General features: G+C 59.8%; 3 long non-coding RNA genes across 9 annotated transcripts; 2 read left to right on the top strand and 1 right to left on the bottom strand.

Moving 5' to 3' along the window:
- The first annotated feature begins 647 nt into the window (after positions 1 to 647).
- Positions 648 to 8,942, top strand: LOC147577653 (uncharacterized). 4 transcript variants are annotated; one of them, XR_015240498.1, is made up of 4 exons: positions 648 to 1,495; positions 2,546 to 3,668; positions 3,834 to 5,285; positions 7,181 to 7,997. It is a non-coding gene; the product is annotated as an uncharacterized LOC147577653 (long non-coding RNA). The 4 variants fall into 4 exon arrangements; XR_015240499.1 differs by lacking the exon at positions 648 to 1,495 and having other exon boundaries at positions 2,171 to 3,668; positions 3,834 to 4,732; positions 5,100 to 5,285; XR_015240500.1 differs by lacking the exon at positions 648 to 1,495 and adding an exon at positions 8,172 to 8,942 and having other exon boundaries at positions 2,210 to 3,668; positions 7,181 to 7,984.
- Positions 8,943 to 10,321: 1,379 nt separating this feature from the next.
- LOC147577652 (uncharacterized) lies at positions 10,322 to 11,551 on the top strand. Its single transcript, XR_015255887.1, has 2 exons — positions 10,322 to 10,642; positions 10,828 to 11,551. It is a non-coding gene; the product is annotated as an uncharacterized LOC147577652 (long non-coding RNA).
- An 18,386-nt stretch (positions 11,552 to 29,937) lies between these two features.
- On the bottom strand, positions 29,938 to 54,178 carry LOC147577651 (uncharacterized). 4 transcript variants are annotated; one of them, XR_015240495.1, is made up of 5 exons: positions 38,872 to 39,190; positions 36,744 to 36,864; positions 36,093 to 36,315; positions 35,654 to 35,745; positions 29,938 to 34,442 (listed from the first exon to the last, which is right to left on the bottom strand). It is a non-coding gene; the product is annotated as an uncharacterized LOC147577651 (long non-coding RNA). The 4 variants fall into 4 exon arrangements; XR_015240494.1 differs by lacking the exons at positions 29,938 to 34,442; positions 38,872 to 39,190 and adding an exon at positions 53,836 to 54,178 and having other exon boundaries at positions 34,746 to 35,745; XR_015240493.1 differs by lacking the exons at positions 29,938 to 34,442; positions 38,872 to 39,190 and adding an exon at positions 53,840 to 54,177 and having other exon boundaries at positions 34,746 to 35,745.
- Between the last annotated feature and the right edge of the window lie 4,881 nt (positions 54,179 to 59,059).

Raw genomic sequence — 59,059 nt, 5'->3', positions numbered from 1 at the left:
GGGCTCCACGGCCTCACCTGTTTGGTGAGGCCAGTTTTCAGCCTTTCCTGAGACCGCACCTCCTCCAGGAGCCAGAGGCCCTACTCTGATAAGTCCGTCGTCCCCGAGGCTCAGGAATGAGGACCCTCTGGGAAAGAGCCAGGCCCAGATAAATGACAAAGTCCCACATGTGCAAAGAGCGTGTCCCACTCCTGCAGACCCCCAGAGGGGCTGGGCTGGACGGCCCCCTCTAGGCTGCCATCCAGACTCCAGGGGACAGGAGAGGCTGAGGACCGGGCTTGGTGGCCCTGTGCCAGGGCTGGCTCTCCTTCGAGGGTCATGACCGCTGACGGCAGAGCCAGAGGCCTGGTGGCAGGAGAGGGCAAAACAGGAGCTCCTCAGGGAGCACAGACCTGGGTGGGACGGGGGAGCAAAGGGGAAGAGGGGCAGGAAGGGAAGTCAGCGGAGAGAGAGGCCTTAGCCCAGAGGAGAGAGGAGCGGCTTGGCACCTCCCCACCCAGCGCTGTTGCGGGAGGCGCGGTATCCCCACCGAGAGGGGTCTGTCTTTCCCGCCACCACCCCCCACCCTCCGCCCAGCAGGGCCTCCCAGCACCCCTGGGGCAGCCGGGGCAGGCTCCAGGGGCCACTCTGGATCTCCCCCAGGCGTGGGCAAATCCCCGTTGCACCCAGGCCTGATTCCAACAGGCTCCCTCCCACCTGCTCGCCACCTCAGCTTCTGGAATTGGACTCTGCTCCGTCTGGCTGAGGCCCTGCCTGTCTCCTAGGCCCCCGGGGCCCCCTGGGGCAGGCCGTGTCCCTGAACTCAGCCCAGATGCCCCAGGCACAGGTGCTGCCAGATGCTTTGCTGGGGGCTTTGTACAGGTGCCGCTGGGACCGCATGTGAGGCGCCTGGCACGCCACGAGGCTGGCGTCTCTCAGAATAGGCAGGAAACAGATGGCCCGCTTATGGGAGAAAAGAGGCTTGTTCATGAAAAGAGCATTTTCGGAGGTGCTGCCAGGGTTGAGGGAAACCACCAGAGCCGCCGCAGCATCAGTGGACCTGTGAGGGCGGCAGCTGTGACCACCCCCAGGCCGAAGGGGTCTGGGAAGGATGCTTGTTACCAAGCGAGGGCCAGGGCCTCAGGCCTGATGGCAGCTCCTCTCCTCACGGGGGGTGAAGGAGAAAACGTAGCCCTCCCCACACGCTTTCCTCCGTATGACGTCCTCTACTCTTCCTGCTTGGCTGAAAGTCCCGGCCGGAAGCTAGAGGGTGAGGGAGTCAGGTGGGCAAAGTCACCCACCCGCTGGGCAGCTCCCTGGGGCAGAGCGTGGGGTGGAAAGAACGGGGGTTCCTGTCTCGGATAAGAGGGTACCTGGGGGGAGCAAATAGCCGGTCATTACCCCCCAAACGGGAGACATTTGACAACGTTAATGTGGTGGTGGTGAAGGTGACGATGGAGGACGTGGAGGTTGTGCCGACGGCGGTGATGATGACGTTCCCAGCGCTGGAGACGAGGTAAGCCCCCCTCTAGAGTCCGGGGCCATCTCACGGCACGTTGCTAGCTGCAGTCAGGTCACGAGTCCGGCGTCGATTTCCTTTCGAAGCCCCACACCGGTCACCTCGCGTCCCGTCCACGGCCGTCCAGGCGGGTCGCCCGGGCACAGTGAGGGCCGCCCGGCCCGACCACCTGGCCAGGATAGTCCTGTTAGCTGTGAACCCACCACCTAGCCCCCGTTCACGGTGGCCATCGACGCATCCTTGACCCTCCCTGAGCCACTGAGCACCGGTCACACCTGTGGAGGCCCCTGTGCCCTCTTATTCGGGTTACTTACTTCCCAAGGTTCCCACAGGCCTTTCGCAGGAAGCGGCCTCCCGGGGTGGGGATGCCGCCCTCCCCACAGGGTTCCTCCCGCCCCAGATGCCCACCCACTCGGACAATGTTGACTTCCTCTTCGCGCCCTCCACCCCCTCCGGCCTCCCTCCTCCACCCTCCTCCTGGTCAATGAGTAGCTTCTCCGCCTACGGCAGGGACGTGGGTCTGTGAGTCGCGGGAAAGAGCGTGCCAGCCACCGGCTGGGCGTCCAAGCCTCCCCCCTGCTGCAGCACGCTGCTCCCCTCCCCCCTGAGGCTCCGGGCGCTGGGCTCTCACACTCCAAGTCCACATGGCAGAGCCCTTCCTGACCTTGGGTTCTTTCCACGTGAGTTCCCTCGGTCACTTTTTAAACCAATCCAAACACGCGCCCGCACGCACAGACCACAGAAGCAACGTTGCTCTCAGACCCTGTCCCCATGTAGCAGTGGGGGGCTCTTGAAGGGGCTTGGAGGGGCCAGGCCCAGCCCAGAGAAGGTGTCGCGCCCTGTCCCACGCCTGGGGGCCGGCTCTCTAGGGACAGAGTGTGGCGCTGCATGACTGTGGCGGAGGTCTCAGACCTACACGTGTCCGTCCCAACCGCGAAGCATCCCCGGGACTCCCGATGCCTGCCCCCAACACCCCAGACGGGTGGACCTGCTTCTCCAGCCTCTGGTAGGCTGAGCAATGGCCCTTCCTGCCTCCCACCCCTACAGCATCCCCCACGGACGTTGTTGCGGACCCGATCCAAGTTCTGCTTTTTCCCGGGAAACCCCGCACCGGGGTCTGCCCACTCGACCGCCTCCCCGGATCACCCCTGGATCACGCAACACCCTCCCACTGGGTTCCCTGCCGCCCCCGCCACCATCTGTCTTCCACGCGGCAGCCGACGGAGCCTGAGAACACGCGCCGAGGGGTCTCCCCTCCGCTCACAGCCCCCGCGCGGCCTCGCTGCACCAGCCTGAGCGGAAGTGCGACCACGGGCCCCAGGCCGCCCCGCTCTGCCTGCCCTGCTTTTTCCGCAGCACTTAGCGCCTTTTAATCTACTACTTCAGGCCTGTGTTCTCTTTTTTGCTTTTTTCCTGTCGTCCCACACGCGGGCACTAATTCCATACAGGCCCAGGTCTGTCTGTTTTGCTCGCCGACATACGATGAGGGGGAGGAGAGGACGCAGCGCCTGGCCCAGGCCCGGCCCATGGGAGGTGCTTAGTAAATATTTGCTAAGTGAATGAATGCACGGAATGCATTTCTATTTCCAGCCCCAGCCAGGCCCCTGGCAACCCAGAAAGCAGACAGCTCTGCAAAGAAGAAAGCCCCAGCTCTCAGGGTTTGAGGACGGTTTCCGTTTGAAGGGCTGGCTGAGAAACAGGTTTTTCCCTCCTCGGATCTCAGATCTCCCAGCACCTCCTGCTGCCAGGTTTCCCAGAGCAGCTGAGCGGACAGGCTGGGGGAGGGGAGGGGGCTCCGGGGTGGGGGCGGAGCACTGAGGCCCCAGGCTGTCCCTGCAGCTGTTCCCGGGGCAAATGCCTGGAATTCTGGGATCATTCCCACCGGCCAGGCCAAGCCCGGGCCAGCGGAGGGCTGACCCCCTCCAAGCCAGGAGGGCCTGCCTGCCACTGCCTTCCGTGTTCTCCCGAGAGAGCCGTGGGCCTCGTCCCGGACCCCGAAGGCCAACCTCGTGGGAGTGATGGGCCCGAGTGTGCCCCCTCCCAGCCCTCCCGGGGGAGTCGCAGCTCAGCCTGGCCTGTTCACTGTCACACGCCCGATGGCCCGGGCCGCTCCACAAGTCACAAGGCAGATTTTCCATTAGCGTCAAACGGATCCTGACCTGCAACTGATGTGAGCGGAGAGGGGGAAGTGTTTTAGATAACTTGCATCCTGGGGGTCTCCAGGGCTAGGCCCCCAGAGGGCACCGCACCCCCGCAGGAGGGGCGGGAATAGCCCTTTGAGGGCTGACCTGCTCACGCCCCTCTGCCTCCGTCCACCTGTCTCACGCCCACACAGGGACCCTCCGCAAAGTGAGGGACACGACCCGGATGCTACGAGACAGGAGGATTCGTGATTTGCCTGGTTGCAAGTGCCTACTGGATGCTTCTGCGCCCCACACGTTTGTGGGGCACCTACTGTGTCCCTAGCACTGTGACCTCTGGGTGACCCCCGCCCCGCCAGGCATGAGAAAGTCGGGGTGCTCCCGACATGAGGTGTAAGGGCCCCGAGGGGCACTATCAGCTGGGAGTGGAGGCAGGAAATCTCTCCCCGGACTGCCAGGCACTGGTGCTTTCAACTTCCCAGATACAATTTCCTCTTCGTCTTGGGAACAAAATCCCTTTGCTTCCCTTTATCGAAACTTCCTTGCCCAAGCTTTACCCTCATGATGGCTTCTGTTGCTGGCTTACAGCCTCGCCATCCCCAGGGTGGTCACATGGGCTGGCCGCAGTCACGCGACCCAAGGCCAGCCAAAGAGAGAACTGCACGCCCCCACCCCCAGAAACCAGTTAAGGGACGCCCGTGGTGACCCAAGTCCAAACAATCAAAATGACACTCAGGGTTTTGCTGGAATGGTGAAGGCAGAATGACCCTGATCCTCCAAGTGGGGAGTCCTGAGGACCCCTTAGGCCTAGAGCTCTGGGGCCACCTTCGCCCGAGAGCAAAGCCAAGTGAAATCAAGGTTAGAGTCTGAGTAAGATGCTGCCCGGTGGCGTCTTTGAGCTGCGGCCGTGCCTAAAAGTTAGCTGCCTTCTACACTCTCCTGTCGAGTGAACCAGAAAACTCTTCGTTCCTGAAACGAGCTTCGCTTGGGGCCCGTCCCTTGTAACCAAAGGAATCCTCTGTGCAACTGAACAGTATAATTCTCAATGTATGGAAACGGGGTTCTCTAGACGTGTACGGGGAGCAAAGCAACGGTAAGGAAGATAGAGCCTTCCTGGCTCTTGAAAGCGGGGAAAGGGATCTCGGGTTTGGGCAGATACATGTGCAAACTCACCTCCTCCCTGGGCTCCTTCTGGAACTGCCCACACTGGCCTGGCCTCCAAAAATCCGAACCCTGCTGCTGACAGGCTCCACCACTGGGGCAGCTGTGTTTATGGCACTGGCATCATGGTCCCCCTGAGTGATCATCTCACCTCCCTGCTAGATGGGATGAGTTTTCTTTCCTCCGCAGCTGTCTCCCCACCCCCCGCCACTGCCCATCACAGAGCTTGGTAGACAGATCGCCGTGTCGTCAGGGCAGTCTCAGTCTGAGCCTCCCGGCTTCCCTCTCCCCACCCCCAGCACCTGCCACATCTCCCCGAGGGTCAGGCCGGTGGGCCAGCAATGGGTCCGGGGAGGGCCCGCAGAGCATACAGCAGGCAGCACAGGGGCGGGTCCCGGTGACGTCAGAGAGCAGCAAAGAAGTCAGGCTTCGGCTGCAGAGAGATGAACAACCGCCCATCTCATCATGCCCTCACCTTACTAGAGGTAAACACATGACCCCCAGAGCTTCATACCTGCCCACACATGGTGTGAGATGGGAGAGGCCGGACCCAGCCTGTGGTCACCTGGGGGAGGCAGCATGGTGGGGGGGGGGGGGGCAACGTGGCCTGGGGGGGGCAGCACGGCCTGGGGGGGCAGTGCGGCCTGGGGGGGGGCAGTGTGGCCTGGGGGGGCAGTGCGGCCTGGGGGGGGGCAGTGTGGCCTGGGGGGGCAGTGTGGCCTGTGGGGGCAGTGTGGCCTGGGGGAGGCAGCGTGGCCTGGGGAGGCAGCATGGCCTGGGGGAGGCATGTGGCAAAGGCAAACCCAGGCCCAGATCGTAGAGGGCAAAAACACTCTCTCTGAAAAGAAAGGTCTGGGTTCAAGGCCCAGAGAACGGGGACTCTGAAAAGAGAAAGCATTCAAGCAAAAAACCCAAGGGGACTGTCTGCTGTACCCTGAGTTTTCACCTTGAACCAGACCATGTGGGGAATGCTGGGGCCCTAGAACTCTCTGGAACTCTCTGAGGAGATCTCTAGGGCCTGGAAAAGACCTCACGGACTGATTTGCAGAAGCTGCATCGGGGGAAGAAGCTGTCAACTGAGCCCAGCGCGGGGTGAACTGGGTGGAGGGTGGGCTCTGAGAAGGGGCAGGGCAGGCTCCCAAAGTCTGGCCGTCCTGGGGGAGAAGTGGGTTTTGCTGGCGCCTTCTCTACACCCAGAGTCTTTCCGCTCCCTCCTTCGCTGCGGCCACGTGAGGCCCTGAGCGTGGACAGACTGCCACTTCCCCTGGCCCCGCTGAGCGGGTTCCTAGAGAATCCTTGCAAGCAACCAGAACGGACCGCTATCAAAGAATCAATAACTAGAACCAACAGCAGCATAAAATATGTCCAAACCACGAGTCCCAAGAATTCCCGTGAGAGTGGTGACGACCTGGGCAGGTCTGCGAGCCCCTGCAGGGAAGGGGACCGCTCGTCCTCTAGATGCACACCCCCACGTGTCTCCCCTCCCCCAACTCCCCCAGCCACGCGCCTCTGGGGGCATCTAGGAGGGAGCCAGCCACAGGCGAGCAGACCGAACGTGTGTGGGCAAATGGAGTAGGTGGCCGGTGCCCCTCGCCGGCTGGGGCCCATCCTGCTGGCGGGAGATAGCGCTCCTAGGTTTCTGCACCTGGGGGTGGGGGGCAGAACCCCCCCCGGCAGCCCGCCTCCTCCGGCTCCACTCAGGGACCGTGATGCACCAGGCAGCGTCCAGCGCGGGAGAAGGGCCTTTCCTCTCTCCAGCTCCTCCATTGGCAGCAACCAGATGCGCTGGGCCGGCTCCTGACACGGACCCTGTCCAGGCTAGTTCCGTGACTCCCGTGGACAGAGGGCCACGCGTGCCTGGGTGACAGCACACATCTGCAGGCCCGGGGCTGAATCCTCAGGGTGTCCAGAGCCAGTGGACGCAGGGGGCAGGTGTGCGATCAAGCAGGGCGAGGGCGGGGCGGTGAGCAACCTTCCCACAGCAGTAGTGGTGTTGGTGGCTCGACGAGCCGAAGGCGGGTGTCCGAGGCGGCCTCGGGGCTGACCCAGAGGGACGCACACTCGGAGGGGACTTTGGCCCACCGTTGGGAAGAGTGCGTGAGTCTCCGGGGAGACAAGGTGAGTCCGGCCTTGAACGGCTGAGTCTGGGGTGACGGGGACCCCGGGACGGAATGTCCACCCCACCAGCACAGAGGTACCGAGGGTCTGGGAGGGGCTGGGGCTGGCCGGGCGGGCCTGGGTCTGGTGGGTGCCCCCACCCTGCTTCCCAGGCTGGCCCCGCTGGTCACATTCTCTGAGCCGTTTCTGCAGCGTTTATGGAAATGTAATTTTGCCCGGGAGATGCATACGTAATTGGGAATATTTTAATGTCTGTTTACAGTCGCTGTTCTTGCCTGACTGATTAGCAGCGTTGAGGGAGAGGATTGTGCCGGGCGGCCTCCGTGGGTGCAGGGCTCCGGATGCCTGTTTCTGGGATTCAAGTGCCACTTAATTTGGAATAGTCCTCTGGGTCCAGAGCAGAAAGTGACCTCAGAGATGAGCCCGTCTCTGTCACGGGGCTGGGCCGCAGGACCTAAGTGAGCCAACAAGGGACACCCTCACTCAGCGTTCTGGAGGCTGGAGTGTGAGCCCCACACGTCAGCCGTGATATTCTCAGGCTTGGGTCACATCACCTCAGTCCCTGCCTCCATCGCCGCCTGGCCTCTTCCCTGTGTGTCTGTGAGTCCTCCTCTTATAAAGACACCAGCCGTCGGATTTAGGGCCCACACTCACCGCTAGGACCTCACCTCAGCTTGATTACGTCTGCAAAGACCTTATTTCCCTATAAGGTCACATTGTGATGTTCCAGGCGGATGTGAGTTTGGGGGAACCCTATTCAACCCACTCCATCGTCCCACAGTCCCACACAGATGAGGAAACCGCATCTGAACCGTGAGATTTTTCAGGCCGGCTGGGATCGACCTTGGAGCACAGCCTGTATCCTTCCTGGCCCTGCCTTCCAACGACCAGCTCCCCTAGAAGCTCTGGGCCTTCAGCGCTTGGCCCCCTTCCAGCCGGCTGGGCTCCCCCGTCCTGGGCCCATCCTCCCCCCTCCAGGGAGAGGTGAGAAGCCGTCTCCAGACACACTGTCAAGTGGATAAAGCTGGATGCAGTAAGCAGTGTGCTGTCTTTGGTGCAATAAAAGGTAAAAATAGGAATATGTGCGTGTTTATTTACATTTGCAAAAGATACGAGCACTGGAGTGATCAATCAGAAACCGATAAAAATGGTGATTGCGGGGTAAGCGGAGTGAAGCAGGGCAGTGAAACTTTGCGATAGGGTGTGCGTTAGAAAACCCACCCAGCCCTCCTCCTGTCTCCCTTACCGCTCAGAACACTTGGCCCTGATGCTTCTGTCACCACACGTGGGGGCTTTGGTCCCCACCGCAAGCAATTCTCCGCAACACCAGCCGGGTGTCCTACAATTTAACTCAATTCTGGCACCATCCACCCAGAGACAGCGTCGGATCCCACAGGTTAGGGGCTGAGTCCCACGACACCCTACCCCTGTCACCCCCGACACCCCCCCTTCAGGTGCCAATCATGACCAGCAGGGCCCAGCGGACCCACCGCTTCTGACCACGGGCTGCAACCAGGGTTCCCACGACCCTCCTGGGCTTCCATCAGTTTGCTAGAGCGGCTCCCAGATCTCCAGGAAACACGGTCACCGGGTCATCGTGTGACAAAGGAGGGGACAAAGTTGCAGATGAGCAGTCGGATGGAGGGGTGGTTACGGCGGGTCCCGGAGGGTCCTGAGCACAGGACCTTCTGTCCCGCAGACTTGGGGTGCGTCACCCTCTCGGCGGGGACGTGTGCACCCGCCCGGCAGCTCTCTGGGCCCCACCTGCTGGGATTTGCGGGGCTTCCTCACGCCGGAGTGAGGCGGCTCATCACCTCCATACCCGGCCCCTCCCCCTCCCCGGAGAATTGGGGGTGGGGGCTGAAAGTTCCGAGCTTCCAGTCCCGAGCTTCAGGTCCCCAGAAAGACCCAGGACCGATCCAGGAGCCCACGGAGTCACCTCATTAGCCCAAAAGATGCTCCCAGTGCCCTTGTCACCTAGAAAATTACGGGGCCTTCGGGAGCTCTGTGCCGGGGACGGGGGCAGAGACCGGTACAAATGTTTCCCATGATCTCACAGTGTTTGACTTCAGAACTATGTAAATGTTGTGGGCTCCTGGGTGGCTCAGTCAGTTAAGTGTCTGACTTGAGCTCAGGTCATGATCTCACGGTTCATGAGTTTGAGCCCCGCCTCAGGCTCTGGGCTGACAGCTGGGAGCCTGGAACCTACTTCAGATTCCGTGTGTCTCTCTCTCTGCCCCTGCCTGGCTTATTATGCTCTCTCTCTCTCTCTCTCTCTCTCTTGCTCTGTCTCAAAAATAAATAGAGAAAGAAAGAAGGAAAGAAAGAAAGGGAACCATGTAAATGTTTTCGTATTCAAAAGCTTAAACTGAAAAAGAAAGTATCCTTACAAAAAGAAAACAACCAATTTATATAAATTTATGTTCTTTAGATTGTATTACAGTATTTAGATTGTTTTCAATGGGATTTTTTAAGGACAAAAGATGATAAAGAATTTATAAATATCATTCGGTAAGTCTTACTGTTAGTACTAACTCTGACATCGTTATTTGAGATTTTTTTGTATTTTTCTAAGATAATGCCAACAAGTAATTACATGAATGCTGCGGGCTGCGGCTCTGCCGGGGAGGGACCCGGCTCCACCCCTGCTCGGGGCAGGGCGTCCCGCGGCCTCCGGGCCACACAGCCCTGCTGGGGAAGTTTTGGCCCAAGCCAGGTGAGCCTGGATGCAATGGAGCCTTCAGATCGAAGTCCTCATTTACGGGGAATCACAGGGAAAGGGAGGGGGAGGACAGTGAAGTGTCATCAAGGACAAGAAGAGACATCTGAGCAAGGGACTCTGGGATGCACTTTCTCGAATAGGCCTCGGCCCGGGAGAAGCAGAGGGAGGGCCGTTCCAGATGACAAGAAATGGAATGGACCTGGGGCGCCTGGGTGGCTCAGTTAAACATGCGACTTCGGCTCGGGTCATGATGTCCTGGTTCATGAGTTCGAACCCCGCATCGGGCTCTGTGCTGACAGCTCAGAGCCTGGAGCCTGCTTCCGATTCTGCCTGTGTGTGTGTGTCTCTCTCTCTGCCCCATTCGTGCTCTGTCTCTCTCTCTCTGTCTCTCTCTCTGTCTCTCTCTCTCTCTCTCAAAATAAATAAGCATTAAAAAAATAATTTAAAAGGGGCGCCTGGGTGGCGCAGTCGGTTAAGCGTCCGACTTCAGCCAGGTCACGATCTCGCGGTCCGGGAGTTCGAGCCCCGCGTCGGGCTCTGGGCTGATGGCTCAGAGCCTGGAGCCTGTTTCCGATTCTGTGTCTCCCTCTCTCTCTGCCTCTCCCCCGTTCATGCTCTGTCTCTCTCTGTCCCAAAAATAAATAAAAACGTTGAAAAAAATAATAATTTAAAAAAGAAAGAAAGAAATGGAAAAGACCCAACAAGCAAATGCCGAGTGGGGAATTGTATCGCCGCTCTGACAAACCATGGAGGACCTGGTCTGGACGGTGTCCGGGAAACTCCCGTGTGGCTGGTGTGCCCACCGATCGGGCAGAGGCCACGGAAGAGGCCGTGTGCTCCCAACAGAGGTGTGTCCGAAACATCCATGCAGAGATGCTGTGATGGGTACAATGTCTTGAACGTATTTCACATACAACTCAAACAATAAAGCAAACCCAGAAGAAGAGCAGGAATTGTTCATCTCTTGATGGAGACGAGGAGTTTTACGTTCCCCTACTTTCTGTACGTGTGAACATTCTCACGGTGAAACAGTGGGGAGCGCTGGGCGCGGGGAGGGCGCTGCCTCTCCGGCGGCTGGTGGTCCTGGGTGGTTTTGGTGAGCACAGTAGGAAGGCCCGGTCCCTGGGGCTCTCTCCTCGGCTTGCGCACACAAAGCCACTGCCCCCGTTTGCATCCCTGCTCCGCAGGCCACCAGCTGCTCACAGCTCCGGGGACGACTTCCTGACCCAGAAGGACCCGGGTAAACCCGGGGCAGAGGTCACGAGGTGGAGACTTCACACAGAGACGGTGCGTCCCGGAGGAGCAGTGGCCGGGGCTTCCGGATGCCTGGGCCACAGACACCCTCCTTTCTTTTATCCCGAATCGAGCCGCGCAGGCCAAGGACCAGCCTGTGCCCAGGACCAGCGGACTCCGCACTCCCAGCCCCCTCTGTCACTGCCCGCTGGCTCCTGTGTTCTGTGCAGTTCCCGCCGGGTCCCATGCGGCTTCTCCCAGTAAGGACGGCACAGCAGGCAGGCGGCTCGGTGACTCCGCAAACCGGCTTTGGAGGCGGACAGCCGCTCCAAAAGAATTCCCGGAGCTTGACCCTTCCTGGCTCAGTGCCCCACTCTATGGTGACTGGGACGCCACACAGCGGGCCTGGGAGAGGGGACAGACAGTGCTGGAAAGCAGCAGGGGGACCCGAAGACATCCGCGGAGCTCGACTGGAAATTTAGCCTCAGGAAATTATCTTGCAAATGCACAGACTCTTTCACACCGTAATAACTACCATGGTTCTAAATGTGGGATAGGAGAAAATTGAGAATGATCCAAATTTCCTAAAGGACAGTTACAAAGGACATTAGTGTGATCCCAGTTTGTAATTACGTGATGTGATGTTCTATTATATCATGTTAGCTGGAAGAAAACACACTGGAGGGTAGAACTGAGGGTAATTTTTACTTCTGCTCTGCATGGTTTCCCACATTGGCTGCGTGGCTGTTAGTGGGATTTGTCTGATACCCGCCACATCCCCAGCATTCTAGCTAGAGCTCTACGCGTGAGTGTGGACATGAACGACACTTTGCAGAAAGGAAACAAGCTCAGCAACATTGAGCTGACGAGCTGGTGCACAGCGGCCGGGGTCCAAGCCTGAGACCGCGACACAGGCCCCAGAGGCCCCGCCAAACCCGGCATCTTATTAAAAATGCAGCTGGCTGGGCCCTGCCCCCAGATCTGCCTGGGCAGAGCCCAGGAATCCGCATGGACCGGCCCCTGGGCGACGGGCTTCCGGTTAACCTCAAGGTCAGAGGGGCCCAGAGTTCCCAGAGCCTGTGGTTGCAGGGAGACGGCCACTGGGAGCTAGAACGCCCAGGGCCTGAAATCCACCCACCACCCCAAACTCACTCCAATATGTGCCTGCTCCCTCTCCTTGGTATCTGGGCTTAGAAACTGCCCTGGAGAGGACGTTCACCCCACCGACTCCTGGGCCCTCAAAGTGGGGACTTCCCAAGAGAACAGGGTGGGATCTGAACACAGGTCTGTCCACAGCAACGTCCTGTGAGTTCCCAAGAAAAATGGAGCAGTGTATAGGAGACAGGCCACACACCCAGATGGTGGTTCCAGAAGGTTCCTCGGGGCCCAGGATCTTAGTTGAGCACCTACTTGAAGCCAGACTCGCCATTGGGGTGTGGACAGGGTAGCTCCCTGCCCTGCGTGGCCCGATGCTGACCCCACCTTGGTCCCTGGGGAGAGGGAGGGGCCGGTCACCCCAGGTCACCCCGGCTCGGGCTGAACCAGAATGTGTGCTGCCCGCCAGGGGAGGGCAGGGCGGCGGCCCCGAGAGTTCCGTCGGGCCAAGGGGCAACTCCGGCCGCCCCCCGCTCAGCGCCGGGGGCTCCAGGTACCGGCAGTGGCCGGGCCTGTGACACACTCTCCCGATGCCGGCTCCAGGCTTCCTGTCCGGAAAGCCAGGCTGACGTCAGCCTGCGTGGGGACTCACCCTCTCCCGGCCCACGCGGAGGCAGCGGCGAGTCCAGAACGAGGCCCCTTTGGTACAAAAGCCCTGGGTGAAGGGGCTGAGAGGGGCTCTGAGGGCCCCTCCCAGGCCCCCCGGACTCAGAGACCACGGCGATACTCAGCACCGTCCACAAGGTGCAGGCACGGGGCGGGGAAGCCCCGAGGGGGTGCAGAGACCTCCTAACACTTTGCAGAGTCCTGCACGTTCGTGTCCCAGGTGCCTGTCCAGAGGAGCACACGGCACGGCCGGCCGGACCCCTGTCTGAGCCTGGGACTGCGGTCAAGGAGAGCCGGTGGCTCCGATCGCCCGGCCAAGTGTGTGTGTGTGTGTGTCCACCTGTGTGCATGCCTGTGTAACCGTGGGTGCACCCTCCCTCCCAGGGTGTACAAGGAAGTATGTGGAACCTCAGAGCCCCGCCTGGGGGAGAGGGCAGGTCCACCCGTGGAGGAGGGGATGGTTGGGCCTTGGGCACCTGCCCACACATGCATACACGTGCACACATGGTCGTGCCGAGAGGGAGGGGAGGCACCCAAGTGAGATGGGGCCCGGCTCACAGGCTTGGAGCACAGGGGCCATGGGGACACAGGTGGAAGTGCCCTGAGGCCCGCCGAGCTGTGGGAACGGGGACCTGTGACCCCTCAGCTTGCTTCCCGTTGAATTCGTGGCCCGACCAGAGGCAGCGTGCCGTGTCCCTGTGCCGGGAGGGACCCTGACCGCTGACTGAGTGCCCTGGAGCCTGTAGTCAGACGGGGACATCCGGGGACGCTGCTGGGGACCAAACACTCTGTCTCAGCCCCAGCTCACCGGGTGGGGGAGGGATCTGCCCTTCCCCGGGAGGCAGCAGGGGCCGGGGGGACACAGGGGGTCGGGGTCTCAGCTCCATGACGGCTGGGGCTCCTGGCACTGTCCCTCCCACGTGCCCTCATACGGAGACAGAGGGAGGGGCCACGTGGTCCGTGAGGCCCCCGGCCAGGAACGCTGACAGCCACCAGGCTCCAACAGAGGCAGAGAGGACCGTCTGTCTGAGCCTCAGCGGGGAGAGCAGGCCTGACCCTTTGATCTGACTTCCGGCCTCCAGACTGTCACTGAATAGATTCCGGTTTAAGCCCCTAGTGGGTGGCACTTGGCCGTGGCCAAATCAGTACATTCACACGAACTAGGGGCTGGAGGCTCCGTGGCTTGAAAGATTTGTGTGCAGACACAAGGGGCACGGACAGTGGTCACTCCAGGTGGGAGAAGGGGACGATCAGAGTTTGTTTTATTCTGTTTGTTTGGGTGGCTTAGCAGGGCCCCCTGTCCCTCCCCCCAGTGTGCAGATCTTTTGTGGGGGGGGGAGGGCAGCCTGGGACAGCACGCATGGCCCAGCCAGTGCCGACAACGGATGTGGCCAACTTGTCCTCGGGAAGAGGATGTCCAGGATCGAGCCCCAGGCTGAGCTCACGGCCCAGGGTTCATCCCAGGGCAGCCTCCCAGGACCGCCCCCCCTCCCCAAAGCTCGTCCTTTCCCCGTGGTGCTGTCGCCGTGGGGGCTCTCCGTGGGCCTGTCTGCTGTTGAGTAGCGGGCGCCCAGGTTCTCTGGCTAGAGAGGGGCTTAGGGGCTGGAGGCTTCTGTGCTCTGTCGCCCCCTCCGAGCAGTCCTCCCTGACCTTCCCATCTAGAGCTGCACCTGTCACTGCCCGTCATATCGCCGTGCTTGCTGCACAGGCGGTGTGTGTAGTGACGAGGGATGCACTCTGGGGCCAGGGCTCTGGGCCTCTAATCCAGCTCCTGTGTGACCTTGGAAAAGTTGCCTAACTTCCCTGTGCCTCTGGATTGCAGTGGTTCCCCGCTCCTCAAAGCGGCTTAGACAGCTGAGGAGCTCAGAAGGGCACCAGCAGCAGGGACCGTTGCCCAGAGTGAGGCCCGAGTACCGCCGCACCCCTGCCTGGAGCTGCCCCTCTCCCAGCCCCACTACAGGTCAGTCCCGGGAAGTTACAGAAAATAACGGGAAGGTGCAGCCCCCACCCCCACCCCCCAGGCCTCTGCAGGGTCATGGGATGTGGTCCCGGAATCTGGGTGCTGGGCAGCTCCTGCCTGACTCTGGTGTGTGGGCAGACCCGCCTCCTGCCCCAAGTAGGTCGGCATTCCAGGGTCACCATCCCCGCGCGATGCCAGTGGACGCAGGGGCAGGCCTGGCCCGTGGCCGTGCGGGCACCTGCCTGCGCCTCCCGGTGACGCCACCCGGAGTGACGGTCAGGACGGCTGCGGAGGGGGAGCAGGCACCCCTCAGCTCCCTTCCCTCCAGCTCCGTCCGGGCTCTGCCTCAACAACACCCGTGGGGCTCCTCGTGGCACTCCTGGGCGGTGCCACAGTTGAGTGAACTTGCAGCGGGAAATGCAGCGACGGGACACTCCTGTGCCTCCAGCACCGCCTCCTCCCGGAAACGGGCCCGCGCCGGTGTCAGGCGGGCCTCCCCCAGGGTGGCCGGAGGCCGTCCAGCTCCACGGGTGACCTGCTACCTTAATGACCGACATGTGGCCGCTTAGCGGCCTGGCTGGCTGGCTGCAAGGGCAAAGCCAGGCGAACAAAGCAGGCCATTAAAAAGCTGTATGGAGGCATTTGCCCGCAGCCCGGGGCGGGAGGGCCAGACGGGAGGCGAGGCAGGACGCACGATCCCTGGCAGGACACCCCGGTCTCGTGTCCTTGCTGGCGAGCCGCGGCACAGGACTGGACGTTTAGCGCCTGCAGGGCCGGGAGCAGAGGGGCCTGAGTCACAGCGGAAGACAGGTCACGGTCCGAGGAGAAAGCGGGTGACCCGTATTGTCTCCAGGGTCCCGTCCTCTTGGTGGAAGTTTCTGAGAACCCCTCCCGCCCTCGGCTGCTTTCCCTTCCTCCGTTGTCCATTCCTTCGTTCATGTATTCACTCAGTCATTCGTCCGTCATGCGTTCCGTGCGCACTTTCTGTGTGCCAGGCGCTGTCCAAAGTTCCAGGGACACAGCAGAGAACCAGCCAAGTCCCCGCCCCCACGCACCTTGCAGTCAGAGCAGGGACTGCGGCTGTCTCAGCCGCGGGAGCCGGGCAGTGACGCAAGCCAGCGCGGGCGCAGCACATGAAAAAAACAGCAGCTACTGCAAGACAGGTGACGGGGACATGCAGTGCCCTCAAGGGCTTGGCTCCTGGACCCGGCAAGGCAGTGAAAGGACAGGGAGCTTGTGGAGAGAAAGCACACGGGTGCACACGTCTACTCTGCGGACAGAGCTGTGTTCACACGCTGTGCGAGCAAGGCCACCGAGCCACGAACCCCGGGGGCAGGGCTGGCACCGGGGGTCGTAAGGCGCTGCCTGCGGCTGTGATGTCAGCCTCTGTCTCCGGGAGCCGAGGGGCCACCGGCCGCGACGGCCTCGCCGAGACCCTGTGCCAAGAACACACGCACTTCCTGTGGGCTCCCCGGGGCCCCACGCAGGAGCATGGAGGGGATACGAAGGCAGGCACATCCCTGAGAGACCCAGCATTCTTAAGCCAAGCATGCCTGGGGGCCTTCCTGGGGCCTGGCCGAAGCTTCCCCTTGCTGTCCCCAACCCCTTCACTTGGACTCAGGTCTGCAGGGGCACCACACGGCTCTCCCGGCTTCCCCCCGCTCCCACCCCATCCCTGCTGTCACAAGCGTTTCCCCCAACAGGATCCCGGCTCCGGTGGCTTCTGGAATGGCACAGAATGTGTCAGCCCAGACTCTGCTGGCTCCCTGAGGGGCCAGAGGGGGAGGTGTTGAAAAGGTCACAGCCTTCCATTCGCCAGCTTTGTCTCCTGGACCTCTCAGGGCCTCACTTTCTAGAGAAAAGGGAGACGCTGGACCAGATGTTCTCCAAGAGCCTGCCAGCTGTCAACAATACAAGACCTCCATGCTGGTTCCTGGCCTGGGGCCCGGGCCGTGCCTGCAGCACTGAGGGACGCATGGAACCAAGGCCAGGAGGGGCTCCCGCCAGAGTCCGTGGCCGCTCTTCACTTCCCCCTCGCACCCAGCTTGTGCGGTCCTGGCCACACTGCACCATCTCCAACGTCTGGAGGGCACTGGCACCCGTCGGGGTTGAGTCTCTGTGCCCTGGGACTCTAGGACCCGGCCAGGCTGCCCTTGTCTCAGAAAACGTGTTTGCAGTTGGGGACTCATGCGAAGTCGTGAAAATAAGACCGGCTCTGAAATGTGCAATGATCTCCTCCAGAGGAGCCGATGAAATCGAGCCACCTCCTATCTGGTTTCCACAAGTATCAGAAAGAAATGTGCTCCACTGCAAGTTAGCGGTGGGGAGCAACCTGGAAGTGCTTAAACAAATAGAGTTTTTATAAAAAGTTGCATCGTGAGAATCCGGAGATAGACGGTCGCTGTCTGGGGTTTAACAGGTCAATGCCCTCATCACCAAAGTCTCTGCAGTTTTCTAGAGCTTTGCCTCGCTGATGCAAGATGGCTGCTGTGGCACCAGCCATCCCATCCTGCTCTCTGGTGACCGCTCTCTGGAGAGCTGGTGTGGGGGGCGGAAATGGGGGAAAGGGTCTGCGGTAACCGCACCTACGAACAATGGTGCTCTGCCCCCGCGGTCCCAAGCCACCAGCAGGGTGACATGAGCCGTCAGTGTTAAAACCAGTTACTGGGTGGGGGTGGGGGCGGAGGAGGCAAGACGGCGTGTCTGTTGTAAGAAGCTCCCCAGCTTCAGGGAGGTTAGAATGTGGGGGGCGCCTGGGGGACTCAGTCGGCTGAGCATCCGACTTCGGCTCAGGTCACGATCTCGCAGTTCGTGGGTTCGAGCCCCGCGTCGGGCTCTGTGCTGACAGCTCAGAGCCTGGAGCCTGCTTCGGATTCTGTGCCTCCCTCTCTCTCTGCCCCTCCCTGGCTCACACTTGGTCTCTCTCTCAAAAATAAATAAACGTTAAAAAAAAAAATTTTAGAATGTGAAAAGTATGCGGAATCCAACGTGAGAACAGGCCAGTCACAGCAGATTTCACCTGAGGGAGCGCCTGGGGCACACAGGGGTCCGCAAAGGCCAGGGTGTGGGTCCCCACGCAGCCACCTGGGCTGGACCCCACCACAGCCACACCAGCTGTGACACACCAGCCCTCGCCCCAGGGGTAGTGCCCAGGGCTCCCCCCACGGCAGCCGTTGAGCCCTCACCCCTGTCCTTGCAGGGAAGCATGTCACGGCAAGAGACTGGGGTCCTTGCGGGGCCCCGGACCCGTACACCTGCCCCTCTGTAACAGGCCGTCCCCCCCCCTCCCCCCCGGTAAATAGAAAGTTGGCGGGTGCCATGGACACAGCCCGACCAAAGGGCAGGAGTGGCTGTAGGGGCAGAGGCTCCCCTTGAAGTCCACCCGGAGGCTTGAAGCCACGGGAGCAGACGCCCTGCTGGCCGAGGGGCCGGCGCTGCCCCCGAGGACGGACAGCCCCGAGGCCGTGTCCCAGAGAGCGTTCGGAGCAGTCCTCCTGGCCACCTAGGCGGAGAGGGGCCAAGGATGGGACGACAGACAGAGCCGGGGAGAGGCCCCACACCCTCCAGTCCGGAAACAGAGACCAGCGATAATGACGGCCAAAACGTTGCCGGCATTTCTGGAATCTTCCTGCTGCTCCACACGGACTGTAATCTGCTTTCAATGTGTGCTTCTCCGGCACCGAGACTGCCCGCTGCCCAGGACGAGCACCCAGCCTAGGGGAGAAGAGGTGCTCCCGACATCAGCTCTGGGGGCCGAACAGCACAGAACCCTCCATGGAGGGCCTCGCCGCCTTCAGCCCCGCGGCCTGCTAACTGCTAACGAGAGCGGGGCTATCTGCGGAGATCTCCGGGGGAATCGGCAGCTCTCCAGTTAGCATAAGGAACACCAGAAAGGACTCTCCTGGCTGAATTGATGGTGTTGAAGACACGTGGGTGGGCTACATTCCGGAGGTGGTGCCCGCCCTGCGCTGGGCACAGAGCCGAGGAGGGCTTCCAGCAAGGCCTGGCCCCCCCGGGTCTGCATCCCGCACCGTCAGGGGTCCTGGTGGCGGGTGCCCCTGCCTCCGGAAGCCCCGCGCTGGCCGGAGCACCCACGGGGCACACTGCTAGGATCCCCGGGGCCACCGACAGGCCACGGCTGTCTCCTGTCTGCTCATCGACACAGGCTGATTTCCTAAACACCTCTGGTCAGACCGTGAGGTTGTGCGGGACTCTAAGCTTTAGCCGCCTGGAAGTCTGGGGCCACGGTCACCCTGAGAGCTGTGCCTGACCCAGCCGGCCAGAGGACACGCAGATGGCCCCGGCCTCCCGGAGCCGATGCCCACGCCCCCGCGTCCTCCTTCCCATCTGGTGCTCTCCGGTGTCTGGCCGCAGCCGGCCTCCACGCCCTGGTACGGCATGTGTCCTTACCCTAGAGAGTCTCCAGGACCGTGCAATCCGTTGGTCACTTGGCCCACTGGCCGTAGCTCATGGACTCACACACCACATGTCGCCATCTGGCCCCAGGCTGGCCCTCCAAGGCCGCTGATTATCCCGTTGGCTCGGAGATTGCTCTTCCTGTTTGGGCCTGCGAAGGCATGGTCTTGGAGGCCGGCTGGCCTGTGCACAGCCTGCAGAAAGCCCAGCGCCTCCCCCCGGTGCCCCCGAACGTCCCGAGTCAGGAGGCCAGGCCCAGGGGCTCTGCCCAGGGCAGGAGGGCCTGGAGACAGCCGGCCCACACTGACAGCTGCAGCTTTGAGACGGTCTCTGACCTCGCCAGCCAGGCGTCGGATTGTCCCTAAGCATGAGAACCCCAAACCACCCTGGGCTTCTTTGTGGGGACTTAGGAGTTAGAGGCAAGAATACAGGCACAGGCCCCCCACAGGCTCCCTGTCTCTGCCCCCCAGCTCCCACCCCAGGGCACTTATATCTGCTGCCGTATCTGCCCCAGCCACCTGCCTGTGGAAAGGGTGGGGGGACAGACCCCAGAGTGCCCCAAGTAGAGACCAGAATGTGGTCAGGGCAGAGGGTTGGAAAGAGGGGCCGGGGCCCGACTTGGGAACCCACCTGGCCTATAGGGGGCAGGGACCTCCATGCATGGACCCAGCCAGGGCCCCACCCTCCAATTCTAGAAGGGAGGGGCGGCTGTGACAGCTCTTGGGGACACGGAGGCCCGGGAGTCCCTGTCCTGTGTTAGGGGAAGTCACTGGGAAGGACGATCTGAATGGAGAGTTCAGGACAGTCCCACTGGGCAAGGCAGTAAACATACACTTGGACCCCGGGGTCCATAACCTACTGTTGAGGGACGGGGGGGCCTGGGGGTGTGTCTGAGAACGCCCCCACCCCCGGCCTCCCAAGAAACAAGCCACAGGCTCCCAGCCCGTATCCCCGAACCCACCCCCAGGGTCCACACACTCAGAGACGAGCCCTAGATGGCCACAGCTGGGAGCAGGGCGGAAGAGGAAGGGGGCCTTGGCTGGGACTGGGGTGCTGGGGGCCCCGGAGGACCCAAGGCGCCCCGCCCTCACCAAGGGGGTCTCCGAATACGGTAACATCGGCGGACAATGTCACTGCCACTCTAGCAGGGAGCCAGGGGCAGGGGCAGGTGTGGTGGCCCTAAGGAACACCGAATTGTGCCCCTGCCCCAGGGTGGCCCAGGAGCCTTGGGCGTGAGCCGGACCCCAGAGTGGGCTCTCTTGGGGCCAGAATGGAACTGGTAACTCCGTGTTCCATCAGCTGGGGTCCTGCTGCCCTGGGTCCTGGGTCTGCCCTGACAAAGCCCCACAGGCTGGGCGGCTTGAACAACGGAATTTTCTGTCACCCGGGCCGGAGGCAGGAAGTGGAGATCGGGGTGAGGGCAGGGCTTGTCCCTTCCGAGGGCCCTGCTCCAGGCCCTCCGGCTTCTGGAAACCCCACAGGTTCTTTGCAGGCGGCCGTGTTCTCCCTGTCTTCACAACATCTTCCCTCTGTGTGTGTCTCAGTGTCCGAATGTCCCCATTTTATAGGGACATCAGATTGGATTAGGGCCACCCTAATGGCTTCATCTTGACCTGGCCATCTGCAAAGATCTTATTTCCAACTAAGGTCCCGTTCACGGGTACTGGGGGTTAGCACTCCTGCATCCTGGGGGGCACACAATTCAGCCCATCAGCTGGGGGAGGCGGGGGAGGCTGCGAGCCCACCTGCGGATGGGGACAGAGGTCCCCTGGGCTGAGGCCGGCCCCTCCCCACAGCCACGCACAAACATAAACCTGCATCTCGTTTTACGAGCTGGAAATCTAATAGCAAACCCTCCTGCTACTTAAATTTCTACATTAGGACCTGGGAGCGTGAGCATTTTCCCCTCCTCCACCCCCCCCCCACTCTCTCCACCCCCCCACTCCCTCCACCGCCGTTTTATGCTGAGTTGATTCAAGTGGGCACGTTGCCAGGGTGAACATTAACCGTGAGGCTCTTTCCCCGCCTTGGGAATATGCATAATAATTTTATATCTTCTCCATCTGGCCAAACACAGCCTCGAACGTTCTGATGATGAGCCAGGGGGCATATTCTCGGTTTCCTCTGGTGGTATAGAGTTTTCTAGAACCGGAGAGGGGAGACACTGAAAACATTGTGGGGCCAGCGCTCCCTTGGACGTATTTTATTGTTTTAATATATAAATAGGTTCTTTTAAAAGGGGAGCCACATATCTCATGGTGTGCCCCTTTTATGTGCAGAAGCTCCAATTACTTGATATTTTGTAAGCGCCTGAAAAATTATATTTCTAATTCCTCCCAAGGCCCATCATGAGAAAGCTTATTATAACCGCGGGGCATTCCCCCCAGGATTTGGCCGCTGCCGCGCCGAGGGCGACGATGGCGTTCACGGCTCCTTGCAGGGATGGGCCCTGCAGGCTCAGATGTGATGTGTCACTAGCGATGTCGGTCTGGATCTGCATCGTTGAAGCACCCGTAGTGCTTGAAGGCTGTGGAGAGCGAGGACAATCGTACCACTTTGCCACGGTCAGGACAGTCGCGTCATCGCTCAAGTGAGTCACACTGCCCAGCACAGAGCAGAGAAAGGCGTGACCCCCCCCCACCCCCCGTCTGCGTGCAGAGAGATGATCCCAGGGGTACAGGGAGGGGAGAGCCCACGGAGCAGGCCGAGCCATCTGGAAACCCCTGGCTGCAGACAAATGGCTGAGGGCAATGGTCCCTCCCTGCTCCCCATTCCTTTTGTCACCTCCTGAGGCCCGGTGTCTGTCCTCTATGGCCCTCTCCCAGCTCTGGACAGTCCTTGGCCGTTAAATGTCTCCAGAATGCCAGGGAATCATGTTGCTCCCAGGCAAAATGCTCCCTCCATCTGGGGTTTATTAGAAAGAGGTCTGAAACTTTACAGAGGGGTACGGGGTGGAGAGTCTGTCCCAAGGGGAGCCGGCCTCGGGAACTCTGACACTGGAGGAGGCGCAGGGCCGGAGGCTGGGGGCAGGCGTTAGCGTGGGTGGGCAGGCTAACTCGGGGTCAGAAAACAACCCCCCGCCTCTGCTTCCCGATTCCGCGCCTGGTGCAACTCGACCTCAGCTCAGCAAACATAACGCTAATGCCTAATACTTGCTGGCTGCCAAATTCTAGGAGGGATGAAGGGAAGGAAAGCTGTGGCCCGTGCACTTGGGGAGCCTGCAGTGTAGACTTAGCAGAGGTGGAATCTGAGCTGGTAATGTCAGAACAGGACAGCGCCGTTAAACGTCAGGCTCTGAGATCCTTGAGGCAACCAGGAGGGTGGGGTGTAGAATCACCCCCAACATCCTTTACATCCTTCTGCCTCAGTGACAAGAACCCCAGCTTTTAGCTAGATTAAAAGACTACAACCCCACACAACATAGTGACTGAGTAAGGAATGTCTTCTTGGCTGGAATGCGGAGGTGATGGATGTCCCCCAACAGCCATTTTGGACCACGAGGTGTCACGATCAGGACAAAGGAGCAGCCGTGTGGAAAAAGTCTGACTCCCAACTCTTATCTGAGCACATTGTAATAGAAAGCCCTCAACCTAGTTGGATATACTCCCCATCCTGTCTTGTGGCCATGTGCCTAAAGTTTGGCCAACAAATCTTAAGCAGCTGTCTTATATATGCAGCTTTCAGAAAGCATCCTTACACAGCAGGGCCATGCCCTCTGCTACGACCTGAACTGTGTCCCCCTCCTGAAATTCACATGTTGGAGCCCTGACCCCCCGCGTGATGGGATTTGGAGGTGGGGGCTTGGGGAAGTATCTGGGTTTAGATGAGGTCATGAGTGTGAGCCCCAGGATGGGATCATTGTCCATATAGGAGGAAGGGACTGGTTATCTCTGTGCCGCGTGAGGACACAGTGAGCAGGTGGCCGTCTGCAAGTCCGGCGGGGAGGCCTCACCAGAACCCCACCGTGCGGCACCCTGATCGTGGCCCTGCCGCCTCCAGAAGCGTGAAAAATAAACGTCCGTTGTTTCAGGCGCGCTGTCTGTCTGCGGCATTTTGTTACAGCCGCCCGAGCTGACCGAGGCTCAGTTCATCCCTCCGCCGGCTGGGACGCCCAAGCGGCTGGCCCGTGAGGGAGCGCGCTGCCCATGGAGCCATTAAGGAACCAGATGCTGTTCTGTCTGGGCCAGATCGCCCCCTACGATTATCTCGGATTTGTGATGTATTCTGAGACAGAACATACATACGAACCCTGAACGTTGATACGGCCTTTGCTCTGGTTTTCTAATGAAAAAAAACCAAAACCAAAAAACCTGAGTAATAATTTTGCCTGAGAATTCTCACTCCACAGGCTGATAAACACCTTCTGTGTTCTCACCTTCCCAGATCAGGTGGGTGTTTCCTGAGGCAAATGAGGTCCAGCCCCTCGGGTGGGTATTCTCCGGCCCTGTGCGTCACACAGCCTGCCCTGGTCGCACGGCGCCTTCTTTACGTGACAAGATCTCAGCTGATCTTATAAAGAGCAAAGAGAATTTGGACACATTTTTAGAACAACTCTGCTCAAGACTCTCTTCCTCCCAGAAGCCTCTCCCCGATGCATCCTGCCCCTCTGCCCCCAGGCTCCCAGGGTGTGACCCTCCACCCTGCAGGGCCGCCCCCTCCCCACCTGCACTGCGTCCCCTCAGCAAGGAGATTTCCACCCAGATGGTCCAACTCGGGAGCCGTAAGGAGAACCCCCAGAGGCCGCGGCTGCAGGAAGAGACACCACACTGGGGTCACAGGGACTCAGGCCCAGGGACCCTGGGGACCATTGCCGTGACAGCCTTCCCCCCACACCCGGACCTCCGGCAGGTCGCCCCTCGAGGAACCACCCTGCGAGGGGGCCTGAGTGACGGGGTCTGAGAATGACCCCCGGCAAGACGTACAGCAGGTGGAATGAAGAAAACCAAAAGTCCCACCCAGTTTCCCTCAGAGAAAGACCAGGACGGGAGGAAGCCACCCTCCATCCACGAGGTCACACACAACCAGAGGGCAGAGTGATGGGGTCCTTTGTAGCCCCTCACCCGTGAGCGCCGTGTCCGGGGCGGGGACAGGCTCAGCCTCAGCCAGGGCCTGGAGCAGAGCGGCCCCCCAGGCCGAGGCAGACCCCGGGCAGCGGGCTGCGGGCTCCCACCCCCGTCCTCTCTGGGAGGTGCCTTGTCCTCTGACTGCCTCTGCCCCACCCTGACCTCCCTCGCCGGAGCACTACCACAGGAGTCAGGTTCCCTGATGGGGCCTATGCGGCCCCTCCCTGTCACCCGCCAGCCCGGCTCCCAGGTCTCCCCGAGGGCAAGAGTCCAGCACGGATTAGCTCAGTGCGGCCTGCCTTCACCCAAAACAGCGTGCCCCGTAGGATCGCCCGATTCTGTTAGCGCCGGGTCCCCATCAGGACTGGCCTTGTCCTGTTCCTAGGAGTACCTGACCCCCTTAGGACATCCCATCACCGTTAGCACACGGCCAGCATCAGGACCACCTCTGTCCTGTTACTATCAGGACGGGGCCCTATTGCTCAGTGTGGCACCGCTGGCTGGTCTGTCAATCCCTGGGCAGGAAAGGGTGCCTGCTCGTTGCCAAGCAGGGCTGGGGTCAGCAGGAGAACTGGGGGCACAGTGACCTGTCACCTTCTTAGTGTCAGCCCGCCCCCGCGGGTAAGATCCCCTCCACCTTCCGTCTTTTGCAGGAAAGAGAGGAATGCGGAATCACAGCTGATGGAAGGGACATCTCAGAAATGGGCCTCTGTGTCAGCGGAGGATGAAGGAAAGGGGGAGAGAGGGACCACCTTGGGGCCACGTGTCTTTGGGGGAGGGGCCCGACCTCCCACCTGCAGCCGCCGTCCTCCGGGCTGCGCTGAGGCGGGCCTCGGGGAGACCTGCTGCTCTGGCCTTGCAACACCCCCCCCACACACACACAAGTGACAAGGGTCCAGGTTCCCTCTGGTGGGAAGGCTCACCCAGGAGGGACACACGTTCCTCGCAAAGTCAAAGGAGCCTGGCGGATTCCTCCGGAAGGGCTTGTCTTTTGACAGGCTTCGCGCCCTCTCCCCCGAGGTCTTTTTCACCAGCCCTGATGCCCCCCTGGTCAGATTAGATCACGGTTTCCCGTCCAACACTGTGAACATCTGGGGCCAGAGAATTCTTTGTCGGGGGCCGATGCTGAGCCCTCCCGACCTCTGCCATTACATGCAGCCCCCCAAAGTTGTGACAGCCAAAATGTCCCCAGACATGGCTAAGCGTCCCCCGTGTCCAAACCACACGGCGTCCTGGCTGAGGAGACCCGAAGTCTGCCGGCTCTGGGATGGGACTCCGGAGGGGCTTGTGCATAAGAGCAACTTAGGGAGAAGCCCGGGGGAGGGGCAGAGTCACAGGAACGTGGGTTTGTCCTGGGGCAAACGGGAGCCCTGGAAGAGCGTCAGAACCGAAGGCCACACCAGAAACCCCCTCCACGGGGAAGTGGTCTGAATGACTCTCGAAACATTTGCATGGGACAGTTTGCATTTGACTGACCCAACCTTTCGGAACATGCAATCTCGCGGGGTCTTATGGGTAAAAGAAATGCTTTGTGGGGCGAAGCTGGAGCCGGGGGAGTTGGGTCCAGGGCCAGAACAGGACTAGGCTGTTCCTAGAGCCACCTGGGAAGGAAGAGGGTGCCTGCCCCACCTGCTTACCCCAGATTCCCACCGGCCGCTTCCTACCTGGCGGCATCGGCCTGCGTGTGCGTGCACACGTGTGTGAGTGTGTGTGCGTGTGTGTGTGCATAGCTGGAGGTCAGCTAAAATAAGAGGTGACTGAGTTAACCTAAAATGGAGAAGTATTTGAATTAGTGAAGAATATTTGCATTGTTAAAAACGGAAGATGTAATTCAAACAGAGATCGACTTGGAAAGACGTACCTCCCTGCAGGGTAATGGGAGAGGGTGACCAGGCCGGGGGTTCGCGGGGTGATGGGAGAGGGTGACCAGGCTGGGGGTTCGCAAGGTGATGGGAGAGGGTGACCAGGCCGGGTGTTCGCGGGGTGATGGGAGAGGGTGACCAGGCCGGGGACTGCTGCTCCAGGACACATGGCTGTCCCTTCCCGGTGCTAGTCTGTCCTGAGCCTGGCAGGGAAACCTCATGCCCCTGCTCCATGGGGAACAGCCAGCGGCAGCCTGTCTGGAGGACGATGCACAGGCCTCCGCAGCACCAGGAACCAATTCTCACTACCCATTTTGATCCTGGGTGATTCTAAGACGCGGTCTGAAATCCTGAAGACCGCCACGGAATCTTCCTTACCTCAGTTCCCAACTGCAGTGGGTTGAATGGCGGCCCCCAAAAGATATGACCACTCAGGACCTAGAAATGTGACCTCATTTAGAAAAAGGGTCTTTGCGGATGTCTCGATGAGGTTGTCCTGGATTAGGGTGGGCCGTAAACCCCCCGAAGGCATCCTTACAAGAGAGAGGGGAGAGCACAGACGCAGGGGGATGCCGTGGGCAAACGGAGGCAGAGAGAGGAGCCAGGCAGCGCAAGCCCAGGACCGTCTGGAGCCCCGGGAGCCGGGCAAGGCAAAAAAGGATCCTCCCGTAGAGCCCCAGGAGGAGCGTGGTCCTGCTGACACTTTGTGCCTTTCCAGCCCCCAGAACCGTGAGACAATACTGTGGTTGTTGAGTTCTGAGGTTTGAAGAGTTGTCGTTTGAAGCCCCCCAGTTGGTGGCGTTTAGTTATGCCCCCCCCCCCAGGAAACTAACACGCTATCTCCAGAAGTGTTACCGCTGCAGGTCCCCTGTGTCTCCAGGCAGCACACTGTGGGCCTGTTGTGCACCCCGCTTTGGGATTGGCAATTACGTGGGGTGATGGTTGCAGGTAAATTTGCCTTGTGCTTTTTAACAGCTGCCTCATGCCACTTCCACTGTCGGCACGTGTGACATTTATTTGACCGGCTCCTCCCGGCGGACATCGAGGCTATTTCCAGCCTTTGACTAGCGCACACACCACGGCAATCGATATCCTCGCGCAAATGTTACTTAGGACGCCTGCGCATATATCTGCAGGGAAATCCCTCGAATGGAGCCGTGGAGTGTATGTAGGTAGCACAAATGTTGCCACAGTGCCCCCCAGAAGCCGTGCCAAGTCGCCCCCCGCCCGCAACCTGTATGAGCCCCTTTCTCCTACGGCATCTCTCACAGTGCGCTCCACACACGTCTGTCCTCGCCAACCTCACAGGTTTCCATGGCTTTCCTCTCCGTTTCCAACCCGTATTCCTTCTCTCTCCCTCCCTCTCCGTCTCCCCCTCCCCTCCCCTCCTCTCTCTCTCTTTCTCTCCCCCTGTCTCATTTTGTTGTTCAGTGCACCTGGGTATCCTTCATACATGTAAGAGCCCTTGTATAACTTTTTTTGGTGAGCTGTTCCTTTTCCATTACTTTGTTGGTCTTTATCACACTGATTTATAGAACCTCTTTATATAGGAATATAGTTAGAGCTTTCCCTGAGATTTATGCTGCAGATTCTGGGTTTCATTTCTCACCAGTCTCCTGTCTTTGTTTATGGTGTTTTCATTTGGGCCAGGATTTTATTATTGTTGATCTTTATTGAATTTTTTTACGTGGCTTCTGAGTTTGGGTTATCCGTTAGAAGACCTTCCCCAACCCAAAGCTATTCAAAGAAACTACAGTGTTCTCCCAGTACGTTGATGGTTTCGAATTTTACAACTAAACCTTTGCTGTATGTGTAACCTATGGGGGTTTAGGGAGTGAGGTAGGGATGTAATTTAATTGTTTCCAGAGAACTATGGAGTTGTCTCAGCAGGACCTGCCGAAAATCAGACTTCAGACGGCTTCGGTAATCAATGTGGTGCCTCCCTTGTTCCAAGTGTTTAAATCTGCGTCTGAGTCTGTTTCTGGCTCCTGGGCTCGGTCCCATGGCCCCATCTATCGAGTTGGCCCAGGCTTCCAGTATTGTAACCGTATAAGCATGTCAGATAGCTGGTAAAGCTACTGGCCTGTGTTAAAAAACAAAACCCAGCTGAGTGAATTTTGGAGGTCTGGTTGGCTTTCTCCAGGGATCCCGAACCAGGCAGCAGGCGGTGCAGCAGACAGAAAGCTCCAGCTCGCTGCACGCACGACAGACCGTCCTGTGCAGAAGAGAGCAGGGCGAGGAGGCTGCCCCGGGCAAAACATCTTAGTTGGGCGAGGTCACTCTCCTCCAGGGGACCGTGGGGATCTGCCACCGATGACCTCGCTCGTGCTGACCGGGTGACTCCTCACGGACTCTGAGATCCCATTTCTGGGAGAGGTCAGAGCCGGAATCAGGTGAAGTCTCGGTTTGGTGACGTGGGGCTTAGCAGAAGTGACTCCATTTTGGAGACTGCTGTCTTCTTTTTGACACCTGACATACCCTTCTCTTCCAGAGTTTCCCCTAGCTACTCTTGCCTGTTTATTTTTCCATGTGAACTTTAAGATCAGCTTGGCTAGTTCTAAGGGAAAAAACCCTCAGCATTGCCGTAAATTCATAGTCTAGTTTCAGAAAACTTGACCCCTTCATCCTACTGAGTCTTTCGAGCCCAGACCAGGTCTCCATTTCATTTCTATTCATTCATCCGTTGGAGAAAGCGTGTTGGAGAGCTTGCTACCCACAGCTGTCCACTTCTCTTTCGTTCATTACGGAGCACTTACCGGTGTTGCGGCATTGTGGACAGGGTATTTTCCCATTACGCAATGTCCCTCATTGCCGCTTGCATCAGAAGAAGGTTCTTGGTCCTCGTCAGTTTGACACAGGTCTCTAGGCTGAGTCCCTACTCTGCGTGGCAGTCTCCCAGCAGGTTCTCTGGGGCGCAGATGTGCCTCCGCCGCCTGCACTCAGCCCTTGTTCCTTGCGTACGAGAGTGCGGCCAGTCCCCCAGAACCGTGTTAAATAGCAGGGAAGATTCTGGCTTTCAACTGAGTGCTCCCAGGCTTTGTTCATTCGGCATAACTCAGGCACTTTGGTTGAGACCTGTTAAATATGCTTTTTCCATATCCTTATTACTCAGGCTTTAAAAAAAAAAAGTATACATGCTGATTCTATCAAATCAGCTTGATTTGTGGAGGTCACCTCATGCTTTTTCTCTGTTGCTTTATGAACATGGAGATCTATTTTAAGAGGTTTCCTAATATTCAGACCGTGTTTACATCCCCAGGTCATGGCTGATTAGGTTTTACACATTTTTGTGTTGATGTTCATTCACGAAATGGGGGTGTGGTTTCCTCTCTGTGCCCATCTCGCTGGGTTTTGGTGTCACTCCTGTGTTGCCTTCATAAAAAGAATTTGGAAATTTGCTTCCTTGTCAATACTGTGCAACCATGGAAGTGGCACTGATGGCTGTGTGTTGCTTAAGGGTGTGGTGGAATCACCTGTGAAGCCGTCTGGGCCTGGAGCCATCTGTAGCTTTGTTAGTGTTCCAGCATTACGGTCCTAGGGGTCCACTGCTAAGATCAGTAGAATAGTGGGTGGGAAACTTGGTCGGAGCACACCCCATGAAGAATTTTTAAACGATAGTGGGGTGCCCGGGTGGCTCAGTCAGCTAAGCATCTGACTTCAGCTTAGGTCATGATCTTATGGTTCGTGAGGTCGAGCCCCACTCTGGGCCCCACACGCTCTCTCCCTCTCTCTCTGCACCTTGCCCACTCATGTTTCTCTCTCTCAAAAACCAATCGATCAATAAAATGAAAAATTAAATGATAGTAAAGCCAACTATTATTACCATGCACTGTCAATTCTAAGTGGTCAGAGAAAGAATACACTCTCTTGAGAGGACACCTCCTGGGTACAGCTTCACCGGGATTTCACAAGAGCACACTGTCCTCAGCAAGCCAACACAAACCCTGAGCCTCTGCCAGTGCCTGGAGCCTGGTCTGACAGCTGGTTTGGTGGGCATTTACATCCTATTAAATCATACTAATTTATTCGTCCGGAATGAGAAAATAGAGAACAAGAATTTTTTTGTCATATTAGTTGTGAGACATTATTATAAAAATATTAAGGAAACTTTGTGAGGCACCCGGGTGGCTCAGTTGGTTAAGCATCTGACTTCGGCTCAGGTCACACTCTTGCAGTTCGTGGGTTCGAGCCCCTTGTCGAGCTTTGCACTGACAGCTTGGAGCCCGGAGCCTGCTTTGAGTTCTCTGTCTCCCTCTCTCTCCGGCCCTCCCCCATTCTCTCTTGCGCGTGCTCTCGCTCTCTCTCAAAAATAAATGAACATTAAAAAAAATTTAAGGAAATGTTGAAACTCTAAATCTTCCAAAAATCAGGCATAGAAATTCCTCAAAAAATTCAACATAGAATTACAGTATGATCTATAGCAACTCCACGCTGGGCATAGACCCAAAAGAATTGAAAGCAGGGGCTTAAACACACAGATATCTGAACACCTGTGCTCATAGCAGCATCGTTCACAATAGCCAAAGGGTGGAAACAACACACGTGCCCCTCCATGGATGAATGGGTAAACAGAATGTGGTCTGTCCACACAGCGGACTAACTTTCAGCCCTAAAAGGGAAGGACATCAGACCCCTGCTGCAGCGTGGATGAGCCCTGAGGACGTCACGCATGTGCCAGAGACACGGGGGTGGACAGTGTGTGGTTGCCCTGCTGGGGGAGTTGGGGGGGGGACAGAAAATGGGATGAAGGCCGCCGGGAGCTGGGGGAGGGGGAACCAGGTCTCGGGGTTTAATGGGGACAGAGTTTCAGCTTTACAAGATGAGCGGAGTCCTGGAAATGGGGGGAAGTGGGGCTGCACAGGAGTATGGATGCCCACTTAACCATAGTGACCACGACAGGGTGCCTGGCGCGCTCAGTCGGGTGAGTGTCTGACTCTTGATTTCAGCTCAGGTCATGATCTCGCCGTTCGTGGGTTCGAGCCCCGCGCTGGGTTCTGCACTGACAGTGTAGACCCTGCTTGGGACTCTCTCTCTCTCTCTCTCTCTCTCTCTCTCCCTGCCTCTCCCCATCTTGTGCTCTCACTCTCTCTCTCAAAATAAATACACATTTTTAAAAAATGGTCAAGATGGGAAACTTTGCATTATGTGTGTTTTACCACAATCAAACAAACAAATAAATGAAGCAAGTTCTTTAACTTGTTAAACAAAAGAGTTATTGTTAGAAAAAAAAAATTTAAAGGAGAGAAGAAAAAACCAAGGCACAAGCCCTGGCTGCTGGGTCTGCCGGCAGCATGTCCCGTCGGGGGCGCCATGCCCGAGGCCCCCCTCCTGCACACGCCCTCCATCGGGGTCCAACCCTAGAAAGTTCGGAGGAGCCCTAAAGCTCTAAGCCTGTGGCTACGCGTGGGATTTCCCAGCAAGCTGGTTTTACGCCCATTGCCGCTAAGCTGACCTCCTCTTTCCAGACATTTCCACCGACACAATCTTACCAGAAGCTTCGTCTTTGTTTCTTATTTCATAAACTCATGAGTTTAATTCCCGGATCTCCAGGGTCACTCTGAGAAGCTCTGAGAAATGGGGTACTTTCGGCTTGGGGTGTAAGGACCCTCTTCGGGAAGAGGCGTGGCCGTTCTAGGGAATGTCCTCCCTAGCGGGGCGGGGGGGGAGGGGGGCCCTGGACAGTCCCTGGAAGGACCCACAGGGGAGCAGGAAGAAGTCTGCCTCGTTTCCCAGGAGGGGCCCTCACCCCTGGGCGGGCGGGCGGGAGGTCAGCACAGGCCCACGCACAGCTCACAGGGTCCCAGCGTTTGTCTCCTGTGTCCTCTCCCGCCCCCGGGAGTGAGATGGACTGTCTCCGTGCAGTGACAGGGTGGTCACACAGCTGTCCGAAGAGCTCACATGCTCCAGAAACAGCAGTCCTTCCGTTTCCTGCTTGATTTTTTTTCTCGTGTCATGAACAGAGTTGACTCCCTGAAACAGCAGCTCAGAGATGGGGACAGAAAGGACGGGGGCGGGGGGGTGGGCAGACGTAAACATTTCTAGGGGCTGTAAGGTCACTCCACGGCGCGGACGCAGCGTGAAAAAATCCAGCACGTGACGTGGGGAAACTCGAGGGCGGTATTTCCTCTCCGGAACCGTCTTTCACCCGGCAGGTAAGAGGGATGCTGGGTGGGGACTTTGGGGCGTCACACCCCTGATGGCTTCCTACTTCAGTGGGCTTAATTCTAACGCCCATCTTACCAGTCTCATCGCAATACTGTGAACAATACGCCGGCGGTGGAAATACAGGTACGTGGGCATTTAAAAACCTGGAACATTTCCATCGCATCCGATTCAAACGTGCGTGATCATGTGACGAGCATCATGGAGGCAAGGGGACCCGTGTGGACTGTTGGCGGGCTGGGGACACGGGCAGGAGAGCGCTGCTAAAGAAGCGAACTCTCAGGTGACTGCTGGAGACCTTGAGGCAAATTCTGAACACTTAACTGTTTCGCAGCCGCCTGCCTCGGGTCAAGATATACTTATTGGCCAATGGAAGGATGCTCGCGGCCCCCGGGCCTTATGTCAGTCACCGCGGTGCGTCATCGGCACTATTGGCTCACCAGCCCCCGCAGGAGAGGCCCAGCCCCCACGCTGGTTTCGGCCCCCGGGAGGTGGGTGTCAGGCTTGGCAGGCTCCAGCCGCGGCTGCGCCATCCAAGGGCGGCTTCCTGCCAGGGCCGCTCCCACAGTTACCCAGTGGCTGGTGGCCACCGAGAGACTCACACAGGGCAGGGGCCTCTGGGTTTCCAGGCCCGGGGGCAGGAGTTGGGCAACACGGGGCTCGTCCCAGGGCTTGTCCCTCTCAGTTGGGCTGACGACCCCTTCCGGCCCGGAAACAGCACAGGCCTCGCCCTCCTGCGTTGAGCGAGGCCCCTCCCCCGGGGCCAGCTGCCCGCTGCTTCCTCTGGAAGAGGCTCCCCTGTCCTGGGGCTGGGGGGTGCCCCAGCAGGGCTTCTCCTTCGAGAAGCCCCTCCCTCCCGCCGTCCTCACTGCCCGCCCCCAGCCGCCACAGGCTGCGGATGCCAGGATTTCCACCCCCTGCACCCACGTGGGCCCTGGTGGCTTGGCTGGCATTGCCCCCCCCCTCCCTGCAGTCTGGCTTTTCCAACTCTGGGCTCCAAATTTAGGGGGTGGAAACAGGCTCACCATGGCTGGGCTCCCCAGTTTGCCACGGCTGGATGGACCAGAGAGGTCCACGGGGCTCAGCTGCACGCGCCTGCGAGACCCAGGCCTTCCCCATCGGGGTCACCTCTCCTGCCCCCGCCCTCCAGAACGGAGACAAGACGAGGCCGCATCTGGGGCAGGGGATTTTCCATGCCAGCTGTGTTGAGGCTCAGGGGCCGCCAGCTCCGGGCCGTGGCTGGATGCCCTTCCCTTTTCTCAGGCAGAGTCATTTGCATTCCTGGGTACAGCCTGTTCAGTTTCCGTCCCGCCCAGCCCTGTACTCAGGAGAACCAGTTCCGGAGGGTGCGGCTCTGGCCCGTGGGCCCCGGGGAGTCGCCCACTTAGGAGGGCACCAGGGCGCAGGGGGGCCCCCGGGGCACATGGTGATGCCAGTCTACCCCCCCTCCGGGGCTCAGCCAACACCCGTCTCCGCTCCCCGCTGAGAGAGGGGACAGCAGACAGTTAGTCTCCTATGGAGCCACGACTCAAGGTCAACTGGGATGTGACAGCAGCCCCTGCAGGCCCAACGGCCACCGCGCTGTTACGGATCACAACAGTACGCAAGTTTCAGGTGCTCGCCCAGGCTTCGTGAGCATCCAGGCAAGACGGGAAGGTGGAGACCCAGGACCCTGCTCTGTCGGGGCCTCTTGGAGCCCAGAGAGCCTCCTGGAAGACCGAGCTATTGCTGCTGGACGTACGGCATCCAGGCTTCTCCTCGGGTGCCCACCTGGTTGGAGGCCAGGGTGGGGTCCCTCGGTGGATCGTCAATGGGCTCAGCGTGTCCCCGACAGAAGACAGTGCCTGACCCTGTCCACGCTCGTGCGGACGGTACTTGCCCGTCAGTCGGTGGAGAGGTGACGGTGAGCACGTGTGCCTGCCCCCAACACCCCTTCCAGATTTGCCTCCTCCACTTCTGCAAGAAAAGCCCTAATTCTGTTCGACCAAGCCAGGCCACCGGCCATAGGAGTTTCGGCTGGCATTCTTCTCCAGAGGAGCTGGTCCAGGGCCGAGCGTCTGCACTTCATTCAGGCAGCTTCGCTGGAGCCTCCACACAGCCCCCACCTGGAGCGGACAGGCCCCCAGACACCCCGGCCGGGGTTGAGCCTCAGTGTCTCTGCTCGTCGCGGCCGCCCACGACTGAGCCTCGGGGCCACCCACTTATCTCTCAGGTCCCCGCGGAGGCTGGAGCAGCCTGTAGGGCAGACGTTTCCGGAGCCCCCACTTAATGGCAACAGCTTCAGCTCGTCCTCAGAAAGCCACCGACACGGGCAGCCCTGGTGACTCCCGGGGTGTGACAGTCCCCTGGAATGCGGGTGAAATACAGCCAGCACAGGCCACACCTGGGAGACTGTCAGTGGGGACTGAACCACGGGCCACATCCCGCAGCCCACACCCCGTGGCTCCTAAAGGGAGGGAGACACTTTACTATCCATTGTGGATTAAATCGTGCGTTCCCCACGGGAAGACACGTCCACGTCCTAACCCCTGGGACCTGCGACTGTGACTTATTTGGCAATAGGGTCACTGCAGATATAATTAGTTAAGATGAGGTCAGACCGGAATAGGGTGGGCCCTAAATCCAATGCTTGGTGTCCCTATAAGAAGAGGAGAGGACACGCAGAGACACGGGGACAATCAGTCACGGGTGGCAGAGGCTGAGGTCAGAGGGACCCGTCTTCAAACCCAGGAACTCCAAGGATGGCCAGCAACACCAGAAGCTGGGAGAGAGACAAGGAACACATTGTCCCCCAGATCTTTCAGAGGAAGCACACCCTGCTGACATCTTGATTTAGAGCTTCTGGCCCCCAGAACCGCGAGAGAATAAATTTCCGTGCTTTAAGCCGCACAATCTGCGGGACTTTGTCACAGACACTCTAGGAAACTAATAAACCGTAATTTACGTCCAGCACATAATGGACGTAATTTATGGCTCTGGGAGGCAGCCCCGGGAAGGACTGGAACCCCTGTTCTTCCCTCCCCGATAGACTCTCCCAAACCCCCTGACAGGTACAGAGCTTGGAGCACCCATCCGCTCACACATGGAGACCTGACCGAGCCTGCACCACCCTGGGGCTGGACCCCAGGCCCCCCTCACCTGGGGCTGGGACAGCTCTGTCCTAAATGACGAGTTCTCCCTCTTCCTGCCGGTCAGCCATGAGAATTCACCCGAGATCCTTTTAAGGGTCACTGCCCAGGGGGGCCTTTTCTGACCCTTCCTACCCCGGTGACCCTCCGTCCTCTCTGTGAGACACCAACCCACCCTGGCACTTCTCCCTCACCCCGACCAGGTGCCCTGGGGCGTCCATGGGGCCAGGAGTGACTCTCAGGCACGGGTCTGCATGTGCTGTGTAGTGGTCCAGGTGGGCAGCCGGAGGAGGCGACCACCTTATAGACACAGGGAGGCTCGCCTGCCCTTCCCCTCTCCCCCCCCCCACTCCTACCTGGGGCACCACCAAAGCTGGGCCTCAGCATTCCCTGTACTTAAAGGAGTCGGGGAGACATCGCTTGCGTACCCATGTTTGTGATGAGCTGCCTTCCTTCCCTGCCAGCTCTGGGATCCCAGCGGAAGTCACAGCCGTTGACCCTGGCACTTGTCACTGGGGACCTGGAGTAAAATTGTGCACGTCAGGACCAGAGGAGACTCCCGGATTCTTAGCAAGGACGGGTTGTGGGACTCTGGGTGAGGGGAGGGGGCAGGAGGGGCAGATGTGTCCAGTCCCCTGAGCACCAGAACCCTCCCAGCACAGCAAAGCCCCCTAGCTCTCCTGCTGGGGCTGCGGGATTCCTGCCCAAATGGACACTGAGTTTCTTTTCTTCTGAAGGGAGGTGGGGGCTGGGCTTTTTCAGCATCTCCTGCCCCCTCCACACCCGCCCCCCCACCGCCACCGTGGTCCAGAAAGGGGACAGGACTCCCTGGGAGGGAAAGGAGGGATAACGCGAGGAGCCCAGGACCTCGGCAGGAGCTCCACAGCGCGACAATGACAACGGATATGAGTGGAGAGTCATGACGGCTGCTGGAGTCCGTGTGCGTCATCGAGAGCAGGCGGATGGAGGGAGGAGAGTAAGAATATCCACTCAGGAGGTGGGAGGGAGAGCCCGGCGGGGGTGGGGGGGGACACTCTCTTCCTCTTGCCTGGAGAGAGCTGCCACCAGCAGGCACAGGGTGTCCTTGGGGCTGGAGGGAGGGGTGGAAGATGCCCCAGGACCCGAGGCTCCGCCGGGTCCTTCCCCACACACGCACCGGGACCCCCACCCACATTTCATGCTTGCAAACGGGAGTCCAGTCTGCTCAGTGGAGCTGAGCGCCCCCCCCCAGCAGAGGCCAGACCTGCTCCGTGAGGCTTCTGGGCCACATGGGATCTGCCCCACCACCTGGCCTCGCCCTCACTCACCGGCCTGCAGCCCCGCTGACCCAGCTCACGTCCCACTGGACACCCGTTCAGCCCTCCGCTCAGAGGGAGTCCCAGAGCACCACATCGCTCTGTCTCTTTCAGACCCAGAAGTGTCCCCCGTCCCCGGGTCCCCTGTCCCCCGACCCAGAAGTGCCACACCCCACCCTCGTCCGTCACCGTCCTCCACCCTGCGCTGGCCCGCTGTTCCTACCTGACTGTGTGTGCTGGCTGGCGGTCTCCCTTGCTGGGACCTGGGTCCCATGAGGTCGGAGACGGTGGCAGTCCCTGGCATAGCCCCGGTACCAGGCACACGGCGGGCCTCGAGACGGTTTCTTGAAGGGACAAGTGAGTGAGCGGATGAATGAATGAGCCTCCGCTGAAGTCCTTGCAGGCCTAAGAAGTCCATCCCCGGTCCCCGCGAGCCCCGCTCCCTGTCGGCCCGGCACAGAACTGTCTCTGTCACTCCGGGGGGCCCCTCTGCGCCTAGAAAGGGGTGGGAGGCTGACAACTTCAGAGTGCCCAGAACACCCACAGCTTTGTCCTGTGAGAACTGCATCCAGTAGCAGGGGGGAGGCCAGAGGGGCCCACCGGTGACCCACACCGCCCATACCCTACAGCCCTAAGGCCACAGGCAGCACCCTTGGCAAGGACGTGGCGGCTTGTGATCGGCGCTGGCCACGGGCCGTGTGGACGGCAGAGGGAGGATCCCTCACGGAAGCGCCTAGACGACAGGACATATGCCGGTGGCAGCCACAGGGCACACGGGGGAGATGCCCTGTGAGGCTCCAAGGGCCACACACCTGTAACTCCTCCCCTTCACACCCATCTGCCAAGCTAGGGACACAGACAACCAGAAGAGACAACATTCCTGAGAACATGTTTTCTACAGCTCCTTGGGAACAGGCACTCGATGGCGGCTGAGGCGCCAGACGCAAACCCGGGGACCTGCTGCGGGAGAAAGCCGCTGCTCACGGTGACGTAGCAGACACCCCGGAAGCCCGGGGTTATTTCCATAATTCAGACTTTTACTAATGCGACGGGCCTTGTCCTCCACTTAGCCAGAATCAGCGGCGTGCACTCATCTGGGCACATGCACCTCACCAATGGGCCCTTTGCCAGAATTTGTACAAATGACCCTGTTTTACGTCATCGCTTCATTGTTCGTGGCTTATCTTTCCTGATTCTTCGCAAAGCCTGCCAGCAGCAATGCGATGCGAGGAGAGTTGTTCTCAGACACTTTTGCAGCATCCTCTGGCTTTTTATTTGCCAAAGGGAGTGCAGCCCCAGCTTCCGAGTTCCAGTAGAGGTGTGGGCTAGGCCATTACTCCCACTGCCCTTTCTCTTCCCCCTCTTAGCTACGGGGCCCCTCCTTGGTCCGGGGCCCCTCCTTGGTCCGGGCCCACCCTCCCCCCCCCACGTGGCCACACTGCGTGAGCGCAGGAGACTGGCAAGGCCCTGGGAGTAGCCGGCCCTGCAGCAGCCAGGGACCCCCCATCTCCTGCTGGGGCGGGGGGGCGGGGCTCCGCGAAAGGGGTGGGGCCAGGTGCAGGGAGGGGGCTCCAAGGAGGGGGCGGGACTCCACCCAGGGAGGCAGGGCTCCGTGCGGAGGACCAGGCTCTGCGCAGTGGGCGGGGGTCTGATGAGGAGGCGTGGCTCCGCGCAAAGGGCGTGGCTCGGCGGAGGGGGCGTGGCTCCGTGTGGAGGGCGGGGCTCAGCACAGGGGCCACGGCTTGGCGGGGGGCGGGGCTCCACGGGGGGCGGGGCTCTGCAGAGTGTGGGAGACACTCAGCACAGAGGGCGAGACCCCATACAGAGGGTAGGGCTCTGCGGAGCGGCCAGGGCCCCACACAGAGGCCAGGGCACTGTACAGAGGGTGGCAGGGCTCATCAGTACTCTGATGCCTTTTGCACACTCTTCTCAAGCAACCGCATGGCCAGGGCATCCCCTTCACTGCTCCCAAGAGCAGGGACACCCCCTCTTTCCACTCAGCAGCTGATGGAAAAGGCACACGGTTTCTCTAGGGGCTCCTGGGCCAGGGGACTTAAGTGACCAGGCCATGTGGACATCGCAGACTCACAGACAAAGACAGCAGCCACTGACCACACACACTGGTGGGAAAGAACATGCCCCTTTGTCTGCCCTCGCCGTTAAGGCCCCGAAACATGTCATCCATGGTAGCACTTAGTAACTGACTTCTACACAAATCCAAGTAAAATCCACTGACAGAGGCACCAGATTAATTCTGTCCCCGAAACAAGCCAACCAGTGACACACGGGGCAACTGGAAGCAGGACCCTGGGACATCCCCTGACCCTGGATCTCTGACCACTGAGACTCACCAGGAGTCTGCTGACCCCGCAGCTCTGGGGTGATGGTGTGGACCGGTGATATCCGGGGCTCCATGGAACAGAACCACACGTGTATTTTTAAAACAGATACCGTTGTATTTCTCAATAGCGGCAAAATGTGCTAATACTTACTTTCCTAAAATACATTTTTAAAAACACATAGGAAAAGTTCTAAGCATCTCAGGTGCCCTTAAGAAATGGAGTGCCACACTTTAAAACGCCAGAAAGCCCCCTGAGAAAACCCACTGGTAGCAACACATTCTTTCTGAGCACCTGAGTATCAGTGCCCTGAGGCTGCCAGAACAGAGCCGCGCAGGCCGGGTGTCTTAGAGGCTAGACACCTCAGTGCTAGAGGCTGGAGGTCCGAGATCCTGGCGTGAGCAGGGCTGCTTCCTCCTGAGACCTCTCTCTCGGGTGGGTGGATGTTGGCTTTACCCGTGTCTTCACATGGTCTCTCTCTGTGTATGTCTGTCCCGAATTCTTGTAAGAACACCAACCAGGTCGGACTGTACCTTCGACCAATGACCTCATTGTACCTTTATCACCTCTGTAAAGGCCATACTGCCACATTCGGAGGCTGGAGGTCAGGGCTTCACCGTATGATTTGGAGGAGGCACAACTCAGCCTACGGACCCCTCTTGGCTCTATCGTGTCAAAGCTTTGCACACGTCAGTCTGTGCGATCCTCACATGCCCTTTGGGGTGGGAAATCTCCGAATCCCCATTTACAGAGGGAGACACTGAAGCGGTGGGTATTGAGTCAGCTTTTCCAACTGAAGGTCAGGTTGCTGCCGTCTGTTCAATAACGATTTTGCCCATGACGCGAATAACTGACACATCTCTGCAACGCTGTTCCAAACAGACTGCCCGCGAGACACTGACTGTGAGTGCTGGAGCTCACTCCTGGTGAGCCAGGGGAAGGATTAACGATTGCAAACCATGAGCCGGGCCTGCCCCGTGCATCTGATCCTAACACACAGAAGCAGGAGCCAAACGCATGTGCAGGAGTGCCCCAGACGGGCTGCTCTGTGTTTCACTCCTGCGTCGCTCACACAGCCCCAGGCCTTCCAGCCTGGTTTCTGGGACCCCCACCCCAACAGTGTTGATAGAAACCTCAAGAAGAGTTTCAGAATGCTCCAGGGGCACCTGGGTGCCTCAGCCGGCTGAGCGTCCGACTCTTGATTTCGGCTCAGGTCACGATCTCCCGGTTCGTGGGATGGAGTCCTGTGTCGGGCCCTGCGCTGGGTGTGGAGCCTGCTTGGGAGTGATTCTCTCTCCCTCTCTGCCCCTCCCCCTCTAGCTCATGCACACATGCACCTGCATGGACACGTGTTCTCTCTCCCTCAAAAGAAATAAATAAACATTTAAAAAGAAAAGGATTCTCCAGGGGCGCCTGGGTGGCTCCGTCCGTTAAGCATCCAGCTTCGGCTCAGGGCATGATCTCTCAGTTCATGGTTTCAAGCCCCACATCAGGCTCTGTGCTGACAGCTCGGATTCTGGGTCTCTGTCTCTCTCTGCCCCTCCCCCCGCTCACACTATGTCTCTCTCACTCTCTCTCAAAAATAAATAAACATTTAAAAAAAATTTTTAATAAAAAAAAAGAAAAGAATCCTCCAGATAAAATGCTCCCCTGTTTGGGGGAGTGTGGGGGTCAGGAATGACAGGTAGCCTGTCAAAATCATAATTTGACTCCTCAAAGGTTGGCCAGTTTCCCAAACTGACCAGCCAGGGAACACCAGGTTCGGGAAATGTCACACCCGTGCAAATTATAATTGACTGCTGGAAACAATGGTCTGCAAAAAAATGATCAAAATTAGGTCAGATACAGTAATGTACATTTGGGGGTCAATAAGAGAGAAACACAAGCACATATATGTGACTGCACATAGCACATATATGCACGCGCGCGCGCGCGCACACACACACACACACACACACACACACAGGTTACCCAGCTCCTCCAATGCCTGGTTTGAGCGTGGGCCACAGAGGTCGGGCAGGTCCCGTCACCACTGCGGAGATGGTAGGTTCGGGGCGAGGCCACGACCAGCAAGCTAAAGGCACTAAGACCCAGACAGGCTGTCGTGCGTCTGCGAGGAGAGGCTCCCAGCTGCCAGAGCGGTGCTGGGTGGGCTCAGGGGAGGGACCCGGGGGGCCGGTGGCCCTGGCGGGCTGGCAGGCATGCTCGGGCAGAGACCGCAGTCCAGCCGCTACACGGGGTAGGTCTGCCGAGGCTGCAGGTGTGAGCAGGCCTCGGCAGCTGGCCTGAGGGGGGAAAGGGACAACGTCAAGGGGCATTCACTTCCACCAACCCGCAGAAGCAGCCGGAGATGCACCGCCCTCACCAAGCCCCCGGGGCTGGGGCCGACCCGTGTTTGCGCGGGAAAGGCTCCAGGAGGCGTGGCCTGCCGGGGCCCAGGCATTTCTGGTGGAATGAGAGTCTGGGTGCGGTCAAATCCCCAAATCCGTCACGCAAATAAGTGACTCACCTCATCAATTGTTCAGAGATGGAACCAGAACTGGCTGAGGAACGCCCCCAAAGCAGGCACCTGCTGGAAGGTTCTTCCTGCCAGTGCAGAGTCCATCTCCCAGTGAGGGGGACCCGGGAGCTGGGCCAAGCCAGGAGCCAGAGTTCTGCCCCAGCCGTGTGGGTCACCTCCAGGGAGGAGTCTGTCCCTGGACCTGACTCTACTCCAGCACATGCTCTTATGCAGCGTTATTGTGATGGCAGCTGACGGACGGGCCTGTGTTCAGGTCACCCGCCCTCGAGGCCCCACGTCCACCGAGAGCGCTGGAAGGCTCTGTGGAGCCCCAGCCCTTGGGGTCTGTTCCATAGGGGCTGTGTCAGGCTGAGGACCGCCCACATTATAAGAAGTGCTCCGGGTGAAGTCCAGGGCATTCTACGGCTCTCCCTGTGTTGGCTTTTGTTTCCCCAGAGACAAAATCCTGTTCCCTTCCTAACGAGTCCTCTTAAGACAGAAAAGGCGGGCAAATTCACTCGCCGTATCGGTCTGCCGTAACATGCCCCAAGTCCGAAAGCCTTCCAGTGTCAGCAGCCGTATCTGAAACCCCAAGTCGGAAAACAGCGCCAGCCACTGAAAACCCGATGCCGAGTGACAGGCTTTCCTGGGGGGTGGCCCCCGTCCCCCCACCCCCGGCCGCCCCACTCCGAGGGAGGGTGCTGTGCCGCAGACGTCGGGGGGGGGCTCTGTTCAGTGCGAGGGGACGGCACCTTTAGCGCCTCTCCCAGCTTCTGCACGTACAGGTTGTCAGGCTAAAAACAGCAGCAGCGTGCAGCCCACACTGGGCAGGCCCCCCCTGCCGCTGTCTCTGCCTGCTGGTTTGCTTCAGATGACAAGTCCACACAGCGCCGTTCCTGCACTCAGGGCCCCCAGGCGCACGCCCACACGCGGCCGGGCATGTGCACACCCGGGCCGGCACGTAGCGTGAGAGGGCCACGGGGCCCTTGTGCGAAGGCAGCCCGGCCCGGGAGATCCAAGGCAGTGCTCCAAGGGGCCTCTGGAATGCACATCCGCAGGGCAGTGACGGGGACCAGCTTCCTGTGGGACGCACGCTGTGGGCCTCTCCTCTCCTTGGGGACAGCCGGGCCTCTGAACGGGAATGCAGGACGTGCTGGCGTTTCTCCCGCTGAAAGAGCTCTGCGGGACGTGTGAGGGGTCGGGGAGGCGGGGCCAGGAAGGGACTTGGTCTTGGGCAGCCTCAGGGCCCAGCCCTGTCTCCCCTAAGGAAAGGGTCAAGCCCCCCCTGTCGCCTGCACCCGGCCAGCCATGCAGCCCTCCTGGCCCCTTCCCTGCCTCGCCAGCCGCGAGATCCCACAGGCTCCCAGGGCCTCAGTTTCTGCACCTGCACAATGGGATGGTTCCGGCAGCCCTCCAGGACATAGGAAAGCATACAAAGCTTCAGGGAGGTGGAAGGCTGACAAATGCCTTTCTCTGGGGAAGATAGGGTGATATGCAAATCTACCCCCGTCCTACTGCCGAATGCTCCCTCCCTGCCAACCCTCAGCTGCCCGTTGCAAGCCTCGCACCCAGGCCCTGAGCCCGCATGTCTGGCGGCCAAGGGCGTATGGAACCAGTGAACGAGGAGGTAAGCGGACCGCCGTCCAAGGAGGGTGACACGGCCCCGGCCCCCAAAGGCTCAGCCACGTGTGCCTAGACTTTGAATGTCTGGGACCCCGAAGCCGTTTTGGACCTTAAGGTGACACCCAAATGGTGAACCAGGACGGGGTAGCAGCCAGACAGCACAAGCCAGCCCCAACATCCTTGAACGCCACACCAGGCTGCCTGCTTCCACGTTTCTTTGATAGGAGAGAATAATAAACTTCTCTCTCATTTTTTTTAAGAATGTGTTTCCAGGCTGTCAGCTCCGTGACAGTTTGGTCTGAATATCCCGTCACCACATGCCCGTGCCCCACATGCAGGCAGCGTCACAGGCGTGCCTGTTGGCTCCCCGACAGTTCGAAGCAGATGGGCCGTGGGCTGCGGCTCAGCCCTCCTGGCCGCCTCCCCGCGGGCTGTCACCGCCTCGCATGCCCAGCGGGGTGTGTGTGTGTGTGTGTGTGTGTGTGCGTGTAAACGTCCCAGAAGGCCTGATTCCCAGTGACTCAGGGCTCCGGGATCCCACTTTCCTTGTGAAACCGTCATCCACCTGACCTTGGGCCAAAAGTAAATATATTTCAAGAGTTTAAGTAAAAACTCCTTCCAGCGCAATAGAATTGTGGGAAAGAAGTACTTTTTAAAACAACAATAAACAGAGCTTAAGTGGGTGCAGCGTCAGGGTCCCCAGGAGGCAAGCTTGAGGAGGAAGGAAAGGGGCCCGGCCAGGCTGGCTTGCTTCCCCGGCCACCGTTGGAAGGGGGCCAGGCTTCTGGGGCGCGCCAGCCCAAGGGTCCTGTGTCCGGACTCTGGCCGCGGGGGCCCTGAGCCTGGGGAGGAGCCTGCGGTCACCAGGACGGAGCCCAGCACCTGGGAAACAGAAGGGGCGGCCTCGCACCACGCACGGCCTGAGCCCCAGTGCCCGCAGAATGTGGGAGCCGCGGGCGGGCCTGGGCACCGAGCGCCCCTCCTCACTGCTGGCCTCGGGAGAGGGGGGAGGCCTGGGCCAGAGCTGGAGGCGGGGCAGAGCAACCTGTTGCCGTTGCCCTCCCAGCGGGGGGGGGCGCGGGGTGCCGCCTCGGTAAGCCTGCTTTCCCTGCACGGTTGGCTGCAGCCCACGCAGGGCCGGGAGCGGTCCGAAACGGGGTGTGTGCATTGCCGTGCACTGGTCCGTGGCGGCCGTGGTGAGCGTGTGTGCACGGGGGAGCGTGCGTGTGTCTGTGCCCGCTTCTTCCCAAAGACAGGCTGTCTTGCACCTGCCCGGCCCTCTGCGGCCGGCCGACCTGTGCACAGCTGTGGGTAGCGGCCTGGCCCCCCTCAGCCCCACAGCTTTTGGGCAGCGGCCTCAAAGCCCCTCCGGGCGCAGCCCCGGGGGTCCCAGTTCCACCGATCAGATGTGGCCCCGTGGAACCAGAACTCTCCCATTCTAAATCTGCCAGAGCTCATTTCTTGTGCTTTTCCAAAAAGAGCTTCCAGTTTTCCCAAAACTCCCGGGGGGGGGGGGATTTCTACCCCCTTGGTGGATGGCCAAGACCAGGTTCCTAAGGAGCAGTCGGGCCAGCCCGGAGATCACGGTGAGAAGCCCAGAGCCCGTGTACAGGGCTCGCACTGCCTCTCCCCTCCTCCCGCGGCCCTTCCTCCCTCATGTCTGAGCGCCATGTGCGCTCAGCTCCAGCAAGGAAGCCTGGGGTCACTGAGCAGGCATGTGGCGGGAGCTGGGCCAGCTTCTCCCGGTGGCTCAGTCCCTCAGTCCCGTCCCCTCAGCCACGACGTCCAGAGCCGGCTCGGGAGCGGGCTGCCATCCAGGCGGAGGGAGACAGGGGGCACGTACAGAGGTTGGAGCCCCACCCACACCTCTGCCGGAGTCCTGAGCGAAGGTCTGGGTGCAGGCCACCCTTTCAGCCCCACCCCAAGGCACCTCCTGGAAGTCATGACCCAGGCCCGAGGCCCAGGACAGAGGAGGTGTGAGAGCCCAAAGCAGAGGCCTGCCGCCAGGGCTTTGGCGGAATGAGCCCCGACGGCTGTCTTCCAGAGCAGCACAGGAGGCTGTGGCCGGTGATGGCCGCCGTGGGAAGGGACACCTGCAGGAATCCGTTTGCTGGCCGCTTAGCAGGGCCTCTCCAAGGGGTGCTCGGCGGGGATGGTGAACGCGGGAGGCAGAGACGGGGGAACGGGACGCGACGTTTCGGGATTATTGGGACCGGCTCCAGCCCATCACACTCTTTGAGCCCCCACCCCCGCTCCCGAATACAGAAAATGCAGTTCGGCGACTCTCGCAGTCAGTTCGGACACAGGAAGCACGGGCCATGGATGCGACGGCGCAGGGAGGGCCGCAGGCGGGGGCAGGGTGGGTGTCCCTGCCAGCAGGCCGTGCCCTCCACCCCCATGGCTGATGGAGTCCTCCGACCTCAGGCAGGATTTGGGGGGTCCTCCGGGGACTCCGAGGGCAGCGGGGGGGGGGGCTGAAATGGTCCCAACAGCCTGGATCCAGGCCCCTTGAGGAGCTGAGGCTGCATCTGACAGTCTGTGCTAATGACGTCGCTCAGGACGTGGGCTGTCTGAGCCCGAAATGCCGACTGTGTGCTTAGAAAGGCGGGGCTCTGAGCCGGTGTCGCAGCCCGACCTGAAGGGCGCTCGGTGCCACCAGGATGGAAGGGCATGTGACGCAGTGCTGGCGGCTCGGCCAAGGGCACACACTTACAAAAACAAATTGGAAATTACACTCGAGGTCTGTGCACTTCGCCGTGTGTAAGTTACAACTCAAGTTTTATTTTTTTTATTTTTTTTAAGGTTTATTTTTGAGAGGGAGAGAGCAGACAACGGGCAGAGGGAGGGAGAGAGAGGATCCACAGCAGGCTCCCACGCCGTCAGCACAGAGCCCGACGCGGGGCTCGACCTCACGGACCGTGAGCATCATGACCTGAGCCGAGGCCAGGCGCCTAACCGACTGAGCCACCCAGGCGCCCCGCGACTCAAGTTTTAAAGAACAGCCCAGACCCTTCTGAAGAAGGAAAAAAGGAGGGGGCATCATCACACCCGCCGGAAAGGCTAATAGCAAAGCTGAAATCGTCATAAAGTGGGGTATCGGCTCAGCGACAGACAGACTGACCAGTGAGCGCAGAAAGACGCCCCCACCTGTCGATGGATGTTAACCACGGGAAGCGGCATGACAGGTGCCTGGGGAGGCGCTCGGTACACACGACCAACAACTAGATGCTTTCTTCACACCGCGCACGGGAAGCCACTCCAGACGGACTAAGAAATGAAACGTAGAAAGTCAAAGTGTAAAACCTCTAGAAGAAGACGTAAGTGAGTATCCAGGTGACCTTGCGGTGGGACAGGACCTCCCAGATAAGACACCAAGAACCATTCGTGTAAAAGACTGATACATTCGGCGACATCAAAACCGTGGACATTTTTTAAATGTTTATTTATTTATTTTGAAAAAGAGAGAATGCAAGCAAGAGAGGGGGAGAGAGGACCCCAAGCAGGCTCTGAGCTGTCAGCACAGAGGCTGTGCTCACACCGTGAGATCATGACCTGAGTTCAAGAGTCAGAGGCTCAGGGGCACCTGGCTGGCTCAGTCGGTTGAGCATCCGACTTCAGCTCAGGTCACGATCTCACGGTTCATGGGTTCGAGACCCGCGACGGGCTCTGGACTGACAGCTTGGAGCCTGGAACCTGCTTCAGATTCTGTGTCTCCCTCTCTCTCTGCCCCTCCCCTGCTCGCACTCTGTCGCTCTCAAAAATAAATAAACATTAAAAAAAATTTTTTCAAAGACAGGCAAGGGATGAACAGCATAGAGGACTTTTAAGGCAGTGAAACTACTCTATACGATACCATCGCCGTGGACACGCGACATCACACGTTCTCCCAAACCCACGCAACGCATGACACCACGAGTGGACGGGATGCAAACTGCAGACTTTGGGGCATGGCGATGTGTCGGCTCAGGTTCATCGACTGTGACAAAGGCACCGCTCTGGTGGGAGTTGACGCTGGGAGAGACTAAGCTTGTGTGTGGGCAGGGGGACACGGGAACTCTCCACGCCGTCCCCTCAATTGTTCTGTGAACACAAAGCTTCTCTAAAAAACAGTTGATTACAAAAAAAACATTTTTTTAAGAGAGAGGGATGGGGAGAAAACTCAGAAGGAAGAGGGGCTATTAAACACATCCCATGGTTTTTGGCATGACCAGCCAGCGTCTGTCACTCGAATCTCCTAAGTCACAGTGATGTCTGCGTCCGAGGACCCAGCCACACCAGGAAGCCTGCCCACTGCAGAAAATGGTACCTCTGGATATGCACAGCTTGTCCTCAGCACCAAATGACAGAGAACGTGGACACACGCGCCCCAAGTGGCCACACCCTGAATCACATTGGTTGTCACTGTCCTGTGCCTCAGCTGCGCAGGAGGGCTGCCCTTGCGCTTGCCCTCACACCAGGCAGACACCCTCCCAGCGGGGCCGCTTCACTCCCAACAAACCTGGGTCTTGGGGGAACAACAACTGGAACCTGGGCTTAATTCCCAGACCCACCACCCTCCAGCTTTGCAGTCGGGGCCTCCCCGGAGGCTGGCAGGGCAGGGATGAAGGAGTGAAGGAGTGAAACCCCTCTGGCCACTGTCACGGGGACAAGAGGACTTGTTGGAACTCCCTGGACAGGTCTGGAAGCCTCAGGTGGTGGGGGACAGCAGGCGGCCCAGGGAGCCCGGGGCTGTGGCGTCTCCCACCCACAGGCCCTATGTGGACGACCTAGGGAGGTGGAGAAGACTGTTTCCAAGAGCCATTCCTAACGGGCTCACCTCTCAGAGCCACAGAGGAGGTGGGCTTGGTGGCGTCTGGTGAGAGCCCCCCTCTGTGGGGTAGGAGCAGGGTCGAGGGCCAGGAAGACTCAGGCACGCCCCTCGAACACAGCGGGGCTGACCCGAAGCACCTTTTCTCAAGAAAATGGCCCCCACGGCATCATCGACCTCACAACTGGATTCTAGAAGCGGTCGTGTGGCCGGTCACCACTGCCCTGCCCGGCTTCCCGAGGGCCCGCTGCTCGCAGGGAGGGTCCACGCCCAGCCCCCAGCGGCAGCCTGCTGGCCTTGCCCGTGTCTGGCAAGGCCTGGGACCCCAGGACCAGCAGGTCGAGTGACCTCATTTAACGGCAGGGTCCCCACACCCACCCCTAACCCCAGGGCCCCCTGGGCCCCGGAAAAAGCCCAGGGGAGGGTCCTGGGGGCTCCGCGGACACATTCACAACAGCTCCCGGGACCGCACTTTCTTGCTCCTGCGTCCACTTCTCGGGGGCCCGGGGGGTGGGCACCGAACGACAGTGCTCTCTCGGTGGGAGGACGAGGGAGAGCATGCCGTGGAAACGTGGATGCTGCCCACGCCGCCAGCAAGGGTGAATTTGCCCCGTCCTGGCAGATGCTCTGGCGCTCTCGGCAGCCCCCGGCCCCCTGGACACTCACGCGGCCCGTGAGGACGTCCCGAGTCCCCGCGGCAGGGTGAGGAGGCCAGACAGGTCGCCCCGCTCACGGCCGAGCTGCCCTGCCATGGCTGCTGTGCCTCAGGGCCACGGCCACCTTCAGGTTGTGTGGCCTTGTGCCGTGGCGCGTTTCACAACCTCCCTGCACGCTTCCTAAACACTGGGAGCAGTGGCTGCAGCACTGGCCCAGCTGGCATGGTCGGGGTTCCGGGAGACAAGGCGCACAGAAGTGCACCGGAGCCCCCGACCGCTCTCCGGGGCACTGCTGTCACCAGGCCGCTCTTGTCACGCGCTCCCGAGCAGGAGCAAGGTGGACAGGAGGCGGGCGCCTCGGCTCCCGTGGGCCGACGGCAGCGAGGACCCTGGCAGAAGGGCAGGCCGGTGTCGGGGGAGGACGGCTGGGTGGCAGGTGAGCCGGAAAACTCGGTCATGCACGAAAGCGAGCGGACAGAAGCCAGATGTCTCCCTCTCCCTCTCCTCTCTCCCTCTCTCTCTCTCTCTCTGCACCCGGCGTGTGGATCCGCCCCCTCCTCACCTTTGGAGATCAGAGAAAGGCACGGCTCGGCTCGCCTGGTTGCTGCTTGGGAGCCGGGAGCGGGCAGGGAGCTGCGGGGCAGGGGAGCCGGCTTCGAAAAGCGCCTTCGGGGGGCAGGCAAGTCCACTAGTGGGAGGCGTCTTCTGCAGAAAACGGAGCCTCTCAGAGTTTGACACTCAGGATCGCGAGATGAGTCTTTTTGTGCGAATGCGGTGGCTCCCGGACTGGGCGTGCGCCCTCCCTGGGAGGACCCTGCGCGGAGGACAGCTGGAAACCGCGACGCGATGGGACGCGCTGGGAGGACGTCGCCCGCCTCCGGACCAGGGCCGGGAGGAAGTCCCAGCTTCCCGTCACCCCACCGCCAGTGCGGCCGCCTGACCGGGAGAGGAAGGATGACCCTAACCCCCAAGGGCAACACCGGAAAACGTGCTCGCCCTCAACCTGCCTGAGGTTATGGAAGACCCTCCCAGGGCATCCAGGAGCATCTTCCTCTGGGCTACACACGGGTCAGAGAGAGGCTGGCGGGAATCGGCCACGCTCCAAGGGGAGGGCACCGGGACCACTGTGTCCTCTCCAGGTACGGTTTCTGTGAACGTGGCGTGGACTCAGCAAATGAATCGCTGCCTTAATAGCCGGGGGAAGTGTCGGCACCCAGAGCTTTAGACCCTGGTCCAATCATTTCTGGAAACCGGGCAAATGCCCCGTATGCGTGGGCCTCGTTAGCCAACCTTGAACTCCTATGTGACGTTACGTTTTTAAGAACCTTGCCATATCAACTTCCGTTTCATTATCTACTGCTCAATGACGAGTGACCCCCAAACCCAGTGACTTAGAATAAAAACCAACCACACGCTATGCTTCGCAGCTCTGTGGTTTGCTCTGGGGGTTCTTCTGCTCTCCCCGGTATTCCGGGGGGCAGGGGTGGCGGAAAGGTCCATGCACGCATGTGGCCACAAGTTGGAGCTGGCTGGAGGCCCTGGTTCTCCTCCGCCTGGGGCTCCCCTCGTGGCTGCACGGCCGGCCTCACAGGAGGGCAGCCGGGTTGAGGCTCCAGTTTAAGGCCCGGGCTTGGAGGCCTCAGGACGTCCTTACCGCCGCATTCCCCAGGTCAAAGCCAGCGGCGAGGACGCCCGAATTCGAGGCGACGGGACTTCGGCTCTACCTCTTGGCTCGGGAGCAGCTCGTGTGCACAAAGGGGGGAACCAGAGCCCCGTCTTTGCTGACCAGCTGCTACAGTCACGTCAGCCTGTGTCCCTGCACGATGACCTTTCCCCGCTGTCCAGAGCCAGCTTGCAAGGTCAGAGGATAGAGTCTTGGAGACAGTCTCGAGCACATCCCCGCCTCCTGGTGCCCCAGGAGCTGGGCCGGTGCTGGCGAGACGACACGCCCTCGGGGTTCTTCCGGGAGCCCCAGGGCCTTTGTTCTTCTCTGCAGCCGCCTCCACGGGCCCGGTGGTCTGGGATCTGTACGTCATGTCCTTCTCCCTTCTCGTCACCGATTCCGGGGACCCCCCTTCCCCACCAACAGCCCTCCCCAAGGAAAGCCTTGGCAAAGCCCTCGGTCAGTGGGAAGCTGCCTGGTGGGGACAGAGGGGGAGACCAAAGGTGACCTCCGGGCCGGCCCTCTCCACTCCGCGGTGGGAAACCGGCCCAGCGCTCCACCTCCCTCCCTGCCCCCCTGCAGCCAAGCCAAGCACCCCTTCCCCCCGGGAAGGGGCCCAGTGCTGCTCCTGAGAGCTGGCCTGCCCCCCCCACCGCCGCCGCGTGTGGCCACACGTGCCAGCCTCAGGGTTTGGGGCTCAGCTCAGGCGGAAAGGGGGTGGGCGGCTCCCAGATGCTCATGGTACTGTGGTCTAGAGAGCGGCCTTGCAAAAGCCGAAGTAGGGAGTCCAGAATATAACGGAATGGCCACCACGGTGGAAAGCGGTACCTAGACATTGCAAATGTATGCGGCACTCAGCCACAAGCCACATAGCTCCTAGGGAGTTTTTAATCTCAGCAGGATATCAGAGCTGGGTGCAAAGACCCAGCGGTGAACGGGGAAGGGGGCTCGGTGCCACTGGAATAAGCCGATGGTTAGAAAGAAGTGTGCCCCAGACAGGACCACACAGAGCCGGCCCTCCAGCCCTCGGGGCACTGAGCTATCACGCGTGCTCTAGGCCCCCGCCAGGCACGGCCCCAGCGAGCGGGCACCTTCCCTGAACCTACCCCCGGGTCCCACCAGGGCCGCGTGTGCAGTCGGACCTCGCACAGCTCCCTCCCAGCGCCCGTCAGCTCGTGATAGACGTGCCCATCTGGGGATCTGCTTCTTGTCGGTGACCCAGCACCGGGCCAGCCACGCGCCGTGCAGCTGACACACGGACGTTGTCACTGAATGGATCCACACTCAGGCACACCGTGTACCACGGGTCACTTACGTGAACTGTTGGTGCACCTGCTGGAAGGTTCTTCAGCCGTTTAAAGTGGTAGCCACGTAACGGGAGGAAATGCTCACGAGGTCGCGTAACAGGAAACAAGTGTGTCGTGAAACCGGGTGTGCAGGTCGATCCCGAGGGATCTGAGCATTAAAAACTGGACTTGGGGGGACAGTGGTGGCTGGAGGGTCACCCCCAGCGCCCTGGGCCCGAGGAGCTGGCAAAGGGCCCTCCTGGGCTGACGCACCGCCTCCTGGCAGGTGACAGCGCGCACGTGTTTCCGTCCGCAGTGGGGGGGAGGGGGGGGACTCTCGAGGGACACTCTGTCTCCCAGCTGTGGGCCTCCCACGAAGGGCACGCCCGCCCAGGGAAGCCCAGAGTGGGCGCCTTCTCCTATACTTCTGTGCCCCCTGGGGCGAGTTCTGGGAGAAGCCGGTCCTTTCCAGCCACAGCGCCCTGATCTCCAGCTGGGTCGAGGCTCCAGATTCGGCACACCCTCTCTCCCAGCAGCCCCTGCACCACGCCAGCTCAGAGCTCGAGCCCCGGGAGAGGTGGCCCCTTCCCTGGGGGGTCCACACACCAGCCCCGGGGCCCTCCCCTCAATGCCCACCTGTAAATGCAGGCAAGGGGTGGTCTGCCTCCTGGTGGGGACCTGCCTCGTGCTGGGGCACTTGCCACAGAAGGGCTGAGTCCTCTGTTCCTTAGAAATATCCCCACAGAGGGGGTGCCTGTGTGGCTCAGTCGGTTAAGCATCTGACTTTGGCTCAGAGTTTGGTTCATGAGTTCGAGCCCCGCGTCGGGCTCTGTGCTGTCAGCCCAGAGCCTGGAGCCTGCTTTGGATTCTGTGTCTCCCTCTCTCTCTACCCATCCCCTGCTTTCTCTCTCTCTCGCTCTCTCTCGCTCTCTCTCTCTTTCTCTCTCTCAAAATTAAATAAACATTTTAACAATTTTGAAAAGAGAAACGTCCCCAGCTGCGCCAGAAGCCCGAGCCCAGGGCCGGTTTCCACACCTGCTTCTGCTGCCCACAGCTCACGGCCCTTAGGAGCTTTTCTGTTCTGTGTGTTTTTAGTTGACGTATAATTTGCATACAATAAGCTACACCCATTCAAACTGCAAATCTGTGTATCTGACAGATGTCTAAACCCGTAAAACCACCACCACAATCAAGATGTAGGACGGTCCCATCACCCCCAAAGTTCCCTTACACCCCCTTACAACCTGTTTCTTCCCACCCCAGTCTGCCCCAGGAAACTTTTCATTGGTGGGGGTAAGCACGGGTGTAAACTCTCTGGAGGCAATGAGGCAAATGCTGTCAGAACCTTCTATGGCCACCTCTCCCCTTCAGCCTCACCGGCTGCCCCTCCTGGAACACTGAAGCACGCCTCTGCCCCGGGGCCTTTGCACGTGCCGTCCCCTTCTCCTGGATGGCTCTTCCTCCAGGTGGCTGCCTCCTCACTTCCCCCAGGTCCGTATTCAAATCACACTGTCAGGGAGGCCTTTCCCATCCCGTGTTATATGGTCCACACACCATCTCCCCTGCACTTTGCGTTATTTCCTGGCGTACCGAGTTTTACACATTTGCTCGCCCTTGGTGAGCTCTGGGTTTGCTGCTCGGAAACATCATTTCAGTTCCCCGCCTCCGTCACACAGGCAGGAGGGAGGGCGTGAGTGCCCCAGGCCAGCACACGTGGCATCCCCAGCGCCCACCGTGGGGCATTAAACAAACACAGCAGGGAGGGAGCAGCACAGAGCACCATGTTGGGGAGGGGGGTTGGGAGCAGAGAGGAGAGGAGTTTGGATTTTCCAGCGACAGCACAGTCACAGGCAGGGTCCCAGGGCACATACCGCCTTCCCGAGGTGAGGGACACTGTGTGGGGCAAAGTCAGACTCTGGGCTCAGATCCCAGCTTGGTGTGACCGGCAGTGACATACTCAACTTTTCTGTGCCTCAGTGTCCCCCTCCATAAAATGGAGATAATAACAGTGGCTCCTTTGTGGAGTTGCGCGAGGATCCAACGGTCCTAAGCGGTGACGGTCAAAAACCACCTGGTGGGTTGTCCGTGTTAGATAACCCAGGTGGGGGTGGGGGGTCATGAGACCATGAGGGGGTGGCCGGGAGCTCGGGAGTCACCCAAGAGGGGCGAGTAGGAGGCTGGAGCCCCACAAACCCACCTCCCTGGACCACCGTCAGTCACTCCACCCCTAGTCAGCCTTCTCACCCTCCGCCTCCCTGCCCTGCATCCCCAAATGAGGGCAGATAGACAGGAGCACGCTGGGGCTCTGGATCAACAGAGAACACGAAACACCCCCGACAGCAGAGAGCAGTTACCGACACCGACGGCGGAGCTGTGGCCAAGGGACTGGATCGTGAGAGCGGATGTCCTGCCACCCAGGAAAGGGTTAGCTGGGAACGTACTCACGAGTGCACTCCACCAGCCACCGTCCTCTGCGGCCAGAATGAAGCCCGCTGAATCGTCGTTCCCCTCAGTGGCCCCTAAGATCCCCGTTGACAGAAGCCAATCTACTTCCTAAGGAGCTTACACGGAGATTTCCCCTCCAGCCCTTTAAACACATTGAAACGTCAGTCTATTTTTACAGGGGTTATGCAACCGTTCTCCCTCATTCATTGATGGTAAATGCTTCCCTATGAATGGTGTTTCTATTTAGGGCAGAGTTTACTCCTGTCCTGCCAGGAATAAGGGCTTGGCTCCCCTTTCAAAGGCTGAAGCCCCGGACTGAGGCCTCGGGGTCTCCGTGGGACAAAGCCGCAGCAATGTGACGTGGGCTCAGGGCGGAAGCTTCGTCTTGGCAGGGGTGGGTGTGTGGGGGTCTGCCAGCGGCCGGATGGCGGTGCGGCCGGAGGGAAGGCTTCAGGCCCTCCACACCCGGTCCACACTCGCTGTCAGGGTGAGGGCGCTTTTGCCTCGTGACCAGCACCAGCAGCCACAGCGCCAGCCAGGAAGGCTTGCCCTGGCCCCGAGGCCTGAGGGTACATCTTAAAGACCCACCTTCAGGGGCGCCTGGGTGGCGCAGTCGGTTAAGCGTCCGACTTCAGCTCAGGTCATGATCTCGCGGTCCGTGAGTTCGAGCCCCATGTCGGGCTCTGGGCTGATGGCTCAGAGCCTGGAGCCTGTTTCTGATTCTGTGTCTCCCTCTCTCTCTGCCCCTCCCCCATTCATGCTCTGTCTCTCTCTGTCCCAAAAATAAATAAACGTTGAAAAAAAAAATTAAAAAAAAAAAAAAAAAAGACCCACCTTCACTTCTGTCCTCCTGAGTGTGGACATGAGGCTCTGGGTCAGGCAAGAGACAGACATCGATACGCTCAGACGTGACAGACCGACCTGACTCGCACTCGTGCGTGAGCGTGTGTGAGTTCGGTTCTGGGCAATTCTGGCACTCTGTAGCCGGCTCCATGGGACGACCGCGCCGTCCCACCCCAAGGGCCCCTCGTGCTGCCTCACCGGAGCCCCCCAGCTCCAAGCCCCTGGCAGCCGCTACACTCGCCCTTCCCTGGAATGGCCTCACCTCCGGAAGAGACGGAAACGGAGGTGCACCAACCCCGGCCTTCGAGACGGCTCTCTTCACCCTGGACAGCCCTGCGAGCGCCCAACAGGCTGCTGCGTGAGCGGTGGGCACGGTCCGCCCGCTGGAGTGGCGCTCCAGGGCTGCTGATGGACGGACGGTGGTCAGCTCGGCCGCTCCCCGGTGAAGGACATCGGGTCGTTTCCGGTGTCGGTGCTTAGGCGTTACGGTTAAGCATCGTGTGCACGCTTTTGTGCGAACACAGCCTTCAGTCCTCGGGGTCGATGCAGACGTTTGCTTGTTTGTTTGTTTGTTTTTTATTTTTTTAATGTTTATTTATTTTTGAGAACGAGAGAGAGAGAGAATCCCAAGCAGGCTCCGAGCTGTCAGCACAGAACCCTACTCGGGGCTTGAACTCACGAACCATGAGACCGTGACCTGGGCCGAAGTCGGACGCTCAACCGACGAGCCCCCCAGGCGCCCGTCTCAATTTTTCCTCTGATGGATGTGATTTCTGGGGTCAAGTCTGAAAACTCTCCCCCTTAGGCCCTGAAGATTTTCGGGGTTTTCCTAAAGGTTTTCACACTATGTCTCACATTTAACCTGCGACCCATTTGGAATTAATTTTCGTGTTCGGTGTGAGGCTTCGGTCAAGCCCGCGAATATGCCGCTGCTCCCGTACCAGGTGCCGAGAAGACTGCCCTTCCCCCCTCAAACTGCTTTGCACGTCGGCGACGCTCAGCCGGGTCCGGACGGCTCGGTGTCTATGCCCCCGCCAACAAGCACGACACTGTTTTGATCACCGGAGCTTTACCGCCAGCCCTCACACGGGGCGGGGTGCCTTCATCTGGGGACAGGGGCGGCTCCATCCCGTGTGTGGTCACCACTGGCTTCTCTGCTGGGACAAGGCAGCCGTTTCTGCCCCCAGGGTCGCCTCAGGGCGCCGAGGGTGATTCTGGGCTTCGAAGTCTAGCTGGCCACCGGGCTCACGGCCGATGCCAAGGCAGGCAGGCTCCCGGGGGGAGGCTGCATCCTTGGGCTGACCACTCCACTCCTAAATCAAAACAAAGAAACGGCCGGTTGCTGAGCTGCGGCTTTGCTCCTGGGTCCGTTCAGTGTTACCAGGACCTCGGCCCTTATCTGTCCTTCCGGTTAGGCACCTGAGCAAACAGGACGCATTCCCTGAGCATCTCTGGGTGGTTTTAAAGTTCAGGCCCCGGGAAGAAAGGGATCATCTTTGCTACCTTTGCCTGTTCAAGGTGGCTCAGAACGTGTTTCAGAAAGTCCAGAAAAGTCAAAACACGGGAGTTAGCGGCCGCCGAGAGCCTTGTCGACAGGGTGTGCTCCATCCAGCCGGACAGACGCTTGCTGTCTGCAGAGCTCCACTGGGCTAAACACGGCCCAAGCCGGCTCGGCGCCTCTGCCCCCAGCTAAGTGGCCGCCCGGCCACCAGGACGCACCCCTACTTGGAGCGGGACCAGCCTGGGCTCGGACCAGCGAGCCAGGATCTGCAGGGGAGTTTTCAAAACCCCGACGGCCAGGCGGTGCCCCAGACGAGGCAGCCAATCTCCTGAGGCCGGGACCCAGATAAGAGCAGCTGCTAAGTCCCCAGGTGCCCTCAGGGCCGCAGGCCTGACAGCCAAGGAGCCGGGGTTCCCAGGAAGAGCGAGGTCACGGAGAACCTGGGGAGATGCTCTCTGCCTGGCCGTAGAGACTGCACCCAGCCCTGCGGGAGGAGGCCGGGCTAGACCAAACATGAAAGCGACAACAAACGCACAAAGACGAAAATACCTTTCGGTTTCCTAGGGCTTCGAGAACACATTGCTACAAACTTGGTGGCCAAAAAGAAAAGGAATTTCTTCTGTCTCAGTTCTGGAGGCCGGGAGTCTGACATCGAGGAGCTCGCCACGGCCGTGCTCCCCCTGGAGGCTCTGGGGAGGATGCTTCTTGTCTCCCCTAGCTTCCGGGGGCCCCTGGCGGTGACCCCATCTCTCTCTTCTCTCTCTTCTCTGTGGATCTGTCGGGCTTGCTCTCATAAGGGCACACGTGATGCTTTCTAAGGCCCACCCACTAATCCAATAAACCCCTCCTCCTCTCCCCTCAAGATCCTTTCTCTTTAACATCTATTTATTTTTGAGAGAGAGACACAGAACATGAGTGGGGGAGGGACAGAGAGAGAGGGAGACCCACAATCCCAAGCAAGCTCCAGGCTCCGGGCTGTCAGCCCAGAGCCCGACGCGGGGCTCGAACCCACGAACTGTGAGATCATGACTTGAGCCGAAGTCAGACGCTTAATCAACGGAGCCACACAGGCGTCCCCCTCTCAAGAATCTGAATGTGATTGGAGCGCCTGGGTGGCTCTCTCGGTTGAGCACCCGACCCTTGGCTTCTGGTCCGGTCGTGATCTCACAGTCGTGAAATGGAGCCCGAGTCGGGCTCTGTGCTGACAGTGCAGAGCCTGCTTGGGATCCTCTCTCTCTCTCTCTCGAAATAAATAAACTTTTAAGAAAAGAAATATTTTCTTAAAAAAAGATCCTTAACGTGATTACGTCTTTTGTATAAGGTAATAGTTCTGGCCGTCAGGATGTGGGCCTATCTTTTGGGGCCACCGTCCAGCCCAGTACACTGTCCACGCTGCTCCTTGGGGGACATGAGCAGACCACCTTGCCTGGTACAGAAGAATCCAGCCGGGGGCAGGGCTGTGGAGGCCTCGAAGTGTAAGCTACAGAATTTTCTCAGCCAAGGGAAGGGCTGGGGGTGGGCAGGGGCTCCCCTGACGCAACCTCAGAGCTTCCCACCGGGAACGAAGGGAGACAAGAGTCTCCTGATGCCTTTAAACTTGACCCCGTTAGCCACACGCACCATGAAGGCACGTTTTTAATAAGCACTGTAATCTTACTTTGAAAAGCACAATCACGGGGCACTTAGTTTCTACGTGCTGAAAGCTAATTCGTTAAATATAAACACGATGTGCCACAGTTTCAGAAACCCCGCTTTGGTTCTTACGTGCACGTCTGTGAACTGGAGCCCCGAGATGGGCGTGTCACCCCCGAGGAGCCCGGCCAGACCCCACTCCAAAGGGTTTGCTTCCGTCACGGGAGGACCGAGAGGCCCCAAGGGGGACGGCCCCCTCACAGAGGCGACGAAGACAGAGCCTCCCCCTTCCTGGCACCTCGGCTCAGCTCCAGCTGGCATCGTGTTCCTCCCGCGTGGTAGTGTCGACCCCGGGGAGCACTCACGGGGAGGAGCGGGGGGAAGCCGGGCCTGCCGCTCGTGGCCGGACCGCTCAGCGAGGGACACGACTCGGGCAGCGCGGGCTGCTCCGGGCACGGGCCTTCTGTCGTGGCCGCGCCTTCTATCCGGAGTGCGCGTCCCATCCGCAGGCTGACCCTTCAGCCAGCTCCACGCGGCCTCGCTGCCCCCCGGCATGCCGCCCCCTCACCCCTGGGGAGCCCCTCACAAACACGACCCCATTCTGGCCGCGTGACAACCTCGGGGGGGCGAGCTGAGTACGCGCGTCTCTCCCTCTCTCGGGGAAGCTCGGAGCGGGGACGGAGGTAAAACACGCAGCTGAGTCCCCCAGACCCCCTCGGCCGTGAATGGCGCTCCCTGGACGTGAGCCCACGCAGCACGTGCGGCCGGCACCCCCTTGCCCGGGCATTCCTCTGAGGGGTTCCCGAAAGTCGAGAGGACGCGCCTTTCGGGAGGGTCTCAGGGGTGTGCTTACAGAGCCTTGCGTGACGGTCTGCATCCGCATGAACCTCTTCCATTTGCAGCAAAAAGATGAAGCCCCTACGTGTCCCGGCAGCCGCCCCGGGCCCCATCGCAAAGCCAGGTGAGTTCCCAGCAGCGGATGCGGACAGAGGGAGGAGGGCAGCTACCTGCCCCGCGGGTGAGGACGCCCCATGCTGTCACGTGGCTGGGGATGGGGCCCAGCACGGTAGGCGAGGGCTGTTTCTGGCACCTAGAACTGGGGAGACGGGACTGCGTGGAAGAACCTTCCTCTCCTTCCTTTGCCCTCCCCTGTGCCTGCTGGCGCTGGCTGTCCCAGTCCCTCCCCTGGCCCCCGCTTCCTGCCCCCCACACTTTGCTCCGGCCTCTCTCTCCCGCCCCCAGTG

The sequence above is a fragment of the Puma concolor genome, chromosome C2 (genome assembly GCF_028749965.1).
Source record: "Puma concolor isolate L17-30 chromosome C2, mPumCon1.1.hap2, whole genome shotgun sequence".
Taxonomy (NCBI): Eukaryota; Metazoa; Chordata; class Mammalia; order Carnivora; family Felidae; genus Puma; species Puma concolor.
Note: the sequence above shows the minus strand (reverse complement) of the source record. Positions and strands in the feature narration are given on the sequence as shown.